This window comes from Ricinus communis, chromosome 2, assembly GCF_019578655.1.
Source record: "Ricinus communis isolate WT05 ecotype wild-type chromosome 2, ASM1957865v1, whole genome shotgun sequence".
Taxonomy (NCBI): domain Eukaryota; kingdom Viridiplantae; phylum Streptophyta; class Magnoliopsida; order Malpighiales; family Euphorbiaceae; genus Ricinus; species Ricinus communis.
The window spans coordinates 32274528-32346616 of record NC_063257.1 but is presented as its reverse complement, the minus strand read 5'-3'; the positions used below and the strand labels follow the sequence as shown (position 1 = coordinate 32346616).

Below are 72089 nucleotides of genomic sequence, written 5' to 3'. Positions count from 1 at the left end.
ATTGAAGCATTACTGATAAATGACTTGTTAGTAGAATATAAAGATAAAACAAATATCTATTGAGGATAACAAAGTTGATCCTCCAACAAAACCATTTGACCAGCAGGAATATGATCATCATAAGAAAGAGTTCGGTACTGAATACCATGATAATTGGCTTTTATTTTGCTTTAGTGCCAATGGGAGATTGTTACAGTATCTTCTAAAGACAAAGAGTTGTCAGGTGATGTGTGTTAATTTATACATCACAATTGATGGCATACAATTATAGTAAAGGCATTGTTCGACTATAATGGTACAAGTAATCGAGTATTATTAAGAAACAATCCAAACCGTTAGAGATGAACACCATAGAATGTAAACACAAATATAAGAAAAATTATAAAGCAAATTTATAATGATAAGGTTCTCATTACATACGTTCCTAAATTTTATTCATAGTCAATGTTTGATTAAGAATTAGATATTGATCGTTTGGATATTGATCAAACGCTCGAGACTACCATAATATGCTATCACTTACTTATGAAGTAAGCAATCTATCTTATAAGATTGAGGAATAGGGATTCCGAGATAAGCATATGGGTGCTTGTTACAAGGACATTGAACATGACCCTACTGTGTAGTCCATATGGAATTTACGCCAAGTGTCTATGGACAATACTCTTATGACAATCATGTAAGGCATGATCCTTAGACTTAAGATAACATTATATTATCTTATATGAGGATTACTATACTTTGATACTATCTTATGTTCTCCTATCCATGGAGTACTTAAGGGATAGTCATTGGGTATACTAAGAGTCATATGAAGATAAAAATTATCAATAGGTAATATGTCATGGAACCTTATCCTAATGATTCTTGATATACTTTAACATGAAAATCCTTGGTCAAGGTTGTTTGAATGAAGATTTTGAGAAGTGTTTCATAGATCTTATTTAAGATGTTATATGCAATTATCAAGAATAAATATGATTGATTCAATTATAGGGTTGACACTTGCATCCATGCTCTATGAATCAATTAGGATAAAAGTACAATGAAAGGATTGAATTACATTGTGAGATTATTCACTGTAAAGGTTGATTAAAGCACTTTAATCCTTCCCCACATGGGTGATCATGATGCATTTCTAGATGTCAATCTTGATCTATGAAATATGAATTAAGTTAATTAGAGAATTAACATTAAATTGAAAAAGGTTTTAATTCATAATTCATAATTCATTACCAACATGTACAAACCTTTTGGGTCACACATAAATAGGCTTAGAGTTAAGATTAAAATGAGGCTTAAGATTGGGCCTAATTAAAAGTTAAACTTAATACGTATTGGGCTATGATATTCGGCTATAAGGACCCTATAACTATGCTTATATATTAATTAAGTTAACTTAGTCTAAACAAGCCCAATTAAAGTCCAACTTAAAAGTAAGTAAGGCCTTACCTGTTATAAGACTATGTTAAATCCCATATATATATATATATGGAATATGATAGGCGGCTAGGGATGTGTATATATATGTGAAAGGGAATGATGCCATGAACACTTAATTAATTAAGATTCAACCTAGCTTGAAACTTGCATTCACTCCTCATCACCTCCACTCTCTCTTGTAAATGATTGTTCATATGAGATTCTAACTTTGAAGCTTTTGTGGATTACCATTAGAGGCTGGTCATTTGAGTAGCTTTAAAGTACATCAATCATCCTTAAAGAATCAAGAATCAACAAAGCAAGAAGCACTTCTTGGAATAGGCAGCACACATCCTTTGTAAGCCTTATCCATCTTTCTTTTATTTTTGTATGTTATGACTATTTAAATCAATAAGATCCTTGGTAAGAATTAAGAAAAATTTTAAATTGCATCTGTTACACCTTTCCTTATGTTTTAATTTCAATTTCCAACAGAAACATGTGTGAAGGATTAGATGCTTGAGTCTTTTGATTAATAATAATTGAATTTACACTTAAAAAAATTGATGATTGAAGTTGTTCTTGGATTGACATGATTTATATATTAGTGAGATTCTTTTGAATAAAATCTTTCAGTTGCTATTTATTTGAGATAAATAAAGGTTTAAGTATGGGAGTATTTAATAAGTCCAAAGTATACATAGTTATTTATGGTATTTTAAAACTTTAATGATATATTTTCTATATATAATATGGTGAAAATAAGTGTTTATCCCTCATTTAAGCTTTATTTTCTATTTTTAAGTAATATTAGCTAAAGAAGAAAAATATGGAGAAAAAAATACTCACAAATGGCCTAATCAGACGTGTTGCTGATAAGACCCAAGATTAAGACGCATGGACTACTATTTGTTAGGCTAGTCGAATATCATTATTCACATTGGGGCAATTTAGTCATTTTGTATTATTATTAGGATTTATATTAAGAATTATTGTGGAATAATATTTAGTGGAGATAAGGATAGCTATAGTTTTATCTATTATATAGACTTATATATATTTTTCTATATATATATCTGCAAATCTAGTTCTAAATAAGGAGGAGAGGTCTCTCATATATGCTCTCTGCTACATCTCTCATCTGCATTTGTCCACCATTCTTGTCTCTCCAATTCTCTATAGTTTTTATAAACACTTTAGTCTTTGTTTTTAGTTATTCTTTCAAGATCTAAAGAGCTTTCAGAAGTGGAGAGCGAGGACCAATCATCTTCATACCTTGAAAGATTCTCGATTTCGAGGGAATTTTGACTTTTATTTTTATTTTTATGTCTTTCTATTTAATTACAATGATCGTTGGATTAAATATGAAAAACTAGTTCTCATAAGTATTTAGTTTAGCCTTTTTACTTATGTATGAACCTTATTTTTTATTTATTTAATGAGTGAGTTTTTTACATTCATATCTTGATTAATTTCAGTTATTATTATTAGTTGACTATCCAATCAATTTAATAATAGTAGTTGTTATGAAAATATTTAAATTGAACAAATTAGAAACATCATATTTATTTCAATTTATGATAGTATAAGATACTTCAGTTGCATCATTAGCTTAATTAATTAAAGGAAAAGGAAGATCATCATCTCATTCATTAGATTTAGGCTTAAGGTAAAATAAAGAGATTACTAAGTAATCAGCTATGCTAAATACTATTTTTTTCATATAGTTTTCATAATCTATACCATTGCATATTTTCTTTTATAGTTTATTTTATTTACTTTATGAATATTATCTTTTCTCAAATATCAGTTTAGAGTTTTTAAATTTGTTTTTATTGTTTTATGTTGATAATTAGTATTTATAATAAGTGGCCTCATAGTTTTTGAGAGATCGACCTCGAGGTGAATTTACTAATGTAGAAAGTGAAGTTTGACTCTCTATATATAAAGAATTAAATTGACTCTCTATTTTATAATTTAAAAAATAAAGAATGCATTGAAGTTAAATTTTATACCATAACTCTTTAAGATTAAAAATTTAATATATATATATATATATATATATATATAAAGTGCATTCAACATGACATTAAATACTCTTAGTATCTCAAAACTTCAAAGAGAGACAACATATAAAAGTCCATCATAGCCTTGACATTTATGACCACCACGAGGCCTTAACAAGAAGAAATAGTCATTACATTTAGGTGCAAATAGAGACATGTTGCTAATGTAATCAATAAAAATAGAAGAGATATCCTGCATAATGTTGATACAATAAACCATTTTTATTTTATAATATATAAATATTTAATACAATTTTAGAGTTTTAATGATATATTTTTATAGATAATATGATGAAAATTTGTGTTTTTACCTCACTTAAGCTTAATTGTCTATTTTCAGGTAGTATTGGTCAAAAGAGAAAAATATGGAGCTAAATGCTAAAAAAGAAGCTTAATTGGATATGTTCGTATCAAGGCCCAAGATTAAGACGCATTGACTACTATCTGCAAGGCCTGGCCAAAGATTACAAGGCCCAAGGGACATTTTAATCATTTTGTATAATTATTAGGATTTATATTAAGAGTTATTTATGGGATAGTATTTGGTAGAGATAAAGAGACTTAAAGCCTTATATATTGGATAGACTTATATTAGGTATACATCTCTAGAGAGACTTATTTAGAGGAGGATTCTTCTCTATATATATCTCTGCAAAAACCTAATTCTAGGGGAAAAGAGTTTTCTCTTATCTATTTTGTGCATCTGTCCACCATTATTCTCTCTATAATTCTCTTTAGTTCTTCAAAAACACTTTAGTTTAGTTTTCATTACTCTTTCTAAGATCTAAGGAGCTTTTCAAGAAGTGGACAGTGAGGACCAATCATCTTCATACTTGAAGAAATTCTAGATCTAGAGGGAGCTTTAATTTTCAGTCTTGTTTTATGTCTTTCTATTTAATACCATGATCATTGGATTAAATAGGTTAGGCTAGTTTTCATAAGTGTTTAGTTTAGCCTTTTACTTTTTTATGAATCTTGTTATTTATTTATTTAATGAATGATTTATTTACCTTCATATATATATTAGTTTCATCTATTATTATTGGTTGACCATCATATCAATTTAGTAGTAATATTTGTAATGAAAATCTTTAGGTTAAAAGTATTAGAAACATCATCTTTACTTTAATCTATGTTGGTATAAGAAATCTAGGTTGCATTATTAGCTTGAGTGACATAGGGAAAAGGCACATCACCATCTCATTCATTAGATCTAGGCTTAAAGTAAAATACGAGAATTACTAAGTAAATGGCTAGGTTAGATACTGTATTTAGCATATAGTTTTAAATCATAAGCATTTGTATTTGCATTGCATATTTATTTATTATTTAGTTACTTTACTTTATAAATATCATTCTCTCAAAATACTGATTTAGAGTGTTTAGATTTACTTCTATTGTTTTGTGTTGATAATTAGTCTTTATAATAAGTGGCCTCATAGTTCCTTAAGAGATCGACCTCGTGGTGGACTTACCCTTACTATATAAACGATTCATACACTTGTGAGTACTAAATTCGACACATCAAGTTTTAACGTCGTTGCTGGGAAACTATATCCAAATTTATTATATTGATTGATTATCAAAAGTGTCTTGTGTTCGTTAGTTTGTTTTGTGTTTTGTGATTTATTTTGTTTATGTGTTCTTATTTTTGTTTGTTTGTTTTGTGTTTTGTGATTTGTTTTGTGTATGTGTTTTATTTTATTTGTAAATTTTATTTTTAAGTTTTTTTTAAATCTGAAATTTTCTTTTGTGCCTAGCAGGAAACAACTAGAAGAAGAATCAAAAGAAGAAGTTGATATTATGGCAAACCCACCAAGAGAAATAGGAGTTAAAAGGTGAATGGCTATGAAATATTATGCACAACCTATAATTGGTAACATTACTTCATGCATAGTTTTAGGTGATGCATCTAGGAATTATGAACTAAAGAACATTCATTTTAACATGCTTCCTTCATTTTATGATATGCCTAGTAACGATGCATTAATATTTATTAGAGAATTTTATATCATAGTTCATACTTTCCCATTATCTGGATTAAATGAAGATCAACTAAGAATGAGGTGTTTCCCTTATTCATTGAAAGAAAGAGAAAAGGCTTGAGATGAAGTTTATTAAAATTTTATGAGTAGGTTTTATTCACAGCAAAAGACTAAAGAATTAAGAGCTGAAATTTCTAATTTTTATCAAAAGGATGCTGAATCTTTTCATGAAGCATGGGATCGCTTCAAATCACTTTTATTGCAATGCCCACACCATGGATACCCACTCCCAATAACTAACCAATCATTTTACGATGGGTTGACACAACAATATCAATGTATGGTTGATAATGCAGTTGAGGGTGCTATGTTAAAAAGGATAGCTGATGAGATTTATGACATCTTTGAGATGTTAGGAGCCAATTCTCAATAAAAGAGTGTGAGGACAAAAAGAGTAAAAGTAAATAATGTAATAGCTAGTAGTGAGATGACCATGCAATTGGCTGAATTGACTAAGCAAGTTAAGATGCTTGCTTCAACAAAAAAACTCACCAAATAATGAGGTATGTGGTATTTGTGGTATTTATGGTCATGGTGCTAATGTTTATTCATCTTTTGATAATTGCAGAGAAAATATATATGATTAAATAAATTTGATGGATTCTTACCAACCCATGCATCCTATGAATGACCCTTATTCCAACACATATAACTCAGGTTGGAGAAACCATTCAAATCTCTCTTAGAAATACAATGACCAAAATCCACCATAATTATTGAGAAACTGAAATCAACCTCATTACCAAGACTAATATTCTCAATTCCAAAGGGACTCCAATCCCTTCTTTCAAGATCAAGAACAAACTCTTCAATCTAATGAATAAAGAAAGCTAAGTTTGGAAGAAATACTTTAATCATTTATGATGGCTTCTCATGATAGGATGGAGAGGAATGAGAAAAAGACAGATTCCATTAAGGCTTCAATGAAATGTTTAGAAGCTCAAATTGGAAAATTTGTTGAAGTTGTTCAAGAGCTCAATAAAAAAAACTATCAAGTCAACCTGAACAAGCCAATTCCATTACTACTTTTAGAAAAGGTGAGGTTGTTGATAATATAATTATTATGGAGACTGAAAAAAAAATCTTCTTGTTATGCAGGTACACCTAAAAATGATGGATTAGTACAAATCAATAAGGAGAGCATACAAAAGGAGAAAAAAGTAGAGCCTAACCTTAGGCTTGAGAAGAAAGAAAATGAAGTATTTTATGGACCTGAATTTCATAAGGTAGCTCAGCCTTATTGACCACGTATTTCTTTTCTAAACCAACCCAAAGAGAGCAAAAAGGATAAAATAAATTTTGAAAATATTGAGATGCTCTCTAAAGTTAATACTAATTTACCTTTGTTGGATATTGTCAGGAATAAGCCAGCTTATGCAAATTTCTTTAAAGAGTTGAACACCAACAAAAGGCGTTAGGCGAACAATGAAAAAGTATAAGTAGCAAGTGTAATACTTTAACATCAATTGCCCCTTAAGATGAACGATCTTGATAGCTTCACCATTGATATTACAATAGGTGACAAAAAAGATACAAAAGCCATGTTATATTTGGGAGCAAGCATCAACTTGATGTCTTATTCAATGTATGAACAACTTGGTTATTGAAGTCTACCGCTATGTCTCTATAACTTGAAGATAAATCAATAAAATATCCTAGAGGTGTAGTGGAAGACTTGCTAGTACAAGTAGGTAAGTTAATAGTTCTTGTTGATTTTTTAGTGCTTAACATAGAAAATGCATCAGTAAGAAATAAAGAGCAAACTATACTCCTTGGTAGACCTTTCATGGCAACTACTAGAACTGTGATTGATGTGCATGATGGAAAATTTACCATGATAGTTTAGGAGAAACTGAGGAATTTTTAAAGTGTTTAATTCTTTAACTTTATCTCCTAATTTTACTATTGATAAGTTTTCATATAATTATTTGGATTTTCTTGTTTGTGAATAATTATATGATGATATTCCATTCTTAATTGACAAGAGCTTTCGTGACACTTTAAATGTTCTCATTAAAAGTATGAAGCCATACCTGAAAGGAATGGCTTATGACCAAGAGGTGAAGTGCATGGATGAATGCCCACTATGAGAATAATCGGGAATGTCTAGCTATAGACAATAAACTTAACAATTGTATTTTTATTTATATGCATTTAAATTATTTTTTTTATTATTTTTTTTATTTTTTAAATTCTAGTGTTTTATATTTACCTTGTAGGCCTATGAAGAAAAAGTAAGCAGTCCTACCTTCTTTGATTTTTAAAAGGTAATATTTCTCCATGTGAAGCAATTAAACCCCCTTTAAAAAAATTTACTTTTGAGCGAGCCACGTTGCGGTAGTGAATTTTCACACGGACCCGTAGAGAGACAAGACAGTGATGACACAGGCCCGAAGCAGTCAAGTAGCAGCAGCTAGCAGTAGAGCCAGTCGCAGGTCATGGGACTTTCCGCGAGAGAGGCAGCCCTAGCAATGCACAAGCACCATATGGTTGCGGGATGGCCGCGAAGAAGACAACCGTTGTAGGAGCACAAGTCGCCAGCTGCGAGGTCACAGACCACAGCAGCGAATGCAACCCATGAGGCACGAACAAGGCCGTGAGGTGCATAACACCGGCACTAGCAATCCAACTATGAGTCACGGAGGAGCCGCCAGGCACAGAAGGCAAGCAGCATGTGTAGTCACAGCTTGACGACCCAGTCATGGCCGAAAAATCCACAGGCAATTTAAGAATGCGAAAATTTTGAACTCTTGGTTATTTTTGGGCAAAAAATAAAATAATTAAATCTAAATAATTAGAAATTAGTTTTAATAAAAATAGAGTTATTTTTAAGTTAAAATACTTTCTTTAAAAATTAAATATATATCCATCTCCTCCACATAAATATTCATATCATTGATTTAGGACTTTATTTTAATTTTTTTTAGGATTTGTATTTATTTATTTTTAGGATCTAACTTTTAATTATCTTATATTTTAATCTTTCTAGTATATTTAGGATAATTTATTATTTTTAATTCTTTATTTTTTTATTTCTTTTATAATTATCAATGATATGTGTTCAAGTGTGCTTCTAAGGTTTGGATGGTGGAGATTGGAATTCAAGTTCATGGCTTACTATGCATTGCATAACTCCAGGGGAGTATTCTATCTTTTTCCTATCTTCTTATTCTTTATTTTTATATATGCAATGACATTGAGGACAATGTCAAATTTAAGTGTGAGGAAGGAAAATAGAATATTTTTTCAATTAAACTTTACATGCCATGCCATAAGAATTAGCAACTTTGGTGAATTTTTATAAAATTTTAAATTTTTCTACTTAACTTTTTCTTATTATTCTATATAAGAGTCTGTAATGCGTGCATTTTCTCATCATACATGTTATGTGCATTTACATTTAATCATTGGGCAAGGTATATTTATAATATTTTATGAGAATAGATATATATTAGTTATAAGTAGAAAATAAGAAGCATGATGTTAAATTATTAATTTAGATAAATTGATTAACTACTTGGGTTATGTGTATTAAGCCTTACGACTTAATTGAACCAATAGTTGAAGGTTAGGTAAATAGATTGGACATAAATGACACAATTGAAAGTTAGTACCTATATATGGCTAGTAAGAATTAAACTTGGGATGATAAGACTAATTTTAGTAGGTGGTAGCATTAAGAATTAGGAGTTGTCAATTATGAGATTAATCTTGAAAATTGGAACCATGAGCAAGCTCATTTTACCTTTTCATTTCTCTAAAATTCGTATCTGGCCAAAAACTCAAAATTTGGAAAAGAGGAGTGAAATACCTAAAAAAAATCTAAATTTAAAATAGAGTTTTACCAACTATTGAAGGAGCCAAGCTAAAGCTAAAGGAGTTGAGCATATTAGCAACCCAAAAGCTGAAATTCATGAGTTGTTATTTAAGTATTATTAATTTTTCATTAGGGTTTTTGATTATAAATTGGAAAAACTTCAATTGATGCTTTCATTGATTAATCATTGATGAATTAGTAGAGTATTGAATGATTGCATAGAGATTAAGCTTAATTTAAGTTTAAGTATGTCAAAACAGAAAACTGTCAAAATTCCAACAACTTTGATATTCTGTATTTTGGCCATAACTTGAGTTATATAAATCCGACTTAAGCTTAATTGGTATCCATGGAAAGCTTGAAGAATCCTCTATAACTTTTTAGTTTTGTAATTTTGATATTTTTGCTATTTTGATTGCTTAAATTGAGCAAACAAAGTATTGCTCGGGTATAGCGAGCTATATGACTCTTGCTCAGTAATTTAGGAATAATTAAATCTATAGAAGTCGGAATTGAGTAATTCTTCTTGGAGATGGAACTAGACACATAAAGATATATGTCCATTTAATACGATATTTTTATATTAAGCCAATTTCGCCCAGAAATAAATACACTTTGGTACTAAATTCTATCCAAAAAACAGAGATGTTAGAGATTAGTCTTATGCTATTTATTTGATGTTAATTTGAGTCAAATTGGTATATAGCTAGATGGAACATGTTTATATGATATTAAAATATTAATTGAGAGTCTTAGAGGAAGAGTTAGACCTATAAATTAGAAAGGGGATGGTCTTGTAATGCATTAGAACTAGCATTTACATGAATATTTGGAATATGCATGAAATGTGAATTGATGAATGTACTAACAAGAACTCAAAGGCCTGGAAAAAAAGTTATGGAGAAAGGAGGTCCTTCTATGGTGAAGGAATAAGTATATTTTGAGTAAGTAAATAGTTAATATGTAACACCCGGAATTTTTTTTTTTTTATATATTTAATAGTGAGTTTTTATTTAAGTTAATTTTAGTTTTATTTTTATTCGGTTTAATTGGAATGATTTAAATACAAATTTTGAATGTTCATGTTAGATAAATAAATGAGTTATTTTCCATATCCAATTAGTTTGATTTTTAAGGAGTAATTAAGTAAACTATTTGAGAAATGATTATATTTTGGTTATTCAATTTTTTTTATAAATGCATATTTATATAAGTAAAATTATATATTGAAAAATTTTGGAAGAAATTATAAAGGATGTTTTTATAAAAGAATTTTGGGAGAATTGGTATTATAATTGATTAGTAGTATTAAATTTTAAGTTGGAAATTGATTATTTAATTTAATTGTGTGTAGGATTTAATTGGAGGATTATTTTGGAATAAGGATTAAAAGTATAATTTTATTTTTATGGGGTTTTAATGGAAATTTGTGAGTTTGGTATTTTCGTAAATAAATATGTCGGTCAAGGGTATTTTTGTAATTGTGTATTTTCAATAATTCGGATTTGGCCCAAATTAAATAGTTGGGGGCTTAATTGAAAGGCTAAAAAGAAGTTTGGGGGTCAAATTGGAATTCTGCGGGATGAAATTGTAAGTAATTAAGAAAGTTGAGGGACCAAATTGTAATAAGGAAAAGTTCAAGGGTCAAATATCGATATTGAAAGGAATGGAAGTCGAGGAAGAAGAAGAGAGGAAGAGAGAGAGAGAGAGAGACAAGAAGAAGGAGGAGCATGGTGGCGGGCGTCGGAGCGGCGTATGGCGGCCGGCCGACCAATGGGCGACTCGCGAGGAGGAAAATGGCCGATGCTTCCTTGCCGCAGCGCTTCCGGCCGGTCGTTGATCTTGGTGCCGATCGACTCCTCTCGGCCTCGGCTTTGTTTTGGAAGCGGCGGTGTCGACAGTGGTGGCCGGAATCGAAAGATCCGGTGGAGGATGGACGATCGGAGGGCATATCCCGACTCTCCTCTACTCAAGCTTCGCGATGGCACTAGTTTCGTGGCGATCGGGCTTCGTTTGCAAATCGACGGTCGTGATCGTTCGCAAATCTCTCCGGATGGTCGGGTGTCAGATCGGAAAATCGGAAGCGGAGATCATTATCAGCGCGTCGTTGTGAGTCCGATGGTGTGCTCGGATCGTCGATCGGACTCCGGCGGCCGGAGGCGAGTCGACCGAGCGATCGAGCGTCTCGGTAATTATCTTTGGCCCGTTAATTTTGGAATTCTTGGTTTAATTGTGTCTAATGGTTTATATTGAGTATTTGATGATATTTGTGAGTCATAAATAATTGTCTGTCAGTTTGCTTGCCTCGTATTTTGTGCTGTGTGGCGGAGTCGAGAAATAGTGAAGTTTGGGGACCCGACTCCCGTTGTTTAAATTGTTGGATATTTGGAGTATTTTTCTGGCAGGTCCTGGACCCGTTTTTACGGGGGTAATGTTCGTGTTGTAAGGGAGGTTCTGCCGGATTTTCGGTAGAATTCTCCCGAGTCGAGATTCTTAGACAGTCAGTCCTAGGAGTCTAGACCTAGGATTAATGATCGATTGTTTCATCATTTTGATAAATTGTTTTCCGTGACTAGATTGTCAGTTCGTTCGGCTCGCTCCTACCGAGGCACCGGAGCAGAGCTAGGAGGTCGACAAACCTGTGAGTTAAAGTCATATATCGCTTACGCATGTGTCATGCATAAAATTTGATTTGCTACTGTGAATATTTATTTGCAATTTCAATTTTTCATTTAATTATTATTATTATCATTTGCATGATGCTTTTAATTACTATTTAAATATGTTTTTCCTTTATTACCAATTTTAATATTGCATGATGACTCAGGATGGGACGGCAGTAGAACATAGGAGTTGGATGAGTGTCCCAATATAATCTGAGAGAGATAGGGAAAGGGTAAAGAGGTAAAAATTTTAAGAAAGAAAGATTAGGACCACTGGTCGAGCATCTCTCTAGGCTTAGTAGAGTGTGGTTGCCGGAGTAAGGTCCCCGGTCGAGCATTGCTCTCTAGCTTATTTGGAAATTTAAGTGACCGGATTAGAGGTAAGGTCCCTGGTCGAGCTAAGCTCTCCGGCCACCTTATTGGATAAGAGAGCCGAAAGGCTAAGGCCGAGAGTTAAGTGACCGGATCGGAGGTAAGGTCCCTCGTCGAGCTTTGCTCTCCTGGCCAAATCTGTTGGAATGAGAGGTTCGAGATGATAGAGTTGAGGTTAGTTGAGACATAAGTGTTGAAATAATCGAGATTTTAGAGTTGGGATTAAAGTTCTACTGAAGTACTCCGTCCCGTTGCATGTGGAATAAATTTTATTTAAGCATGGCATGACACATATGTTTTAACATGACACGTATGGTTCGCGTGATTTATTAATTATTTTAAAATTAAATAAGGTGACATTGAGATATTTGAAACTGTTATAGATATATGATTTTAACTCACTCTAGACCGATACCTCATTTTTACTGCTTTTCGATTTATTAGTTCCCGCGACTCTTATTCAAGAACCCGACTCCTTCATCATCGGGTGGTGTATTTGATTTGGTATGTAAATTGGTAAATCTTAGATTCTCCGCAGTAGTAATAGTAGATGTATCAGTTGTAAATTTTCTGAGTTTCAGGTCTCGCCTAGTTTTCCGGCATCAAGTATTTATGTAGAATGTAGTCATAAGATAAAGTGTGGCTTTAATAATATTAATTTGAGATGAGATTTGTTTAAATCAGTGAGTGTCAGGGCTTACTACGGGTTTTGGTGGCCTTAAGCCTACCCATTCCCTAGTGCTTGGCCACGGGCCCACGGGTGGGGTCGTGACAAAGTTGGTATCGAGCTTAGGTTTAGATTTCCTTCGACCTAAGTTAAGATTTTTCTGGCATCATGGAGTTAGGATCAAGTTTGTCTTGTTGTTTTCATTGACTCCAGTGTCTCACCTTCAACGTTAGAGAGTCACTTTCCTTTCTCGTAAGCTTGTCCTTGGTGCTGTGCTGAGAATGAGCTTTGTAGCGATGGGAAGATCCGGCCGCGATAGACTCGTACGCTTCTTCAAGTGATTAGTGCAGTCCGTCTTTAGAAGCTTTGATTATTGTTTCGATGGTGGGCACCGCAGTCAGTTTTAGTGTAGAGCGTGGTTGCAGTCATGTCATGAGCTGCCTCGTCATCGCATCAGGCATTGCCTTATTGAGTAGCGCCGAAGTTAGTGCCTGGGAAGTCGAGTAGATGTCGAACTTTATGGTTGATTTTTGTGGTTGTAAGAAGCTTAAGAAAGGTGGCAGGAGTATTTTCGGACGCTCAGAATCCAGAGAAACTTAAGCGAACATTATCTATTTTTCTAAGTAGAACAAGTGTTTTAAAATACAATGTTGCGCCCAGTCCTGTAAGAATGCATTATGGCATTTCACTGTTAGGCATGCATAAATTCATTTTAGGACATGCATCATACATTGTGCATTGCAACCCTTGGTGATAGGGGCATCATCACCCTGGCGCGCGATATTGTAAAATTTTATATAAAGAAATGGCTAAAGGTTTTACGATTTTATAAAAGTATTTTTTCAAGATAATAAAGCTTTTATCAGTGATGATTATAAAGTAAATAAATAAGTAAATTTTTCAAAGTAAATAGTGTTAGCTTGAGAATTCTCTGGATGACGAGTTGAGTTGTTGAGAGAGTGAGTATGTGGAGCTGTAGGCCCCGTGTTAGATAATAAAGGACGCTTTTGGATTTTAGTCAAAGAGGAATCTTGTGTCAGGATGGCATGGTTTATATCGGTTGATGCGATCAGATGGATGTTATGTCGAGGATGATGTGATGTAGATGTTAAGGATTTTTCTGTACGTGCAAGGGGCACGTCATTAGGAAGGAAACTTGGTGAGTGGATTTTTGGCAGGATCAGAATTGGCCCTTCTTGTGTGGAGACCCTTGGTTTTGTCAGTAGGTTGGTGAGGTGGCATGTAAGTTGGACTTGCCGCCAAGTATTAGTAATGTTCTCTGAGGTCAAATCCAGTTATAAGTCTGAGCTGAGGAAGTGTATTTTCGATCTTTGCTCGTGTTGGATCCTCAGTGTGCGGAAGCAAGTAAAGATTTGGTTTCCGAGCAGTAGTAAGTGAGGATCACGGATTTTCAGGTTCGCCAGTTTTATTTAAGGGTTTTGTCGATGAGTCTTGTGGTTTAGTTTATTTCTGCCGAGGAAAGTTCTCTAGAAGCCGGGTTGGAGATGAGAGGTTCCTAATTAGTTTCAGTCGTAAGTGAAGCCCTTTTTCTTTTAAAATTCGAGGTCGAATTTTTTTTTTAAGGGGGGGAGAATGTAACACCCGGAATTTTTTTTTTTTTTTTATATATTTAATAGTGAGTTTTTATTTAAGTTAATTTTAGCTTTATTTTAATTCGGTTTAATTGGAATGATGTAAATACAAATTTTGAATGTTCATGTTATATAAATAAATGAGTTATTTTCCATATCCAATTAGTTTGATTTTTAAGGAGTAATTAAGTAAACTATTTGAGAAATGATTATATTTTGGTTATTCAATTTTTTTTATAAATGCATATTTATATAAGTAAAATTATATATTGAAAATTTTTGGAAGAAATTATAAAGGATGTTTTTATAAAAGAATTTTGGGAGAATTGGTATTATAATTGATTAGTAGTATTAAATTTTAAGTTAGAAATTAATTATTTAATTTAATTGTGTGTAGGATTTAATTGGAGGATTATTTTGGAATAAGGATTAAAAGTATAATTTTATTTTTATGGGGTTTTAATGGAAATTTGTGAGTTTGGTATTTTCGTAAATAAATATGTCAGTGGGTATTTTTGTAATTGTGTATTTTCAATAATTCGGATTTGGCCCAAATTAAATAGTTAGGGGCTTAATTGAAAGGCTAAAAAGAAGTTTGGGGGTCAAATTGGAATTCTGCGGGATGAAATTGTAAGTAATAAAGAAAGTTGAGGGACCAAATTGTAATAAGGAAAAGTTCAGGGGTCAAATGTCGATATTGAAAGGAATGGAAGTCGAGGGAAGAAGAAGAGAGGAAGAGAGAGAGAGCCAAGAAGAAGGAGGAGCTGCGGTGGCTTCGCCTGAGCGGCTCGAAGTGCTGCGGCCGTGGCCAGCGGCGGCAAGCTCGCGCAAGGAGGAAAATGGCCGAAGTTTCCTTGCCACCGCGGGCGCTTCCGCCGGTCATGATCTGGTGCCGATCGACTCTACCTCAGCTTTGTTTTGGCAATGGCAGATCGACAGTGGTGGCCGGAATCGGAAGATCCGGTGGAGAGAGAAAATGGTGGCAGCCGGTGTTTTTGGATTTTTCCCATGAGATCCGGCCGGAGGATGGACGATCGGAGGGCATATCCCGACTCTTCTCCTCAAGCTTCGCGATGGCACTGGTTTCGTGGCGATCGGGCTTCGTTTGCAAATCGACGGTCGTGATCGTTCGCAAATCTCTCCCGGATGGTCGGGTGTCGGATCGGAAAATCGGGCGGGATCGTCATCGCCGCTGTGAGTCCGATGGTGTGTTCGGATCGTCGATCGACCGGCCGGAGAGTCGACCGAGCGATCAAGCGCCCCAGAATTATCTTTGGCCCGTTAATTTTGGAATTCTTGGTTTAATTGTGTCTAATGGTTTATATTGAGTATTTGATGATATTTGTGAGTCATAAATAATTGTCCGGTTTGCTTGCCTCGTATTTTGTCATGTGCGAGTCGGAAATAGTGAAGTTCGGGGACCCGACTCCCGTTGTTTAAATTGTTGGATATTTGGAGTGTTTTTCCGGCAGTCCTGGACCCGTTTTAACGGGGGGTAATGTTCGTGTTGTAAAGGAGGTTCACGGATTTTCGGTGAGAATTCTCCCGAGTCGAGATTCTTAGACACCCCAGGAGTCTAGACCTAGGATTAATGATCGATTGTTTCATCGTTTTGATAAATTGTTTTCCGTGATTAGATTGTCGGCCACTCGCCCTACCGAGGCACCGGAGCGAGCTAGGAGGTCGACAAACCCTGTGAGTTAAAGTCATATATCGCTTACGCACGTGTCATGCATAAAATTTGATTTGCTACCGTGAATATTTATTTGCAATTTCAATTTTCATTTAATTATTATTATTATCATTTGCATGATGCTTTTAATTACTATTTAAATATGTTTTTCCTTTATTACCAATTTTAATATTGCATGATGACTCAGGATGGAACAGCAGTAGAACATAGGAGTTGGATGAGTGTCCCAAATATAATCCGAGAGAGATAGGGAAAGGGTAAAGAGGTAAAAATTTTAAGAAAGAAAGATTAGGACTGCCTGGCCGAGCATCGCTCTCCGGGCTTAGTAGAGTGTGGTTGCCGGAGTAAGGTCCCCGGTCGAGCATTGCTCTCGGGCGCTCGGCTTATTTGGAAATTTAAGTGACCAGACCGGAGGTAAGGTCCCTGGTCGAGCTAAGCTCTCGGGCGCCGATCTTATTGGATAAGAGAGCCGAAAGGCTAAGGCCGAGAGTTAAGTGACCGGACCGGAGGTAAGGTCCCTGGTCGAGCTTTGCTCTCAGCGCCAGTCTGTTGGAATGAGATGTTTGAGATGATAGAGTTGAGGTTAGTTGAGACATAAGTGTTGAAATAATCGAGATTTTAGAGTTGGGATTAGAGTTCTACCCAAGTACTCCGTCCCGTTGCATGTGGAATAAATTTTGTTTAAGCATGGCATGACACATATGTTTTAACATGACACGTATGGTTCGCGTGATTTATTAATTATTTTAAAATTAAATAAGGTGACATTGAGATATTTGAAACTGTTATAGATATATGATTTTAACTCACTCTAGACCGATGCCTCATTTTTACTGCTTTTTCGATTTGGATCGCTAGTTCTCCCGCGACTCTTATTCAAGAACTGACTCCTTCATCATCGGGTGATTTATTTGATTTGGTATGTAAATTGGTAAATCTTAGATTCTCCGCAGTAGTAATAGTAGATGTATCAGTTGTAAATTTTCTGAGTTTCAGGTCTCGCCTAGTTTTTCCGGGCGCATCAAGTATTTATGTAGAATGTAGTCATAAGATAAAGTGTGGCTTTAATAATATTAATTTGAGATGAGATTTGTTTAAATCAGTGAGTGTCAGGCTTACTACGGGTTTTGGTGGCCTTAAGCCTACCCATTCCCTAGTGCCGGTCACGGGCCCACGGGTGGGGTCGTGACATAATATTTGCTATATTCATATATTTAATCAAATGTTCCGTGAATGGTTGTGTTTGCTTAATACTGTGTTTTGTTTGAATGAATGAGATGAAAATGATTAGTGTTGAGTGGAAAAATTATTATTGCTTGAATGTAATATAAGTGAAATGATTGAATTGTGATGTTAAGTGCGTATGCGCATGTGAATGTTAAGGAGACTCATTTAGAGGAAGACTCTTCCCTATATATATCTCTACGAAAATCTAATTATAGGAGAGAAGAGTTTTCTCCTATCTGCTCTGTGGATCTTTCCACCATTATTCTTTCTACAATTCTCTTTAGTTCTTCATAAACACTTTAGTTTTGTTTTCATTACTCTTTTTAAGATCTCAAGAGTTTTTCAAGAAGTAGAAAGTGAGGACCAATCATCTTCCTACTTGAAGAAATTCTGGATCTATAGGGAGCTTTAATTTTCAGTCTTGTTTTATGTCTTTCTATTTAATACTATGATCATTGGGTTAAATATGTTAGGCTAGTTCTTATAAGTGTTTAGTTTAGCTTTTTTATTTTTGTATGAATCTTGTATTTATTTATTTAATGAATGATTCTTTACCTTCATATATTTATTAGTTTCATCTATTATTATTGGTTGACCATCATATCAATTTAGTAGTAATATTTGTTATAAAATCTTTAGGTTAAAAGTATTAGAAACATCATTTTTACTTTAATCTATGTTGGTATAAGAAACCTAGGTTGTATCATTAGCTTGAGTGACTTAGAAAAAAGGCACATCACTATCTCATTCATTAGATCAAGGTTTAAAGTAAAACAAAGGGATTACTAAGTAAATAGCTAGGCTAGATATTATTTTTAGCATATAGTTTTAAATCATAAGCATTTGCATTGCATATTTATTTATTTTTTAGTTACTTTACTTTATGAATATCATTTTCTCAAAATAATGATTTAGAGTATTTAGACTTACTTTTATTGTCTTGTGTTGATAATTAATCTTTATAATAAGGGGCTTCATAGTTCCTTGAGAAATCGACATCGTCGTGGACTTACCCTTACTATAGGAACAGTTTGTGCACTTGCGAGTACTAAATTAGACACATCAATAAAGCCAATACAAAAAATTAGTAAATAGTTAACATCATTAAATATTATTATTTTAACATATAATTACAAAATTATTAATTAAATAAAAAATACAATTATAATTAATATATAAAACTCTACTCATCTAAGATCTTTTCAATTTTAATTTATAAAAATCTATAATTAATATTATCTTTGCAGATAATAATTTATTGAAATAATCTTGTTTTTATAATTTTGCAAAATTATTTCTTTTTACAACTAAAACTATTTTCTCCATTATCTTATCAAATTAATCATTTATAACATGATGATACTTTCATATGTTCAATAATTAATTTTGAATACTATTTTATCATATAATAAAATTAAATTAGATTATTTCTGCTAGTGCTAAATTTGTTGAAAATAAAAAGTAAATAAAATAAAACATTTTTATTAGAAAATATGAAAAGTGGCAAAGTAATTAAGACTTAAAAGTGTCAGAACATTTTTATCAAATTTTTACTTTAAAAAATTCACTCTTGAAGAAATGGTTCACCCATAGGTGATGGTCAACTTTTGTATATTGATTATGAAATGCCAAGCGTTGGTACTTCGCGAAACGTTCCCGGGCACACTCTGAATGGTACTTCCTCGTTGAAGCCGTACAATTTTAAATTCCAAGATATCTACGATTCGTCATAAACTTGATCGTAAATAGGAAGGTTGGCGATTTTCTTCAGGTCTTATATAATAATATAACAACATTTGAATTTATATTTTTTAAATATAGCATAGAAAGTTGATCTTACTCTTTATATAGAAAGCTAAACTTTACTTTCTATTTTATATCTAATAAATACGCTATAAATTTTTATACACTTAATTAATTAATATTTATAATATTAATTTTTTATTAATAAAAATTAAAAAATGAATGCTTATAAAAATTAAAATAAAATATACAATATAAAAATTCATTTAACTTAAATAATATTTTTTATTTTTTATTATTTAAGTATTTTTAAATATATTTTATTATAAAAATTATGCTAAAATATCATTCGAGATGCTCTAATTAATTGGATAGAGACGGCTGGAAGGGAAACAAAAAGAGGGATCATCTTATAATTAGTATGAAACATTAAGGACAATCTTGTAAATTACCTAAAAATCCTTTCCCATTTAGAACGGAGGAGAAGAAGAAAGAAGAAGAAACTGAAGAAAGCTGAAAGCAACTGTGAAAGAAATGGCGCTCTGTATGAACACATCCTCATGCAGCGTGGTAGATTCATGCTATCCCTTTTCTGCTATATATATATATATATATATACATATATATATATATATATATACATATATATATATATATATATATATATATATGATGACAATAAATGTTGCAGTGTAATTTCGATTTGAATTTGAATTTGCAGAAGACTCTAAGAGAAACCAATTTAAGGCGATTGTCATCTTCGATTTCTTGGCTCAAAAGCAGAAACGATGGAAGGTTCTTATATCTGGGCAGTATAAAAAGAGAAGGCTCCGGTATGAAGGTTCAAGCTTCATGCTTTTTCAACCCCACCAATCAACCCATCCTTAAAGAAGTTCTTAAGGTATTTTCTGCTCACTTTGCATTTGATTAGATTGTAATTTTTTTATTTGCTCATTAGGGTGATTGGTTATTTAATGCTTTGACTTGGTGTTTTCATTTCGCAATTTGTTCTATGAATTTTGTGATTTTTCCTTATACGGTCTGGAATTTGAGAATTATGGAAGTTCCGAAATGCGTTAAAGAATAGTGAATTTGCCTTCGTGTTTAATTTTTTCTTTCGCTGTTGGAGTATAGCCGCATTTTGAAGTATATTAATGACTGGTATGAGTTGGTAGTTTGGAATTTGATCAATGGAATTTATATTTCATGGTCTCATATATGGTCAGGCTGTTTGCCTCCCGGATTGAAATTCTCTGATTGTGTTCTTTGTCTTTTGTACGTATAATTGTGTAATTAAGTATAATCTTAAATTAAATCTTGTTTTTCAATTTGATAAAATGACTAGCCATTAGGAGTGATGGAAGGTATTGGTAATTTTGTACGAGCGCCCAACGAATAGCATCTCAATTTTTCTGTTCATTTACACTCTTAAGTGGTTAACAGACAACATCTTTGATGGTGGGTTTCTGAGTTTGTTCATTCAGAGAAACTCTTCTCTAATTGAGTGGTACAACTAGCACTTCTTTTTTTTCTTCTTATTATGATTTATTACTTTCTAAAGTGTACTCTTTAACACACTAGGAAATCCATATGCCATTGTGGTCATAGCTGGACAAGGTATAGGAGAACCAAAAATCTTTGTTGTTCCTATTCAACAAAATTAGGAAAACGAGAAGAGAGAAAAATTGTACTTTTCAATTTAAAATGAGTTTTCTTGAAATTGGATATTGCTAAAGCTAAGCAACTTTCTTGGGAAATGAATGGAAGTGCTTTTGAAGGAGAAATATGACTATTAGTTTAATCTAGTACTTTTACTAACTGTGGTTTCTTTGTTTTGGTTTTACCTCAGCTAGCAACCATTTATTCTTTCCAATTTTTTTTCTTTCCTGATATGTTCAATTGTTTCGGGCTTGTTTGGAAGGTTGTTGTTTCCATTTAATTTTTAGGAGAAAAAGAAATTTATAGTGTATTTATTAATTTCGTTTCATTCTCTCTTAGACCTATTCTCATCTTGTTTTAGAAAAGTGCAGCAGAATTGAACGGATTAAGCAACTTGCGCGAAAGCCGTTTCTTGAAACCATAAAATTTGGTGTCTCAATGTATAATTTTGAAGCAAGACCATCTTTCTATTTCAAATTGAAGAATCCCATCATCCCCTTGTTCTTTTCTTGCTCTTTTGTACTAATTCCTTTTCTCTAGGTCTCCATTGTCCTCATCAATGCTATATCTCCTATGTATCCTACTAGATCTCCTCCTCTAGCATCATCTTACTGAATGATAAAGGTTGATGTTTTAATCAATTGAGCAAGTGCTGATCCATCAATATCTCTCATGCGGTTTATGTGCAAGGAGATTATTCAGGTGCACTGGATGTTTTTGATTGATTGGGGCAAGTTCTTTGTTTAAGTGCATTGTTGCAAGGGTAAATTAAAACTTGTGGGAAAGAGTCTAGAGATCAACCTGCTGCAAGGTATAGAGGAACCAAATATCCTTGCTCCTATTCAGCACAATTAGGAAAAAGGACAAGAGGGAGGAAGATTTTACTTTGACTTTAACTGGAGTTATGTTAAAAACTTAAAATTGGATGTTGCTAAAGCTAAGCTAACTTTGGGGAAATGAATGAAAGGGCTTTTGAAAGATAAATGAACCTGTAAGCTTAAGCTGACACTTTTACCAAAATTCGTTTCTTTGCTTTGGCTATAAACTCTTTTAGTGACTATCCATCATTGCCAATTATTTTTCTTTCCTGAGATACTCAATAATTTCAGGCCTATTCTGGAAGCTTGTTGTTTCTGGTTTCCATTTATTTTTCTCAAGAGAAAAAGGAAACTTGAAGTGCTATTGTTAGTTCCATTACATTTTCTTTCTCTCACACCTTTCATCTTGATTTAAAGATATGCATCATAATCTAGAAGAATAAGGCTGTGTTTTCTTTATGTTGCGTGCTCAAATTGAAAGCCATCTCTCTCTTTCAAATCAAACGACTCCTCAATTGCCTTACTCTTATCTTGTCCTCTGTCCATCTTTTTCACTAACGTTATTTCCTAGTTATCCTATCTAGATCTCCTCTCCAGCATCATCTTTCTTTGAATGATAAAGGGTAATGTTCTTTGTTTAAGTAAGCTGTTGGAATGGTAAATCAGAACTTGCTTCTGAAACCTGTTTTTGGAAGGATTAGTAGAGATCAATGTGCTGCAAGGACTCAGGTGGGTCTGTCAAAGAGGTTTTTCTTATAGTTCTAGTTTGAAAATATCACTAGTTCCAGTGTCTGCGAGTGTGGGGGCTAGTGTGAGAGAAAATTTTCTCTTAAATACTTCCATGAAATCTGAGAAGCCATATTGCTCTGTGATTTTGACATTTTTGTTTTGAGGCAATGGGAGGTGAGATGGTTTTCTAAAGAAAAGTCCTTTTAGTTATCAATTTTATTTTGTGGATTTTTGTTTTCCCTTTTTGTGTTCTCTTCTAAAACATAACTAGGGCAGGCTGACCAAAAATGAGAAACAAAAATGTGTAATAGTATTTCATAATTTGGCCAGGCCAGGCCTGGTCGGACATTGAGTAAACTACATTTTTAATTCTGCCCCATGAATAAATGGGCTTACTCAGTTTTGCCCTGTTTTAGGAGGAAAATTCTCTACCCAAGCCTGGTTAAGTAAGTGAGAGGGTCGGATGGGCCAGTGGGTACTTGACATGTGAATAGTTCTAATTATAAGGAGTTCATATTTCTCATATTATTTGTAAGAATTTGACTCTGATCTGTGTTATTTGATGAAATTAGTGGTGGATTCATTTTAACCTGAAAACAGACAAGGTGTTTTTGCCAGAGTGATAATATACATGTGTTATTGTTATTCAGCCAAAAGGTTGGCCTTCTTAATATCCTTTTAGAATCTATGAACAATCTGCTGTAGAAAAGCATATTTCATACTCACTGTGGTTCTCGCCTTCAGTTTTCATATTATTGAGCCTCCTGTCCTAATTAAACTTTGCTATATTAGTAATGAGAAACAATTTTCATGCGACGTGATTACCTTTTTGTTTAAATATGTACTGCAATTAGGTGTGTTTGCCATAGCAGTTTCTGTTCATGAGATAATAGTTTTCCTCGTTTTGCGGCAGAATCATTGGGAGTAGTTGCTTTAGAAGCTTACATTCTATCTTCTTTTTTATCCTTCTTTACAAGGTTGCGATTAGCCAAAGACATTTTGCTGTTCCTTTTATGATCTATATTCTTAAACATGCATTGCTGTTCTAACTACAGCTTTTAATTATTTTGGTTTGTGTTTAGGAGCCAGTTGCATTCCTGGGCGGGATGTTTGCAGGGCTCTTAAGGCTTGATTTGGAAGAAGAACCACTTAAAGAGTGGGTAACAAGAACTGTAGAAGCCTCTGGTATTACAGTAGAAGATATTGATGCTGCAGGGTCGAAACCTGAAGAAGTACCACAACAGATAGATATTGAATAGATACTTGGTGGCAACATTTTGAGGTTGATGAGGTTTAGATCCTGATCCGTACGCACTCTGAAAGTGGTCTCATCTTCCCAAAGGCACCCGAAATTGTTGTATGATGAATATACTCAAAATAGTAATATGACCACCTTGTATTAATTAATTCAGGGTCAACAATACTCTTACAATTGGCAATGGAAAATTAAAGCCTAGTGGCAGAGAATGAGATCATCATTCTCATTATTCTCTTTTCTTGCGCTTTTTGTTCATACCATAAAACATGTCTATATGATTCAATCTTTTAACAGATTTTTTATGGCACTTTAGTATTTTGAAACTTATATCATTAGCAATTTATATTTAAATTTACTAACAGATTAATTTTGATATATTTAAATTCACTAGCAACTTAATTTTGATAGTTATAAATTCTTTGTCCAGCATTTAGATTTTTTACTAACTTAGCTTTCAATTGATTTTGAAAGATAAAATCCATTTTAGATTTTAGATTTTTTTACTAATTTAATAGATAAAACTAATAATAATAAATTTAAATAAAATTACTAATGATATAAATTTTTTGGTAGAGTATTACAAAAGTCATTATCATTTGTTTTATTTAATATAATCCTATTAGTTTTAAAGTATAACATGTCTTATTTATGATGAGAATATAAAAAGAATGTGTTTAGCATTTCTCTATAAGAAAATCATTAAGACTTCTGTGTCAAAAATTAAATTGTATGGTCAGATTTTTGTATATTTCTTTCGGTGTTCTTTTGAGCCCTAACAAGGATGCACATGGACACAAGATACCGACATAATAAAACTAGAACATGAAAACACAAATATTTATAAAAATTTAGGAGGGATATACTAATTAGAATATATATTTATTGTATTTAAAATAGAAAATATATTTTTATGCAAATTAAATAAATAATAATAATAACTAGTATATCTCACATAGACAATGTTCTAGTTTATTTTTAATTACATCATATATATATATATATATATATATATATATATTGTTAAAGAGTTTGAACAACAATCACATAATCTTATTAGATGAAAATAGGAGTTTAAATAAGAAGAAATCATGCAACTACTAAATCTAAACAATAGCTCCTAAGAATAAGCTAGCTTCCTAAAGACTAGCTATATTCCTAAGGACTTGGTGAGTTAGCTAACATCCCTTGACCAAGCACATTATTGTTATCTATTCCTAACAAACCCTCCCTTAAACTAATTGTGGGACACAAAGTTAGCTTAAACATCTTATCTTTGAACTCCCAAAAGACTTCTGAACTTGAAGAACGCCTCTGTTGGCAGAGGTTTTGTCATCAAATCTGCAACTTGATACTTGGTTCCACAAAACTCAACCTTAATGACTCCATTTGCAACCAACTCTCTTAGAAAGTAGAAACGAACATCAATATGCCGGCTTCTCCCTTGTAACACTGGATTCTTTGTTAGCTTTATTGTGGAGCTATTATCACAATAGATTACAATGCCTTTATCATTACCACATCCAAGCTGTTCTGTAATCCTTCTAAGCCACACAGCTTGGCTTGAACACCCTGCAGCTGCTACGAATTCTGCTTCTGTGCTAGACAGTGTAACTATAGGTTGTTTCTTGGATAACCAAGAAACTATCCCTCCCCCAAGCATGAACACATAACCTGACGTGCTCCTTCTATCATCTAAGTCTCCTGCATAGTCACTATCTGTGTAACCAATTAAACCAGAGGCAGTTCCCTTATACATGATACCATAGTCCAGTGTTCCCTTATTGTACCTCATGATTCTCTTGGCAGCTTGTAAATGCAAATTAGTTGGCTTACTCATGAAACGACTGATGATACTGAACACATATGCTAAGTCTGGTCGTGTAGATGTTAAATACATCAAGCTTCCAACCAATTGTTTGAAGGTTGTCTCACATGTAATAGCTCATGTTTCATCTTTATGCAATTTTGTCCCTGGCACCATTGGTGTCTTTACTGTTTGACAATTCTTCATTCCAAACTTCTCCAATATTTCCCTTGCATACTTCTTCTGACACATAAAGTTGCCATGAGAAGTTTGAGAAACTTCTATGCCAAGGAAGTACCTCATCAATCCCAGATCAGTCATCTCAAAAGTGCTCATCATGGACATTTTGAAATCTTCAAGCATTACTGCACTGTCACTTGTATAGATTAAATCATCAACATACACACTTACAATAAGTAGATTACCTGCCTTGCTCTACTTAGTTAAGAGTGTTTGCTCACTTTGACACTTTTCAAAGCCTTCCTGCACAAAATACCTCTCTATCCTGCTAAACCAAGCTCTAGGTGCTTGTTTTAGCCCGTAAAGTGCCTTGTGCAACTTGAATACCTTATTCTCTGAGCCTTTTTCTTGAAAACCTTATGGTTGTTCTACATATACATCTTCTTCTAGTTCTCCATGAAGGAAGGCAGACTTGACATCTAGCTGATGAATCTTCCATTGTCTTTGAGCTGCAAGAGAAACAATTGTTCTTACAGTCTCCATTCGTGCAACTGGTGCATACACCTCTCCATAATCGATGCCATGCTTCTAAGAGTAGCCTTTAGCTACCAATCGTGCTTTGTGTTTGTCCAAAGCTCCTTCTGCATTCAATTTAGTCTTGAAGATCCATTTGACTCTAACTACCTTTGCCTTGTTTGGTAAGGTAACAAGTGACCACGTCTTGTTCTTCTGTATGGACTCAATCTCCTTCTTCATTGCTTCAATCCAGTGAGGTTCCTTGATAGCCTCTTCAAAGCTTGTAGGATCATTACTCACAATTGATAATGCCATGTTCTCATGTGTCACGCCTGGTTCATCTACTTCTGGCATTGCTCCTTCATCTGTTATGTAGTCATCAAGCCAAGCAGGCTTACGAGAGATCCTGCCAACTCTGGTTTGCACTGTTTCTTCTTCTCTATCTGCAGCATCTGCATCTGCATCAGTTCTTGCTTTTGCAGACTCTGCTATCTCTACATCTGGTGCCTTTTCTTCCTTTGATTTCTCATGTTGATCTTCCCTCCCTAGGTCTGAGGCTCCTGAAGACCAAACAACACCATCAGTTTCATTCTCATTGAGCTGCATCAAGTCTTGAGCCTCATAGGTAGATGTCCATGGCCAATTCTGATCTTCAACAAAAATTATATCTCTACTCACAATAACATTGTTAGTAAGAGGATCTAGCAGTGTATATCTCGTCGATTTATCATTAAACCCAAGAAATACACATTTTCTGCTCCTGTCATCAAGCTTTGTTATTCTCTCCTTTGGCACATGAGCATATGCTAGACAACCAAAGACCTTAAAATGTGCAACTGATGGAACTCGTCCTATCCAAGCTTGTTCTGGCGTCATTTTTGTTAAGGCTGCATTTGGACATCTATTGAGAATATGATTGCTCCATCTTACAGCAGCTGCCCACAACTTCTTTGGCATTCCTTTTTCAGACATGATGGAGCGCACCATATTCATCAATGTGCGATTCTTACGCTCAGCAACTCCGTTTTGCTGAGGAGAGTATGCTGTGGTGAGCTGGCGTTTCATGCCATGTTCTTCGCATAAGGTTTTGAAATCTGCTGAGTTGAATTCACCACCTCGATCAGTCCTTAAGCACTTCACAGCTTGACCTATTTCCTTTTCTACCATGCGTACAAAACATTTGAAGAAGTGAAGAGTCTCTAATTTTGCAGCTAAGAAATAAACCCATGTCTTCCTACTAAAATCATCAATAATGCACAAAACATATCTCTTGCCACTAAGACTTACTGGTTGAATAGGGCCACATAGATCTGTAAAAATAAGCTCCAAAACTTGAGTGGCACGCCAAGTGCTTTTCTGTGGAAATGGCAGATGATGATGTTTGCCAAGCAAACAATCTTTGCAAATTGTAGTGGTTTTTTCTAATGCTGGTATTCCTCGAACCAGGTTCTTAGTTTGAAGCTGTAGAAGTGCCTGGTGGTTTAAATGGCCAAAGCGTATGTGCCATAGTGAGGTAGTCTCCATGGTACTAGTAGTAAGCATACATGTTACTTGAACAAGAGACTTGTAGACATCTGGGAAAATGAGGAACATCCTATTGTGACTCATGGTAGTATGAACGAGCAACCCCTTGCTTGGATATGATATTCTACATGCCCCCTTATTAATCAAAATAGCAAGACCTCTCTCTTGGAATTGTCCAAGACTAAACAAATTGTTGGTTAACTCAGGAATATAGTAAACATCACAGATAACACAAGTCTTATTGTTCAATGTTACCTTGATGTTACCTTTCCTTTGTACTTGCATTCTCTTTCCATTGCCTAGTTTGACAGAACTTTTGAAACTTGAATCCAGTGTGGAGAACCATGCGCGATCTCCACTCATGTGATTGGAACAACATGAATCCAGGCACCATCCATTCTCTTTTGTACCAGTAGAATGCAATGTCATTAACACTAGCTCATCATCCTCTTCTGCACAATTAGCTTCATACTTCTAATCTGGACAATCAGATTGAAAGTGTCCTAGCTTGTGGCATTTGTAGCACATGATATGCTCCCTGGATGAATTCCCCATCTGCGACCCCATCAAGGCCCCTAATGTCCTTCCTACCGCCTGCATATGTTCAATCATCATGTGTAGCTTGCAAGACCTGATCATCACCCTCCACCTCTTTGTCTTTCATAAACTTTTGTTCATGGACTAATAACGAACTTTGAAGTGCATCAATGGTTAAAGTCGTTATATCCTTAGATTCTTCAATGGAGCAGACCACGAAATTCTACCTCTCTGTTAGAGATCGAAGAATTTTCTCCACAATCTGCATATCGTCCATGCATTCTCCATAGTTACGCATCTCATTTGCAATGACCATGGTGCGAGTGAAGTAGGCTGTGATACTCTCACCAGGTTTCATTGCTAACATCTCAAATGAGCCTTTGAGACGATTGAGTTGTGCCCTACGCACTCGTTCATTTCCTTGAAACTTGATTTGCATTGCCTCCCAAAGCTGTTTGGCAGTGTCTCGATTGGTGATAGTTTTCAAGGTGGCTCGATCAATAGCAGCAAACAGATAATTCTTGGCCTTCAAATCTTTGAGGCGCAACTCCTCCAATGCCTTCTGGTTGGTCACAGATTGTGTATCGTCATCGAGAGGAATTTCACCGATGACACACCAAGATTTTCGAGCGCAAGAAGTTTTCCATCAGGAGACTCCAATGCTCATAGTCTCCATCGAATCGAGGAATACAAGGTTGCGCAAAGCTGTTTCCACCTTCGTTCTGCATCTTTGTGAAAACTGTAATACAATGACTACGGAAGGTATAGCTGAAGTGTTTATGTGCACTCAAACGAATCGAACAGAACAGTCCCAAAGGATTTGCTCTGATACCAAATGTTAAAGAGTTTGAATGAACAACAATCACATAATCTTATTAGATGAAAATAGGAGTTTAAATAAGAAGAAATCGTGCAACTACTAAATCTAAACAGCAGCTCCTAAGAATAAGCTAGCTTCCTAAAGACTAGCTATATTCCTAAGGACTTGGTCAGTTAGCTAACATCCCTTGACCAAACACATTATTGTTATCTATTCCTATCATATATTTGCATAAACTTTTAACTTGTGTCTTATATTTTCTAATTTTATTTAAAAGTATGATGTTTGTAAATAAACCTAAGAATTAATTAAATTTTAAATTTTATTTTTTAATAATTTTATCTAATTATTTTAAATTATAAAATAAATACATATACTTGCAATTTATTTTCAAAAATATTTTTTTATAACATTTTTAAAATTTTACAATGAGAAAAATGATATGGCAAGTCAATTCTGTTTACTAATATAAAAATTAGTGAGTTAATAAATTTTTTATTACATTTAGATGTAAAATATGTGAAAAAATATAAGTACATGAGATTTTTAATGGTTACATTATTAAGTTTAAGATAAACTATTTTTGTTGATTCATAATTATTATTCTTTTAATAAGCACAATCGATTTCTTACATCATCCTTTTTACTATAAAATTTTAAAAATTATCATAGAGAAATATCTTTGAGATGTAAGATATAAATTAAAATTGTTAAAAAATATAAAGTTCGGAATTTAATTTTATAATTATTTAAAAATATTATTTAATTGTAGATTGCTGTAGATTTAAGGGATTAAGTTAGAAAACTATTTAGTTCCCCTTTTAAAATTATAAAATTCTTTCACCATATTTTAAAAATGTTCAAACCATATCCTTAGAAAAAAAGAAGAGAAAGTTTAGACCGTATCCTACAAATATCCTGATCGTACTCTTACCACTTTTGATAAGAATATAAATAATAAAGTATTTTAATAAATATGTGTATAACGAAAAAGAGATGAGTATAAAAAAATGATATAATTTTATTATCATTTTTATTATGTGATTTTTAAAAAAAATAAATAAAGATATATAATTATAAATTATAATAAAAAAATTTTACTGTTAGTAAATTTTAATTCACAATAATTTAATTATTTTATTTTTTTATTAATTATTTATATTGTTCATATATAATAATATTATGTATTTAAAACTTAACAAGTCATAATATCATTATTTAATTATCAAATTAATTTTATAATATGAACGAATCTGTAATATGAAAATCAAATAATAAAGTTATAAACTATTAAATTAAACTCACAGCATAGTGCACAACCAATATAATAAAATAATAAGCGATTAAAATAAAAATGATTAAATTTTTAAAATTAAAATTTTTAATAATAAAAGTTTTTATCATAATTTATAATAATATATTTTTCTTTATCTAAAAAATATTATTAAAAATTGTCACTGCACCCTGAGGATAAATTTTTTTATACTTATTTCAAAAAACAAAAAGTTGGTGTTTCCTATTTTGGGCCTTTCAATTTGATATTGGCCTAAACATCTTTAGTTAAAATTTGGATGCGTAGCATGTAATTCGTGTCAAATTGCTAAGGAAGAAGCATCATAGTGTGGCAGTGATCCGTGAGAAAGAGGAAAGAGGGGACAGAATGGGTTCGCGAGGAGCAAACATGGTGATTTTAAGGGCAAACAGAATGAAATCCAAGTTGCAGTCCGCGTTAGAAGCAACTGTTATAGAAATAGAGGACGTCTCCTACCAGCACGCGGGTCATTCTGCTTTTAAGGGCGATCACGCCGAGACCCATTTCAATTTGAAGATTGTTTCACCCAAATTTCATCAACAGACACTCGTCAAGCGCCATCGCATGGTCTATGATGCTCTGGCCGATGAACTCCGCTGTGGACTCCACGCTCTCTCCATTGTCGCTAAAACTCCCCGAGAGGAAGAAGTAGCTGCTGCTGCTACTCTAAATTGGAGACGTTAGTATTTCATCGCTTTTGATTTTTCTTCTAATTTGATTACTGATTTATTTTGATATCTGTTTCTGGGTAATTCTTGGCTTATGAAATTCTGGTTAATTGTTTTTGGGATTATGTTGATTTCCGTGTGGCACTCATGTTACTCGTATTTATGTGTATTTTGTTGCCTGACGCCTGATTGGAAGGCATTTACTTTGGATTTTTCTGCAATGTCATAGCAGCGGAGATTATAAGAGAATATAAGCTTTCCTTTTTATGCAATGGCCAACTAATGGACTGTTGTAATTAAGAATAAACATTGGACAGGAGGACATAAAATTAGGGTTTATTTGAGGACATTAAAACTTTGGTCATCTTGTTTAATTTTTTAAGAGAGAGTTTCACGGTACACAGTCCTTTTTTAAAGGCCTAATTATCTAAAAGAAATTCCCAAAGTATTCATTTTTTGACGATTTGATATTTGTTTTATCAAATTTTTTACACACATGCTTTTTTTTTTTTCTCAAAATTATAATTCGGCCGCAGTTTCGAAACCACTGGTTGCTTACGTGCTATTTTCTTTTAAAAGAAAAGAGGTGAGTTAGAAAAAAAAAATTGCCAAGACTCATCAACATCACCAAAACACACGTATTTCTTTTCTCAAAACTGATAGTTTAGGCAATAGAGTTTTTCTTCTCCACGCCATAATTATCACCACCTCTTGTTTATTTGCCTCCACCACTGTCCTGTTAAAAATATACTAGATCCATCAACTGCAACCAAGTCAACTAATAGCTAGTCATATTTGTTAGTCTGTTATTATCTTTTGTAAATATAATCTTCAAGTAACTGTCATATATTTTTTATTATTATTCTGTTGTAACAAACTCATCTCCTCTTTGTAAAGGATATACTAGATCCATCAACAGCAATGAAGTATACTAATAATAATTTCCTAAAAACCTATTAATGCTTTATGGCATCAGAGCCTAAGAAGCTAATCAAAGCTCTCTAAACCGATCCATCCATGGCCTCTTCAGTTCAAGACATTTAGATTATATCTTTCAACGCACCTTCACATTTTCTCACCAAATTATCCCAATCCAATTTTTCTGTTTGGAGAACCCAATTTCACTCAGCTCTTATAGGCTATGATTTACTCGGCTATATTGATGGCACCAATCCCAAACCTGCAATAAGGCACCAATCCCAAACCTGCAATAACAATTCCTGACCCAAAAGACAGTACCAAAACCATACAAAACCCATAATTTACACTTTGGTACAAACAAGACCAACTGATTCTAAATAATTCTTGACCTAAAAGACAGTACCAAAACCATACAAAACCCATAATTTACACTCTGGTACAGACAAGATCAACTGATTCTAAGCTATACAGCAGACGTACAATCTCACATCTCTTATGTTACCTCCTCCAAAGAAGCATGGGATCGTCTTTGTGTTCTATTTGCCAACAAATTCCGCACTCATATTGTGTCTCTCAAAGAAAAACCTCACAACAAACCACGAGGCACTCGCTCAATCACAGAGTATATGCAGGATTTTCGAGCCACTGCTGATGCTCTTGCCATAGCTGACAAACCCATTGATGAAGAAGACTTAATCATACATGTTCTTGTCGGGGTTGAACCAGATTTTGCTCCTGTTGCTGTTGCAGCCCGCTCGCGTGATAATCTAATCACCTTTGATGAATTGTTTGATAAGTTGGAGGCTTTTGAATGAGAAAACAAACCTAAAACACTCGCAGATCCATCCATCACCCTGGCAACAGCTAATCATGTAACTCTTCACTCCAAATCAAAATCGTCCATGGAACTCTCGCTCCAACCAAAACTCCAATTGCCACACATGGAACACCAACTACAGAAACCAAAACTCATCCACCTCTAACAGTCGCTCTAATTGGAATTCACCTCGTTCAAACAAGTTTCCAAATTCATTTGCATTCTTTTGCAATTACTGTGAGATACTAGGTCATCCAACTCATGAATGCCGTAAACTAGCTCGATTTCTTCAAAACAACAATGTGCAGATTGGCTCTACACCACGTGATCAAGTATCTCAGTCTACTGTCAAGATGACATCTCTCAACAGGCCTTCATCTCAACAATGGCTTTTCGACACTGGCGCATCTCACCATGTTACTGGAGATGTGAATAATCTGCAATAATTTTCAGATTACGGAGGTCCAGATGAACTCAATATGAGTGATGGTTCAGGTTTGCGGATATCTCACATTGGCAATAGTAAAATTACTCATAATAACACTACATTTTCTTCTCCTCTCTGAACCCAAACCAGTAATTTTTTATTTTTTATTTTTTTTGTAATTTTACCATGTCACTAATTGATAAATCTTAGCTTTTTTGTATTTTATTCTTATTATTGTTATTGTTCTTGTTCTTGAGGAGGAGACTCGGGTAACATATTCTTCTAATTTCCAGTACTTTATACATACATAAAAATTAGCATGGAGAGACAATATTAAGTGGCTTGGTGGTTTGGTATTGTTAGTGGTAGAGGTGGTGGTGGTACTTTTAGTGTCGATAGATGTTTGGGTCTTTATAGACAAAAAAAAGTGGTGGTGGTAGTGGAATTATTTTATGGTTAAGTCTGGAAATTATTGAAATTGTGCGTTTTAAAGATAGGATAAGTCAACATCCCATCAGGTGACTCATCACTTTTTGGTGTTAAAAAATACTGTGTTTTTTGTAACGCCTGCATTTTCTCATCATCCATGTTATGTGCATTTATATTTAATCATTGGGCATATGATAGTATATCAATGATATTTTTATTTTATGAGAACATATATATATTAATTATAAGTAGAAAATAAGAAGCATGATATTAGATTATTAATTTAGATAAGTTGATTAAGTACTTGGGTTATGTGTATTAAGCCTTAAGACTTAATTGAACCAATAGTTGAAGGTTGGGTAAATAGATTGGACTTAAAAGATACAATTAAAAGTTAGTACCTATATATGGTTAGTAAGAATTAATTTAGGGTGATAAAAATAGTTTAGTAGGTGGTGGCATTAAGAGAGGAATATTGGAAATTGGAACCATGAGTAAGCTCATTTTACCTCTTCATTTCTCTAAAATTCGTACATGGCCAAAAACACAAAATTTGGAATAAGAGAGAGGAGTGGAATACCTAGAAAAACTTAAGATTAAGATAGGTTTTTGCCAACTATTGAAGGAGCCAAGCTAAAGCTAAAGGATTTAAGTATATTAGCAACCCAAAAGCTGAAATTGGTAAGTTGTTACTTGAGTGTTATTAATTTGTCATTAGGGTTCATGATTACAAATTGGAAAAACTTCATTTGATGCTCTCATTGATTAATTAAAGGTCTGATTATCATGAATTAGTAGAGTATTGAATGATTGCATAAAGATTAAGCTTGATTTAAGTTTAAGTATGTTAAGATAGAAAACTGTCAAAATTCCAGCAACCTTGATGTTCTGTATTTTAGGCATAACATGGGTTATATAAGTCCAAATTAAGCTTAGTTGGTGTCTATGGAAAGTTTAAAGAATCCTCTATAACTTTGTAGTTTTGTGATTTTGCTATTTTTGCCGTTTTGGTTGCTTAAATTGAGCAAACAGATTGCTGCTCGGGTACAACTAGCTGTATGACCCTTGCTCAGTAATTTGAAAATAATTAAATATATAGAAGTCGGAATTGAGTAATTCTTCTTGGAGATGAAACTAGACGCATAAATGGATATGTCTATTTAATATGAGATTTTTGTATTAAGCCAATTTTTCCCAGCAATAAATATACCTTGGTACTAAATTCTGTCTAGAAAACAGAAATGTTGGAGATTAGTTTTATGCAATTTATTGATGTTAATTTGAGTTAAATTGGTATTTAACTAGATGAGAAATGTTTATAGGATATTAAAACAGTAATTGAGAGTCTTAGAGGAAGAGTTAGACCTATGAATTAGAGAGGGATGATCTTGTAATGCATTAGAACTCGCATTTACATGAATATTTGTAATATGCATGAAATGTGAATTGATGAATGTGTTGACAGGTACTCAAAGGCCCTGGAAAGGAAGTTGTGGAGAAAGGAGGTTCTTATATGCTAAAGGAATAAGTATATTTTGAGTAAGTAAATAGTTAATATTTGCTATGTTCATATATTTAATCAAATGTTCGCAAATGGTTGCGCTTTGCTTAATATTGTTTATGTTTGAATGACTGAGATGGAAATGATTGGTGTTGAGTGGAACAATTGTTATTGCTGAAATATGATATAAGTGAAATGATTGAATTGTGATGTTAAGTGCATATGTGCATGTGAATGGTGGATTCCCCTATGAAAAAAAAAGATATATATATAAAGCCTTGGGAGGCTAAAGCCTAGAGAGGCTATAAAAGTGTATAATGTGAGATGAGGCGAGTACCACGTGTGTGATATGTGAGGATGAGGCGGAGCAGCACATTAAAGGGGATCCACAAGCCGTGAGAACTAACCATAATTGTTGAATTGTATTTCTTCTATGATGGTTGTAATGAATTGAGTAGAATGGTATGACTTTATACCTAAACTATGAATATCATGGAAAGTTATGTGATTGGGTGGAAATTGTATTAAGTGTATGTGATATAGATTATGTTGATTATTTATTTACCGAGCTCGGAGGCTCACCCCTCTCCAAAATTTTTCTTTTCAGGTTTGTAAATAGTAGTGCATCCGTTGGTTGTATGCGAAGTCTAGCTTTTAGCAGCTCAAGTTGGGCCGGGTTGTGAAGTCTCCTCCCGATGCATTTTTGTATGCAGTTATGTGATATATATGGAAGTATGCCTTATAAGGCATAAGAAGATGTTTGTAATACTTGTTAAATGATGTTTAAGTATAATCATATGTTTATATGTTAATAACCTTGTGTCCGGATTCTTAACAACCTACATATTGACCTATCTACCCGTAGTATATATTCTACGACGCTTGTATGCTTCCGGCTAATGTTTATTGGTTAACATGTGATGGGGGTGTTACATTTTAGTGGTATCGAGCAGGGATTAGATTCATTGGGAGTAGATTCATGTTGCACATCATTAAGCATATGATATATGTTCTTTGAACTTGACCGAATATTTGCATTTCATATATATAGATGGAGAGACAAGGAGAACACGCGAATCGGCCCAGATAAGTCATTAGAGTCTGCATGGTCATGAAAATGCATATGAACATTATCAACATGATGAGCATGAGCTACATTCGAAAATGCCGCACAATCGAATGTACAAAATGTTATGGAACAGTTTATGGATTTTCGATGCAACGGCGAAACAACAAGCACCCTCGGCCTCAACAACAAAAGGTCATGATAAATAAGAATTATGAAAGAGTTAGGAAACAAGGTGCTAATGTTTTCAAGGTACTACCCGATCCTGAGGTCGAGAAATGGTTACGAAATACGGAAAGGGTGTTGGATAGATTTAATTGCACATCCGAACAAAGGCTTCTATATACAGTGATCTTTAATAGAAAAGATGCACTTGATTGGTGGGAAACAGTTTTAAGAAGCAAAGATCGACCAATGACTTTGACTTGGAATGATTTCTTGAGAGAATTTCACGAGAAGTATACTCCGAAATTTATAGAGACAGAAGAAGCTTGAATTTCTTCGGTTGAAACAGAATGATATGTCGGTTGCAGAGTACGAAGTTCAATTTGTGAGATTATGTAAGTATGCACCGGAAGAAATAGCCAATCAAGAACCGAAAGGAAGAAATTTGAGATGGGTTTGAGGCTTGACATTCGTGAGAAAATGGCGTTGAAACTTCATAATTACAATGCCTCAATTGAAGGCCGCTTTGAGAGTCAAGAAACATCATTTGAAAGGAATACTATGGAAGCTAAAAAGAAGAAGATCATTGGTGCTTATAGTAATCCTCCAAGACATATTAGTATTTCTTCGTTTAGAGGCTCTAATTCACAGCCGGAGTAGTTATCGTGGACGAGGGTTTGGTGGTCGATCTAGTAGATCCTCCATAGTACCTTATAGTAGAGGTGGATACAATTCATCCGGACTTGAGGGAGGACAAGTTTCAGCCCAAGAGGGGTTTGCTCCGCTTGTCCCACGTGCAACAGGAGACATCGGAGAATGTTGGGGACCTAGACCAGAGGTATGTTTTACTTGTAGTAGGCCAAGACATTATTCTAGAGATTGTCCTATGAGAAGAAATAATGCTGGAGAATCTTATACAATGGGTCAGAGTAGTGTTGGTGAAAATATTCCAGTTGGTTCAGGCAGAGGCAGAGGAAGAGGTGGCAGAGGAGGTTTAACTATTTCAGCAACACCATCGGAACAAATTGGTCAACCACAAGCACAAGCTAGAGTATTTGCTACTACTAGAAATGAAGCATTTGTAGCACCTGAAATTGTTAACGGTATACTTTCTATTCATGATTCCGATGCACATGTTCTTATTGATCCCTGGATCCACATGTTTATTCATATCACATGATTTTGCATCGCATGTTCATGCTAATATAGAGGCATTAGGTTATGATATATATGTATCTATGCCTGCTTTGGGGTATTATCACGATGAAATACGATAGTGAGATCATGTCCTGTAGTAGTAGATAGTGTCAAACTACATGCGATTTGATTGTTATTAATCTTAGAGAGTTTGATGTTATTTTGGGGATGGATTGGTTGTCAAGAAATCATGCTATTGTTGATTGTAAAACGAAGGAAGTGGCTATGGAAATACAAGGAGAAATGAAAATAGTAATGGTGGGTGAAAGGAAGACAATTCCTAATTGTTTGATTTCAAAGAAGGATCGCGTGTCGTTAATTAAAAATGGAGGTGAAGTATATCTAATTAGTTTTATAGATACTACTAAGGTCACCCAGGGTATTAGACATTCCGGTGGTCGGAGAATTTCCTAACATATTCTTAGATGATTTGCCCGGTTTGCCACCAAATCGAGAGGTTGATTTTGAGATTGACATCATCCCCGGTATCGCACCTATTTCCATTGCACCATACAGAATGGCTCCATTAGAATTGAAAGAATTAAAGAAGCAATTAGAAGAGTTACTTGATAAAGGTTTCATCAGGCCAAGTACTTCACCTTGGGGGAGCACCAATTCTGTTTGTGAAGAAAAAGGATGGTAGTATGCGATTATGTATTGATTATAGGCAATTGAATAGGATTACAGTGAAGAATAAATATCCATTGCCGAGAATTGATGATTTGCTTGATCAGTTAAAAGGTGCAACTGTGTTCTCTAAAATTAATTTAAGATCAGGTTATTAGCAACTCCGGGTTGAAGAGAAATCTATTGCCAAGACAGCATTCAGAACAAGGTATGAGCACTATGAATTTATTATGATGCCATTTGGTTTAACAAATGCTCCTGCTGTTTTTATGTCACTGATGAACAAGACTTTCCGTACCATATTTAGATCACTTTGTTATTGTGTTCATTGATGATATTCCGATTTACTCTAGAAGCCCGGAAGAGCATGAACAACACTTGAGAATTGTTTCTATGATTTTGAGGGAAAAACAGTTGTATGCAAAATTCAACAAATGCGAGTTTTGGATGGAGGAAATTGCATTCTTAGGGCATATTATTTCTAAACATGGAGTGCAACCAGATTCATCAAAGATTAAAGCAATTATTGAATGGGAACCGCTTCAGAAATGTTTCAAGTTCAAGTTTTCTTGGGTTAGCTCGGCTATTATAGAAGATTTGTAAAAGATTTTTCAGTTATTGCTAAGCCTCTAACAGCTTTGTTAAAGAAGAATGTGCCATTCCAAAGGACGGAGTTATGTGATCAAAATTTTCAAGAGTTGAAGTAAAGGCTTACTACTACACCGATACTCGCATTGCCATCCGAAATGGAGGTTATGTTGTATATACCGATGCTTCTAGGCAAGGACTTGGATGTGTCTTAATGCAGCATGGGAAGGTTATAGCTTATGCTTCCAAGACAATTCACGACCTCATGAGCTGAATTATCCTACACATGATCTTGAATTAGCGTACTATTGTACATGCATTGAAGATATGGTGACATTATTTATACGGGAAGACATTTCGGATATTTACCGATCATAAGAGTTTGAAATATATCCCTACGCAGGAAAGAGTTGAATCCGAGACAACGAAGATGGATTGAGCTTTGAAGGATTATGATTGCACTATTGATTATCATCCCTGGAAAAGCAAATGTTGTTCTTCGATGCTTTAAGTAGGAAGTCAGTGGAAAATTTTTCAAGTATGATTTGTTACAATGTAGAATATTTAGTTGCACTTAGAGCTATGGATGTGAAGTTTTATGTTTATGACAATGATCCTGTTAGCCACATTACAAGTAAAGCCTTTGATTGGAGATAAAATTAAAGATGCACAGTGTGAAGATTCTTATTTGCAAAGTATGAAGGGTAGAGTACAAGAAGGAAAGAATACACAATTTGTGTTGAAAGATGATGGTGTGTTATTGAATAGAAATCGTGTATGTGTACCCGATGTAGGAAATTTGAGAAAGGAAATCATGCATGAAGCGCACTATGCACCTTATGCAATGCATCCTGGAAGTACCAAAATGTACAAAAATTTGAAGCCTTATTATTGGTGGCAAATGAAGAAGGATGTGGCGAATTTGTGAGTAAGTGTTTGACATGTCGGCCAAGTGAAAGGAGAGCACCAGGCACCGCAGGTAAACTTCATTCTTTATCTATACCCTGTGGAAGTGGGATAAGATTACTATGGATTTTGTTATGGGATTGCCGCGTACATTTAACAAGCATGATGCTATTTGGGTAATTGTTGATCGACTTACTAAATGTGCTCATTTCTTACCCGTGAAGCAAACAGATTCACTTGATAAACTTGGCCGAATTGTATATTTCCGAGATTGTTAGATTGCATGGTGTGCCTATATCTATTGTATCGAGATAGGGATCCCGGATTTACTTCGCTTCCGGGAGAGTTTGCAGAAAGCATATGGTACTAAGCTTCATTTCAAGATGTTTTCATCCTCAAACAGATGGGCAATCGGAAAGAACTATTCGGACATTAGAAGATATGATGAGGGCTTGCACACTTGAGTTCAAGGGTAACCGGGATGATTACATACCACGGATGGAATTTGCGTATAACAACGTTTTCATTCTAGTATCGGTATGGCTCTTTATGAAGCTTTGTATGGGAGGAAATGTAGAAGTCCAATATGCTGGGATGTTGAAGGTTTAAGACAGCTTGAAGGTCCAGAAATGGTACAAGAAACAGTGGATAAAATAGAGATAGTTAAAAAGAATTTGAAAGTAGCACAGATGCATAAAAGAGTTATGCTGATTTGTATCGAAGGGAAATGGAATATATTGTGGGTGATAAAGTTTTCTTGCGGGTATCACCATGGAAAGGAATATTAAGGTTTGGTAAACAAGGGAAATTGAGTCCGAGGTATGTAGGACCTTATGAAATTATTGAAAGAGTTGGACCATTGGCTTATAGGTTAGCATTACCTACAGAGTTGTCTTCTATTCATGATGTTTTTCACGTTTCTATGTTGAGGCGATATAGATCGGATCCTAGTCATATCATTCCGAGCCGTGAGATAGAAATCACAGAAAAGTTGACATATGTGGAAGAACCGATAGAAATTCTTGATCGAAGGGTTAAGAAATTGAGAAATAAAGACATTCCTATGGTCAAAATTAAGTGGAGTCATCATTCACCAAGAGAAGCAACTTGGGAAGTAGAAGAGCATATGAGACAGAAGTATCCGCATCTATTCCATTGTAATGTTGATGAGTTGTTAAAATTTTGGGGACGAAATTTCTTAAGGAAGGGAGAGTTGTAGCACATTTTCTCATCATCCATGTTATGTGCATTTATATTTAATCATTGGGCATATGATGGTATATCAATGATATTTTTATTTTATGAGAACATATATATATTAATTATAAGTAGAGAATAAGAAGCATGATATTAGATTATTAATTTAGATAAGTTGATTAAGTACTTGGGTTATGTGTATTAAGCTTTAAGACTTAATTGAACCAATAGTTGAAGATTGGGTAAATAGATTAGACTTAAAAGATACAATTAAAAGTTAGTACCTATATATGGTTAGTAAGAATTAATTTAGGGTGATAAAAATAGTTTAGTAGGTGGTGGCATTAAGAGAGGAATATTGAAAATTGGAACCATGAGTAAGCTCATTTTACCTCTTCATTTCTCTAAAATTCGTACATGGCCAAAAACACAAAATTTGGAATAAGAGAGAGGAGTGGAATACCTAGAAAAACTTAAGATTAAGATAGGTTTTTGCCAACTATTGAAGGAGCCAAGCTAAAGCTAAAGGATTTAAGTATATTAGCAACCCAAAAGCTGAAATTGGTAAGTTGTTACTTGAGTGTTATTAATTTGTCATTAGGGTTCATGATTACAAATTGGAAAAACTTCATTTGATGCTCTCATTGATTAATTAAAGGTCTGATTATCATGAATTAGTAGAGTATTGAATGATTGCATAAAGATTAAGCTTGATTTAAGTTTAAGTATGTTAAGATAGAAAACTGTCAAAATTCCAGCAACCTTGATGTTCTGTATTTTAGGCATAACATGGGTTATATAAGTCCAAATTAAGCTTAGTTGGTGTCTATGGAAAGTTTAAAGAATCCTCTATAACTTTGTAGTTTTGTGATTTTGCTATTTTGCCGTTTTGGTTGCTTAAATTGAGCAAATAGATTGCTGCTCGGGTACAACTAGCTGTATGACCCTTGCTCAGTAATTTGAAAATAATTAAATATATAGAAGTCGGAATTGAGTAATTCTTCTTGGAGATGAAACTAGACGCATAAATGGATATGTCTATTTAATATGAGATTTTTGTATTAAGCCAATTTTTCCCAGCAATAAATATACCTTGGTACTAAATTCTGTCTAGAAAACAGAAATGTTGGAGATTAGTTTTATGCAATTTATTGATGTTAATTTGAGTTAAATTAATATTTAACTAGATGGGAAATGTTTATAGGATATTAAAACAGTAATTGAGAGTCTTAGAGGAAGAGTTAGACCTATGAATTAGAGAGGGGATGATCTTGTAATGTATTAGAACTCGCATTTACATGAATATTTGTAATATGCATGAAATGTGAATTGATGAATGTGTTGACAGGTACTCAAAGGCCTGGAAAGGAAGTTGTGGAGAAAGGAGGTTCTTATATGCTAAAGGAATAAGTATATTTTGAGTAAGTAAATAGTTAATATTTGCTATGTTCATATATTTAATCAAATGTTCCGCAAATGGTTGCGTTTGCTTAATATTGTTTATGTTTGAATGACTGAGATGGAAATGATTGGTGTTGAGTGGAACAATTGTTATTGCTGAAATATGATATAAGTGAAATGATTGAATTGTGATGTTAAGTGCATATGTGCATGTGAATGGTGGATTCCCCTATGAAAAAAAAAGATATATATATAAAGCCTTGGGAGGCTAAAGCCTAGAGAGGCTATAAAAGTGTATAATGTGAGATGAGGCGGAGCGGCCTTACGTGTGTGATATGTGAGGATGAGGCGGAGCAGCACATTAAAGGGGATCCACAAGCCGTGAGAACTAACCATAATTGTTGAATTGTATTTCTTCTATGATGGTTGTAATGAATTGAGTAGAATGGTATGACTTTATACCTAAACTATGAATATCATGGAAAGTTATGTGATTGGGTGGAAATTGTATTAAGTGTATGTGATATAGATTATGTTGATTATTTATTTACCGAAATGGAGGCTCACCCCTCTCCAAAATTTTTCTTTTCAGGTTTGTAAATAGTAGTGCATCCGTTGGTTGTATGCGAAGTCTAGCTTTTAGCCCATCCAAGTTGGGCCGGTTTGTGAAGTCTCCTCCCGATGCATTTTTGTATGCGCTATGTGATATATATGGAAGTATGCCTTATAAGGCATAAGAAGATGTTTGTAATACTTGTTAAATGATGTTTAAGTATAATCATATGTTTATATGTTAATAACCTTGTGTCTGGATTCTTAACAACCTACATATTGACCTATCTACCTGTAGTATATATTCTACGACGCTTGTATGCTTCCTGGCTAATGTTTATTGGTTAACATGTGATGGGGGTGTTACATTTTTGTTCTCAGGTTAAGAAATAGGAAAGGTATGTTTTCACTGCCAGAAATGGATTAGCTCAATACTATAAAGAGCAAAAATAACAAGTTTTCATGAGATGTAGAATTCAAAGTTCTACTAATATGATGAAAGTTTAAGGACCTAAAGGAAGACTTTGCTAAGCTAAAACAACTGGAAATAATAGTGTACCTAAACAATCTAAAAAAGACAGTACCCCATTCAAAGATGCCATAACATTTAAGCAATCTGAAAAAAAAAATTATCTAACACAAGTCCACGAGCAAAGATGATGCCTTCCTCAATAGCTCTTGCTTCAGCATACTCGACTGACAGCGCATTAGGCACAGGGACATGTCACGTGAGTTTTGTTTTATCCGCAAAGTTTGCCCACATGCGGCCTAGCTCACTTGATTCACCGATATCAAGATTGCTAGTAAGCCTTCTCACGAATGCCAAACTCGGCAAGATGGCAACAATTACGCCAATGCAAGTATGCCTAAGAAAAAGACACAGAGAGAGCATAAGAGTTTGGAAATGTAAGCTTGTATTGCTATGTTCTCAACCTTATACAAATGAAGATGGATGGGGTATTTAAAGGCATGGATGGCTACCATTTCCACTTCCTTAAATGAATATTTTGGAATGCTACCTATATCCATATAAGTCTAGAATGTTCTAGAATAGTCTATAAGTGTCTAGAATATTCTAGAGTAGTCTAGTATATACAAGAAGTACCTACACCTTTCTAGAGTATTCTAGAAGTATCTACACCATTCTAGAGAGTTCTACACTATTCAAGAGTATTCTAGAGAATTTCGCACTACTCTAGTACTTGGCAAAAGTTTTTGGATTTAAGCTCCACGGTGTGACAGACAGCTTTAGCACCAATAAAAAGACCATTTGGACGAAATACAATAACACCTACACTACCTCTGCCAAATTCCAAATTCAAACCAGCATCCACTAAGAGTCTATAAGCATTACTAATCATCTTTCCAGTGTTGCACGATATAGATGGAGAGGCTGTTAGGTTGTGTGCTTTGCAATGCTTCTAATAGAATTCTAGAAAATTAGTAGCCCTTACGCTTGGATACTCGCCTGTCGTGTAGCACCACCATGAAGTACTTGTTGATGAGATACCCAATGAGACCATACGTAGACCAATAACATCTCAACCCTATGCTGATCACCCTTTTTTCTACATTCTTGGAGAATAGTCAAAAGAGAGACATTTCCCTATAGATACATCAGGTCATCAAAATGATCAGCTTTCCAGAATTCATATGCTGATGGACAAGTACATAATGTATGAACCGTAGATTCATTTTCACAACCATAGGCTTGGTAAAGCACGCTATGAATAGGGACATGATGTCGACTTAAGTTTTTCCGACATAGTAAAATATCTTGAAGTGCAGGCCAATAGAAATTTTTTTACCTTTAGTGGGAAAGTCAAAGCCCACATGAACTTCCACCATGCTTTAAAAATAGGATGCAACATGACAGGAGAGTAGAGTGAAAATGCAAGATGGTGAGCACTGAGAAATTACCTTCAGAAAACTTTCCAAAATAGTTTATCAGCATGTAAAGTTCTAGGCCATAGGATTGAAAAAATGACCTCAGCAATCTGAAAATTAAAAAGACTCTAAATTAAAGGTGCATTCCATGAGCCATCTTAATTTATTAAATTAGCAACAGTAGCATTTCGAGGAAGCAACTCTCTCAAGAAAAAAGAGCTTGGAGAATAGCTTTGAATTCAATTTCTTCTAATATTGCCTGGAATCCAATTATCTTCTAATATTCTAACACTCAACCTGTCACCAATCCTCTAAGTCCCTTCTTCAGCAACTTGGCCCCCCAAATTATGCTCCTCCAAATATATGAACAACCCGACCATGCATGTACCTCCAAAAAGCTTCCATGTATGATGTATCGTGCATAGAGCACCCAAGCCAATAAAGAAGATGGATTTTGTAACACCTTCCAATATTGCTTAGTAAGTAGTGCTTGATTGAAATTTTAAAAGTGCCTAAATCCCATTCCTCCACATTTTTTGGGAGTATAAAGAAATTCCCAACTCTTCTAATGGAAAACATTTTTGGGCATTTTTTATCCTTATCACCCCACCAAGATCCGACACATAATTTCTCAATGTCTTAACAAATACTAACGGGCGTTCTAAGAACATACATTAAATAAGTAGGCATAGCTTGGATAATGGACTTTAATTAGCTTGGATAATTATAACCATTTTATCTTTAACTTGGTTATTGTAAGGTTTGAGTGTGAGCCTTAAACACTTGCAAAAGAGTTTTAAGAGTTAGCCTAGGAAGAAAAACTCTTATAAGATTTGGTTTGAGACTAAACATTAAGTTTGTGGGTAAGCTTGGAAAAACTCCTAGGAAAAAGTGTGAGTGAGCTTGAAAACACTTGAGTTTGATTTTGCACCTGCAAAATGATCCTTGATAGTGAAATATCCAATTGTAGGTTGGGGAGTAGATGTAAGGTTGGTTAATACTTGAACTACTATAAATCTTTTGTGTTAATTTTTTTTCTTCTATCTAATCTCTTGATTGAATTCTTAATTTCCAATTAACCTTTCATACACCAATTAAACTCCCCTTCTTGATGCATCAAATATAACAAGTGGTATCGGAGCTTTGACTCTTCATCAAGCTTAAGTGCAAGAGTTAAAGATTAAGATAACCAATAAATGAATATATCATCTAAAACCTTATTTTGATAGATCCAATTGGCCCATTGGAAGTATAGAATGGAGATCTACTTAGACAGTGATCTTGTTGATGTGTGAGATAATGTGTTGAAGGAATGGAAGCCTCCAACCAAAGAGAAAGATGGTATTCAAGGACCTCTTCTTAGAGAGGAATGGGTAGAGGTACATAGAAGAGCAAATGGAAAGAATAAAATGGCTATTGACAATTCTTATTAGCTCCTTGTTAAGAGAAGAATGTGGTAGAGTTCCATTGCCCAAATGCTTATAGCATTTGGAAGACTCTAAAGAACTACTATGAAGGAACCATGCAAGTCAAGTCTAAGAAGGTTCAATTGCTTGTAATAGAGTATGAGCTCTTCAAGATGAAGCCACATGAGAGTATAAGCAAAATGACAAATAGACTTCTAACTGTTGTCAATAATATGAGCTCGGCAAGCACTACAACTTGGTAGATATCAATAATAAAATCCTCAAATCCTTGCCATGGAAGAAGTATGGATCAAGAATGGCTAGTATTAAAGAGGCCAATGAGGATCTTGGTAAAATTCCTACGGGTGTGCTTATAGGAAAGCTCCTCACTTATGAGATGGTTGTGGAAAAGGAAGAATAGCTAGAAAAGGACAAAGAAAGAGATAAGAAGAAAGAACTAGCTCTTAAGAGTGCCATGAAAAGCCAATGAGAAAGTAAAAGCTCTAGTGAGTCATGTAGAAGTGAAGATGAACAGTTGGCCACACTTTTTATAAAGGTCAAGGAGATCATCAAGAACTAGAAAAGAGATAAGAGACCCTTTAAGAAATCTTCTTCAAGCTTAAACAATGAAGATATAACTTGCTATAGGTGTGGCAAGCAAGGGTATGTCAAGACCGATTGCCATAAAAGTAAGAACAAAAAGAAGAAGAAAGAAAAAGCATTCAAAGCTACTTGGGATGATTCTTCATCGAGTGAACATAAAGAAGAAGAGCTAGTCAACCTATGCTTCATGGCTTTAGAAGATGAGGAGGTATGTTCTACTTCTCACTCGGAAGCCAAAACTTTGAAATGTGAAAAGTATAAATGAAAGTTTTATAAAGAAAGGAGTTTGAAACTAGAAAATGATTTTAAAGAATTAGAAAAATAAATTTCTAGTAAAGAATTAGAAAAATAAGTTTCTAGTCTTACTTCTTCAAATTTGAAACTGAAAGACTATTTAAATGTAATCTTTTTAAAAACCTCCTCACTTAATAAGTTGCATAAAGAAAATAATAATTTGAAAAATGAAGTGGAGGAGTTAAGAAATTCTATTTCAAAGTTTTACAAGGGAAAGGAAGCTTTGGATACACTTATTATATCCTAAAGACCTCATCTTGTTAAATATAGTCTAGACTTTAATGGAGATTCATCATCATCATCTCTATCTAGTTCCCTTTTCGTTAAAGCCTTTACACCTCAAACATTAACTATGGAGGTTGTGCCAAAAGAGGTTAAAGCACACACTAGGCTTTATGTACCTAAGAAAAAATGGAAGGCACCACAAGGTCCAAGAAGTAAGCCTTAAAGGACTAATTATGCTTTCATGTATAACAAGAGTGCCAACAAGCATACACAATCACATAAAATATGTTCTTGTATGCATGATAAAGATAGAAATGTAGTAAGACCCAAATTCCAAGCAAGAAGTGTTGGAAATTGAAATTAAAATATAAGGAAAGGCGCAATGAAGCAATTAAAATTTGGTCACAAAACACACAAATGGAGATTTCGACCAATCTAAGAAGTGCTTCTTTCTTTGTTGATTCTTGATTCTTCAAGGATGATTGATGCACTTTAAAGCTACTCAAGTGATCAGCCTCTTTTGGTAATTCACACAAGCTTTTAAGTAAAGATCTCATTAAACCACTTTTAGGAGATTGAAAACAGATATTGGAGATTGAATGCTAGTTCCAAGTAAGGGGGATGAATTAATTAATCTTATCAACTGATTCACCTAGGTATACTTCTCAAGAGAATGTTTTCTTTCTTGGATGTGCCACCATCTTTCAACCTTTATCATTCACCATCTCATATGTATCTCTTTTTATATATATAACCTTTAATCAAAGTCCTTAAATATTTAGAATTTCTATAAAATCCTAACTTACTTTAAGTTGGGCTTTATTATCCTAAATAGATTTTAAGTAATATAAGAACTAATCCATGGATAATAACTCATCATAGGCTCATTATACAAGGTCTATTAGCTCTTAATTAATTTATCTTTAATTAGGCCCAATATATATAAGATTAAGCCTTAAAGCCTTATTTTAATCTTCACTTAAAGCCTATTTGTGTGTGACCTAAAAGGTTCCTAGCAGGCAATGAATATGGATTATGAATTAAACTCTTTTAATTCAATGTTAATTCTCTAATGTAACTTAATTCATATTCATAGATGAATATTGACATCTAGCAATGCATGATGACCATCTAAATGTGTAGGAATGATTAAAGTACTTTAATTAATTTTTACAGTGAACAATCTTACAATGTAATTCAATTCTTTCATTGTACTTTTATCCCAATTGATTCATAGAGCATGGATGCAAGTGTTAACTCTATAATTGAACCAATCATAATTATTCTTGATAATTGCATATAATATTTTGAATAAGATCTATGAAACACTTTTATAATCTTCATTCATACAACCTTAGCCAATGATTCCCATATTAAAGCATATCAAGAATCATCAGGATAAGGTCCTATTACATTATTACCTTAAGCAATAAATTTTTTATTGGTAATTTATTATCTTCATATGACTTTTACTATACCCAATGACTATCCCTTGAGCGCTCCATGGATAGGAGAACATAAAATAGCATTAAAGTATAGTTATCCTTATATAAGATAATATATGGTTATCTCAAGTCTAAGGATCGCGTCTTACATAATTATTATTAGACTATTATCCATAGACACTTAGGATAAATTCCATATAGACTACTTAGTAGGGTCGTGTTCAATGAACTTATTCTTGTAACAAGCATCCATATGCTTATCTCAGAATCCCTATTCTTTAACCTTATGAGATAAATTGCTTACTTCATAAGTATTTGATCAATATCCAACTATCAATATCTAATTCTTGATCAAACATCGACTATGAATAAAAATCAGGAACGTATGTAATGAGAATCTTATTATTATAAACCCGCTTTATAATTTCTATTACATTTTTATTTACATTCCATGGTGTTCATTTCCAACAATCTCCCGCTTGCACTAAAGCACAATCAAAGCTAATCATCATGGTATCAAATACAAAACTCTTTCTTGTAATGATCATGTTCTTACTAGGTTAAACAGTTTTGTTGGAGGATCAACTTTGTTATCCTCAATGGGTATTTATTTTATCTTTATATTTTACTAATAATTTATTTATTGGTAATGCTTCAATACAATATTTGGATTACATATGAGACCTTAGTTCTTTGAAAATGGCTCTATTGTCTATCTAACTCTTTAGATCAATAATACTTAAAAACCACACCTTATTCTCTCATATATTGCCTCAAATATACTAAGATATCTAACTCTTTATATTAGCAATACTTAAGAGCCACACTTTATTCTCTCATATATTTCCTCAAATATACTAAGATGTATTGAGCTCAAGTTGTAAGAATGGCTTTTTGAAACTATTTCCAAAATTTATGCTTTCCTTTTAAAAATGAAATGCATCTATAATTACGAGTTTAATCAATGTAATTCACAATCAACATCTAGAATAACCATAAAGTCTAGTACATAACATGACATATGTACATAATATAATATTATGCTTTAACATAAATCATTCTATTAGTAACTTCTTTCTCAATGAGTGTTTGTAGCACATATCTTTGAAAAGAGATATATCATGAGACATCACCAAATATCTATCTTTGATTCTTCCATATTAAACTCCTTTAACACATATGTCTATGTACTTGAAGTTTAAAACATTCATGCAGTTTTAAACATTTATCTCTATAGATCTCAATTCTAGAAAGTAACCCATATGTTTTAACTCTTTATGGATTTATAAGTCTTGGTAGACTTATGATAAAGTATCTGTCACTTTCCTTTTATCTATATGTCCACAACATAGAATATTAGAAAATATTATTATACTCCCACTAACTCCTTTATATACACTTGTTTATTCTATTTGGATTGATACTTATTGTTAGATTATTAATTCCCATTTGATTAAGTATGTAACTTACTAAATTTTCTTTGCTCAACCTTTGTGCAAAGACTTCAATATTAGTTTTTCTCAAAAACTCACTTGCACCTTAATGGCTATTATCCATTTAGATGGGTCTACCATAGTCCTCACTTGGTTAAATAATATGGTATTCACATAGAATATTATAACTTGATGCGAACTTTAAGAATTAATGTTAAACATTAGTTCTTAATGTAGTAGTCTCATCAACAATGAGATATAATTACATATTCCATAAGAGATCTCCATTTCTTATAAATATGTTGTATCCTACTACATACCAAAAATTGCGTATACGATTAGCTTAAGGTTGTGCATCTCATGCTAAGTACCTTCAAGCTTTGTTCCATTTTAGTGTTAGTTTGTTTATCTTGATATCTATCAATATCTATCAAACTCCCACTGTTTCTTTTAGAAAACTCCTGAAAAACAACATATCCCAAACAAATAAATATTTTTGTTTGAAGAGTATGATAGTGTTAATATCCTAAAACCCTTTTGGATATCTTACAAGCCTTTCAGCTTTGTTTAATTGTGCATGTTTCTCTTAAACATCACAAACTATTCTATATCCTCTATAGACTTTATTATGATCATATATAAATGGAACATATTGGAGTTAATGTTTATAAGAGTATATATCCTATGAGAAGGCTCGCAACATTCTTTATTAATATAACTATGTCTTACAAAGTTAGATTTCATCATTTAATGAAATTTGTCAATTTGAGTAATTGTAAGTTATGGACATTTTAGGGATGATCCAAGTATTCCATATTATATGATCTAATCTTGATATAACTCTTCCTAAAAGCAAGCATACACCATATGTATCACTTAGGAATTCGGTATATGTGTCTTTCTTAAAGATAACTTAATTATAATATTGATTTTATAAGATTTATAAGTTGCATACCTTATTTAAGTTACTTATTTTTCTTAATATCAATAATATAATCCTTATGCCTATTTAGGATTGCTTTAGGAATTTATTTTCTTACTTTCATACAACCTTTTGTATGACATTCTAGAAACATAAATCATTTACCTAAATGAGGCAATAATTGCCTAATAATATTAAATGAAATAATAACAATAATTGTTCTAGAAAAAGAACTAATGATAATTATTAATGCTAAATAAGAAATATAAAACTAATAACTAAACTAAATGGCAATAATTGCCTTCAAGTTAGTTTATTCCTTCTTTTAAAAATTAGAAGCTTGTTCTTGCTTCTTATCCTTCAAAACAATGAGATAAACATTGTAGCTCCTTCTCCAATGTCCTTCTTTCCCATAATGGTAACACTTCCATTTATCTTTGTTGACACCTCCAATAGCCTTTAAGGCTTTCTTGGGCTTCTAGGCTTTCTTTCTCTTTTTCTTTTTAGACTTAATCTTAGCAGTCTTAGAAGATTCTACCATTAGAACAACTCCTGTTTGTTTTTTTATGGTGCCATTTGCGGTCTTTAATATATTAATAAGTTCAGGTATCATAGTATCCAATTTATTTATATAAAAGTTCATAACAAACTACGAATAACTATTAGGTAGAAATTACAAAATTAAGTCTATACTTAATTCATGGTCCATTACAAAATCATGATGCCCTAGCTGTACATGGTCCATTCATAGATGCACTTTCAGCCATCTTGCATTGGAACAATTCCTTTGAAGTCTCATAACTTTTAGTCCTTGACTATTCATCAAACATTTTCTTCAAATGTAAGATGATAATCTGAGTATCCATATTCTCATGTTTTCTTTACAGTTCATTATTCATACTTTCTAGCATCACACAAACAACTTGTCATCGTCTTCTTCACGTTTTTTGTACTCTTGGACCACCTCATCGGGTGTATCTGCAGCAGGGAGGCGCAACAAAGGTGTGTCTAGTACATAAAACTTCTTTTCTTGTTTGAGAACAATTCTCACATTGCAATGCCAATCAAGAAAGTTTGGCCCAGTAAGCTTGTTGGTTTCAAGGATAATATGCAAAGATAAGTTGACACTCATCTTTTCTTACAACCTTCCAATATAAAGATAAACAAATATAAGTTAATTTATATAAGTAACTAGTAAAGGTCTTGCAACCAGTTACTTATGCTCCCATTATTTTTCGAGACAAATCAATAGTCCTCACTATCAATTCGGGATGCTAACAATTTAGCTATCCTAGTGAACTAGAATCCCATCTATTATGATATGACCTTGAGTATGCCCAATGAACCATATTAGAATAAATTAGGTAGATAACTATTTGGGAATTGTATCTCTATACAACATCTAGATCAATTAGGCAGCAACGTGTGTCTAAACATATTTTATGATGTTCCAAACATCATATATGTTTAACATAATTCATGCCTCTACCTTCATATAATCATGAGTATGCTAATCCGAATTATATAAGATAATTAAGTAAGACCCATTAATTAAAATAGAGAACATGCTCAGGTAATAGGTAACTTGGGTATGCCCAACAAAGTAGCCTATGGACATGTTAGATGTATGTCCTAAAATCCAATTGGACCTTTTGCTTTTTGGTTCATAATTGTGATATTATTATGTAATGAATATCTTTTTATTAATGGCAGTTGTCTATCATTCATTTTTGTAATAATATAATTATTGAATGAGTCTAATAATATTTATTAAAAACTCAATTCTCAAGAGTTGAAAATATGAGTGACGAATGATCTTTAGAATAAATATTATAAAATAGTTTTTCGTTGTAGGATTAAATATTGGACATCTTTAATTCGGAAGACCAACATAATGTGTTTAACACTATGATTAGTATGAGATACTAATAAATATAGGATGGTGAATCTCATGCCATTTAGTATGAGTTACTAAGTTAATCATTATGGGTCACTTATAAGACGAGTGGATTGAACATGACTTGAAAAAATAATGAATCACATGAATGATTTACTTAAGTCACTGATCCATTAGTAAGTTATGATGGTGTAACTAATCCTCAGACCTGAGGTGACAGAGTTGTCTTAGAATATATAATTGGAATTTGCTTATGCTTTAGGCATCCGTTCATACCTAGAATGGTTACTTGCAGATAGTGGCTCCAGTTGTACATGCATGGAGGCAGGTGTTCCTCAACAAGGAATCTATTGCCTTGAGTAAACAAGGAGAATATCCTATGTGATAAGATAACATCTTGACTAGAAAATCCTTGGCCGAGGTAATTATGATTAATGGAAAAAGAGTTTTCGCATTAATCATATTTAATCGAGATGTATCCTGGATTTGATCATATAATCAAGTTAATGGATTTGACTATTCCATGATCATCACTTAATCAAGATATTGTTCAATGGAAGGATTTAATTATATGGTAATCATAAATAAAGGGTTCATGGATAATCAATACCTTTATAATTAATTGGATTAATTATAACATGTTGCTAGACGTCACTTATAATTTATGGAAATGATTAAGGGACAATTGATTAGTTGTTCTCTTAGTTAATTAAAGTGTTTAATTTAATATTAAATTTCCATTTCCAATTAATAATGAATCTAGAAAGTCACACACGTTAAGATCAACTCAAGCATGATGATGTACTTGACTTGTACCTCGAGTAGGAACACTAGCATCTTCTGAAGTTAAAGTTCGTAAATATCTAACTAATTATAATGTATAATATATGTGTTATATATTGAAGAAGCTTGATACGTATCATCATAAAAGAGTTTATAATGACATGTATTTGTATAATAGCTTGACATGTGTCATCATAGAAGGATTTTATGATGACACGTGTTAAGAAAGTAGCTTGACATGTGTCATCATAAAAGGATTTATGATGACATGTATGGAGAAAGAATCTGGACACATGTCATCAGAAAAAGGGTTTTATGATGACATATGTCAAGAAAGCAGCTTGACACGTGGTGTCAGTATAACTTGACATGTGTCATCACAAAAGAGTTTTATGATGACATGTGGTAATATAGCTTGACACATGTCATCACAAAAGAGTTCTATAATGACATGTGTCAATAGAGCTGGACACATTGTCATCATAAAAGAGTTTTATAATAACATGTGTTAATACTGCTTGACACATGTCATCACAAAAGAGTTTTGTAATGACATGTGTTTGTACAACTGTGTTAAGAATTATTAAATTCTTAATACTATATAAGAGAGTTTCTTACTCATAAGAGTGATAATTCGACATACTTACTATTATAACAAGGTTATCATAGTAGGAAACTTAAAATAGGAGAAGGAGTTCTTCATCTTAAGGATTGAATAGCTTTGCTTGAGATTGAATGTGTGAGATAATCTAGAGGATTTGCAATTTGCTAATCTCTATTGATTCTCTAACAGAAATGACATCAACAATCAAGAATTGAATTCTGCTCTTTAAAGGTTGTAGTCTTTTTCTTTATGTTCTTCATGTTCATAAAAGAAAAGTTATTTTCTTTTTCAAATTAAATCCTCAATTACAACTTATAACCTTAATTTCCATGAGATGTGAAATATTAAGAGCTTCCGTTGTGCCACTGCATGTGGTTTTCCAATAGAACAAAGCTCTCGTTCCTATTTTAATCATGGAAGGCAACTTCATCATGTTCTTAACATATGACTTAATATTGAACGAGAGATTTGTTAATAAGTGGTGATTAAGGTCTTATGCTTTGGCATAAACATACAAATATTGAATATAAAAGTTTCATGCTTTGGCATGATCATGCATATATCAAATATCACATATATAATATAAGCTAAGCATGTCAAACTACTATGGATGATTATGAATTTTCTAAACTAGTTATCTCGAGATATCGAAGATAACTAGATGGTCAAAATCTAGGTATTGCCTTCATGATCTATAAGTCTTGTAGCAATATCTCATTCATCTCCTTTTGGTGCCATATCTCCATCTGGATTACAAAATAAGATTCTAACTAATCTAAAATTATATAATATTTACATAAGATTTAGAGAAACCTTGAGTTGCACTCAAGGGGAGTTATATGAGAAAAGAATTTTACAACCTAGAGAAAATTAGAGAAAGAAAAGGAATGCAGACCTTATTTCAAAATACCAAATCAAAATATTTAACCATTCAACACAATCAAATTAGTCTTTATAGTCCATAACCATCCATTATGCCAAATATAATCAAATTATATAAAGCAAATAAAAGAATCAAGATAGCATAATTCAAGTTATTTGATCATTGCATTCAATTAGGACTAAATGGAGTATGGAGAATTAAGATAATTAAATCATATTCAAGAACAGAAATCCTCCTTATTTTTAGAACATAATTTTCGGCCAAAATAAAAATTAGGAGATAAAGTCAACCTTTGACCAAACAAAATTTACTAATTTTAGTCATACTAGAAAACCAAGATTTAATCTTACTTGAAGAAAGTTGTAGAAAATTAAAATTAATTAAATCTGATTTAATTAATATTTAAATCCCTTTAAAATATTCTTAATTTTAATTTTATGTCTTTTTAGGATACAAAGTAAAACATTAAAACTTAAAGTTAAACTTATGTCTTAATTAAGACATAAGTTATTAAGACAAACATCCCAGTCATACTAGGATACTAAGACATAAATTCTAGGATAACATAAATTAATGAGAATTCAAATTAATTAAATTAAATTAAAGAAAATAAAAATTTCCTTATAATTTATATAATTTTTGGCCATGTCTAGAATTTAGGACAAAAGTCAAACTCTTGTTTTAATCTAGACAACTTTCTAGTCCAACTAGAATTCTAAAATTACAAGTCTTTATCCTAAAGAATTAATAATATTTGTATTAATTAAAACAAATTTTTAATTAATTTTATAATCATATTAAGAAAAATAATTATAATCCTAAGACAGTAGGATGTCTTAAGACAAGGAGTCACACGCCAACTATGATACTTTATCTAGAAATCCCTACAAACAATGAAACTTCTTATTTAACAAGATTTAAAGATCTAACAAGGGTAATTAATCATATTACTTCCTGAAATAATTGAGTTTATCAAGATTCATCAAGATCCATCATCAAGAAAATCAAATTTTCTATCAAACAATTCAAGATAATCGAGATTCATATTTCAATCATCAAGAAACAAGGCAACTATGCAAAGAACATGATCAAGATTTAAATCAACCTTTAAGAATGCTTCAAGAATTCATCTTATGCATGATCTAGATCTGATATTCTTCCTCAAAAGGCTTGCCATTAGATCAAGAATTACACATGTGTTGAATTCCAACAAGCAACCCATACTATGCGCATAACTCATCAAATCAACACTTGATTTGTATGTTGTGTGTATATATGGTGTTCATGAAGATCAAACCTAAAATTTTTAGAAATCTAAAGGTTCATTATTCATCTTCTAAATCATATTCATTATTGTCCAAAATCAAATCAAATCAAAATCCATACACACATGTATATGCCAAACCCTTAGGATGTATAGTATATGCATAGTTTTACTTTGATCATCAAGAATCTAATTCTCAATTATTTTAAATGAATTTTGAACATCAATATTTGATGTAACAATTACCCATGCATTTATTTTAATTAATTTTTCCATCTATATTTGATTAGAGATTGGGTGTTTCTTATCACATCGAAGTTGTCTATGAGCATGGTAGAGATTTCGAATGCCCAAACCTAATCAAACGAGATCTAAAAATTCTACAAACTTCCAAATCATAAGTTCTATTCCTTAGGGTTCATATGCAATAAGCATCACCCAAAAATTCGAAGTATAGCTATGGAAACTAACAAAATTTCTAAAACAGCCAAAAATCTCAAATTTGCATGCTTATGATCAATTAACAATTATGCAACTACTATGAATAAAATAATCAATAGAGGCTTTGATACCACTACTGGAAATTGAAATTAAAACATAAGAAAAGACGCAATGGAAGCAATAAAAAATTTTCACAATTCCCACTAAGAATCTCATTGCTTAAGATAGATAACACACATGTAATGGTCCAGAACTAGATCACATGAGATATTATCTACTTTGGCCCCCACTGGCCTCACGGTTTGTCCCCTTGGTGGATTCGAGAACTTTCCAAGAGGTCACCCATCTTGAAATTTTTCCGAACCAAACATGTTTAACTTTAGAGTTCCTATAACGCCATAACTAAACAACCAAATGGTGCCTCATGTGATTAGTTCCAACTATTTATATATGTGCTATCAACCATTCCCCGTCCCATTTTGATATGACGTACCTTAGAGTGCTGCCATTCTAGAACCTGCCATAAGCCGCTCGTTGTCCAAGTATCCTATCCTTGCCCCGATGTCCATTCCCGCCCTCATCGGATTGCTTTTCTAGGCCAGGCTATCACATGCCCACCAACTTATGGTTTGTTCGTCCTTGAACCACACATCTACTGGAAGGGTCCTGCTCTGATACCATTTATAATAACCCGAAACTATATCATATAAGATATTATTCGCTTTGGCCCCCACTAGCCTCACGGTTTTGTCCCTTTGCCGGAATCGAGAACTTTCCAAAAGGTCACCCATCCTGAAATTTCTCTAAACTAAACATATTTAACTTTGGAGTTCCTATAACTCTATAGCCAAACAACCAAAAGGCGTCTTATGTAATTAGTTCCAACTTTTTACATATATGCTACCAACCATTCCCCACCTCATTTGGATGTGTAATTCAATTCATTCATGTATCCCCGTATCTTAGAGTGCTACCATCCTAGAAGTCGCTCCTTATCCAGGCATCCTATTCTTGCCTCAACATCCAATTCTCGCCCTCATCAGACTGCTTCTCTAGGCCAGGTTGTCACAATACACAACAAACAAAAGATGGATAAGGCTTACAAAGGGGAATTTCAATCAATCCAAGGAGTGCTTCTTGCTTTATTGATTCTTGATTCTTCAATAATGATTGATGCACTTTAAAGCTACTCAAGTAACCAGCCTCTTTTGGTAATCCGCACAAGCTTCTAAGTAAAGATCTCACTAAACCACTTTTAGGAGATTGGAAAGAGATGTTAGATATTGAATACTAGTTCCAACCAAGGAGGATGAATCAAGTAATCTTATTGATTGATTCACTTAGGGTATACTTCTCAACAAAATGTTTTTCTTTCTTAGATGTGTCACCATTCTTCAACCTTCACCATTCACTACCCCATATGCATCTCTTTTTATATATATGGCCTTTAATCAAAGTCTTAAAAGGTTTAGGATTTCTACAAAATCCTAACTTACTTTAAGTTAGGCTTTTATCATCCTAAATGGACTTTAATTAATATAAGAACTAATCCATGGATAATAACCAATTATAGGCCCATTATACAAGGCTCATTAGCTCTTAATTAATTAATCTTTAATTATGACTAATATTTATGAGCTTAAGCCTAATGCTTAATAACCTCATTTTAATCCTCACTTAAGACATATTTATGTGTGATCCAAAAGATTCCTAACATGTTGGTAATGAATATAGATTATGAATTAAACTCTTTTAGTTCAATGTTAATTCTCTAATATAACTTAATCTATATTCATAGATCAAGATTAACGTCTAGCAATGCATCACGACCAACCTTTAATCAACCTTTATAGTGAATAATCTTATAATGTAATTCAATGTTTTCATAATACTTTTATCCTAATTGATTCATAGAGCATGGATGCAAGTGTCAACTCTATAATTGAAACAATTATATTTGTTCTTGATAATTACATATAATATTTTGCATAAGATCTATGAAACACTTTCATAATATTCATTCATATAATCTTGGCCAAGGATTTTCATGTAGAAAACTTCAATATTGAATATAATTTTTAGATCTGTTCTAAATATTAAGAACAACAGTTACATGTAGAAAGTAGAAATAAACAAAATGAAAAGAAAAAGAAGAAAAAGGAAATAAGAGATGTGGTTAGAAAAGAAGAGAAGAAAGAAGAGTAGATAGAACAGAGACACTAGAAAGTATACGAAGGAACTATAAAGAATGGACAAAGCCAACAAGAATCAATCTACATTAGTTTCCTCGAGAGAAAGAAGGAAAATCATAGATAATTAATAAAATTAAACATCTGTAATTTGAAATGATGTGGCATTTTTTTCTTACTTCTAAAAGAAATGAGACCCACACTATTACTACATTACTCATCTTTTTCTTTCTTTTTTTAATTATTTACACTTATTTTTCTGACATAAGTAGTTTTTAAAAAGATAGGTTTCTCAATTTTTCAATATTCTTCTCCATTACCTCAAGTTCCCACATCCACCTCATCATGAAATTCTAAAATTATACTCCTCCACTAAGTCATGTTATAGAAATAGTTTGAGAGTTAACATTACGGAAAAGTTTCTTGGCTTGGTTCTAGATGGACTCCTTAAACTTTTGAACTCTTATATTTGAGTTTGATCTTTAATTTAGTGGGATCCAAAAAAATTATTTTAATTGATTTATTTTTTAAAAATTAAAGTATGGTATAAACATCTTTTTAATACTTTAATATCTTATAAAGAAATAAATTGAAACTTAAACTTCAGACAAGGACTATATCTATAAATTATTGGCTTTAGTTTATATAAAAGAAAAAGTTTACAAAGCATTCAAGGCAATCATTATTGCTATCTATCATTTAAAATATTCATAATTTTTACAAAGAGTTTCAAAGATGCTGAAGTGAGGAAAAGAAAAATACAAATGGAAAAAAAGACAATACTTATAAATAGCAATAACTAACTATGAATCAATTTCATCATCTAAACACATTTCATAAAAAAAATAAAAATAAAAATATCTCTAAATATTTTCTCCAATAAACTACAAATATTTTTTAGATGAATTTTGATACTCTTATCTCTTTTTAAAATATGACCATAGAGGATGCACACAAAGTAAAAGTTTCATGTTAGTAAAATTATTTTGGAAAATGTCTCATGGTTAATTTAAAAGCTAATCAATGATCAATTAGTTAATTAAGAAATAGTTTTTATGGTTTATGAAAATAAATCAATAAAGAACAAAATATGAGATATGCAGTTTGATATGACCATAGTATGGTAATGAGTATTTCTTTTTTCTAATATTGATACTGGGGATATTAGGCACTTGAAGAAATTCTTTAGGAAATTATATTTTCTTTTACAAATTATATTCTTTTGGTCGTTGGAAGTGATGGTTCTAGTAAGAACTTTATTGTTCAAAGAGTTGAATTTGTTCATGAGACTAACAAGGGAAGCTATTTGATGGACTTTCTTCATACATAGTGAGGAATTGACATTAATAGGAAAGTTTGAATGGTCTATCTATTTTATTCTAACAAACTACTAGTTATTTGATTTGCTAATTTAGAAGATTTCTTAGTATAGTCATTGTCATAAATGTAGTATGAAATCACAAATATAGATGTTTGACTATATTTTCTGGAAGAAAAGAGTAATAAAATAGAGAGAATAGATATGATATTTTATGCTAAAAAGATACTCTTGGATTAAGATATAACAATAAAAAAACAAAAAGACATGATAATAATTAAATGATAATAATGAATTTTAAGGGTCTTCTAACATTTGTCATACAATAATAGTTTCTTGTTGAATTTGTCATATTCTTTGATATTAGTTTCTATGAAAACAAAGAAGGAAGTTGATTTAGTACATTGGTTGTGTGGGTTTCTTGCAAAAAAATTTGAAAAATAGGATTATGTATAAAAAAAGAGGAAGAACAAGAAAAAGATGGGTGATGTGGTCATAATGTAGGCCACATTTCTTTTAGAAGTTTAAAAAAACGGCCACATCACTCTTGAAGTTAATGAATAATTACGTTTCCGTTTAATGAAGTGTCTAAATTAATAGTTTATGTTGCTCATCTGATTCTCTATTATTTAAACCCGCTTCATAAATATTGGAGATATTGAAGGTTCCAATTTCAAAGGAGAGTGTTTCATTTATTTCTAGTGAAACGAATAAAAGATTTATTCATAAAAGTTTGATTAAATTATATAGTAAGAGTTCGAAGAATGAAAAAGAGATTAAAGATTTTAGGAAAAAGGAAGAAAGGATTATAAATTCCAAGAAGAAAGAAAAGAAGATTAAAGGTTCTAATAAGAAGGATATTTCTTCTTCTCCTTATGTTGATAAAGAAAAAAAGAGATTTTCCTGCTTCCCCTTCTGTTATCTAGAAGATGTAGAACCGAAGTAAAATTGTTATCAAGAAGAAGGAAAAAAGTAGCTTTGAGATATTTTCTAGTTCTTTTATTTATATATAACTTTCGGTGTTTTAAATATTTGTTTATTTTAATAATCTATTTAATTTGTTGTGTGACCTTAAGTAAGTTTAATTTTTTTAGTTGCCATAATAGATTGTGAATATGATTACTGTATAATTGCCTTTATTAATAGTTTCATTTAATGTATAGTAAGTGTACAAATTGTTACACTATTAATAGTCTTAAGGTGCTAAGGGTATACCAGATAATAGTCATGAGATACATGATCACAGTGATAATGAATGGCAAGTTCGAGAGAGATGGAAATATTGATACTTAAGACTCCTTAACAAAATGGGGTAGTTGAGAGGAAGAGTAAAATGTTAGTTGAGATGACAAGAATAATGCTTAATAAGTACAACTTGCCTAAGTACTTTTGAGCGAAAGCCGTCAAAACCGTTTATTATATTTCAAATAGAGTTTTTATTAGATCAATTTTAAACAAAACTTCTTATAAGCTAAAGGATGGTAGAAAGCCTAGGATATCATATCTAAGAGTACTTGGATGCAAGTGCTTCATATTAAACAACAAGAAAAATCTTAGAAAATCTGAGTCTAAAACAGATAAAGGAATCCTTTTAGGATATATGCCGATTCTAGCAAATCTTATAGAGTCTTTAACAAGAAAATATTGGTGGTTGAAGAGTCAATGCGTGTTATGTTTTATGAATTTAATCCCCTTGAGTCGAGTAAGGTAGTTGATTTAATAGATCTATTGAATTTGAGGACCTAAATATCAATAAACAACCAATGATAGAGGTCAAAGCTCTCAACCTCTCTTGGAATCTCAAAAGGAAGAAGTGGAGGAGCCCCTACCAACTCAAGTAGTCCCTTCAACTCATGTTGGATTCGACAAACATTGGCAATTCAAAAAGAAACATACCAAGGAGCTTATTCTAGGAGAGACATCAAAAGGGTAACCACTATATCTTCTTTTAAGCTTCTAAATAATCTAGCTTTCCTCTCTTAAATTAAACCTAAAAATGTTTTAGATACATTAGGTGATGAGCATTAGGTTCTTGCTATGCAAGAAAAATTCAATCAATTTGAGAGGAATAAGATTTTTTACTTAGTCCCTAGATCTAGAAAATCATCCTATTATTGGCACTGAGTTAGTATTTAGAAACAAACTTGATGAGTAAGGTGCAATAACTAGGAATAAAGGTAGGTTGATGGCTAAAGGCTATAATTAAGAGGAAGGAATAGATTATGATGAAACTTTTACCAACCATGTTTTCAAATTGACCAAGGCTCTTTATGGTTTGAAGCAAGCACCTAGAGCTTGGTATGAAAGACTAAGTGTGTTTCTAGTAGAAAATGAATTTTCAAAAGGCAAGGTTGACATAGTTCTTTTCACAAAGAGGCATAAGCATGACATCCTTATAGTGCAACTCTATATTGATGATATTATATTTTGTGCTACTAATGAGTCTTTATATGATGGGTTTTCTAAGTGCATGATGGAAGAGCTCAAGTTCTTCCTAAGGCTTCAAATTAAGTAATGTACCGAAGAGATCTTCATCAACCAAGCAAAGTACACCAAGGATCTTCTATAAAGATTTGGGATGAATGAAGCTAAGTCTAGCAAGACACTAATGAACATTGCCATCAAGCTTGACAAGGATGAAAGTGGCAAGCTAGTTGATGAGAAAAATATCAAGGTATGATCGGTAGTCTTCTTTATCTGATTACTAGTAGGCCCAATATTATATTTCCATATTTTTTTGTGCTCATTTCTAATCTTATCATATGAAGTCTCATTCACATACCGTAATACATATTTTGAATTATCTCATTGGTACCATGCATATAAGACTTTGGTATTTAGGAATGTAACTTTTGACTTACTTGCTTATTCGGATGCAGACTATGTTGATAATATTCTTGATAGGAAAAGCACCTTAGTTACTTGCCAATTCCTAAGAAATTGTCTTGTCTCTTGGTTTAGCAAGAAATAAGATTTAGTTGCCTTGTCTACAATCGAGACATAATATGTAGCCGGTTGTTGTTATGCTCAAGTTCTTTCGATCAAGCAATAACTCAAGGACTATGGTGTGAGTCTTGATCATATACTAATTAAGTGTGATAATACTAGTGCTATCAAATTATCAAAGAAGCATATTCAACACTCTAGGACATATAGACATTAAGCATAATTTTCTTAGTGATCATATGGAAAATGGAGACATTGTGGTTGAATTTATAGACACAACTAACCAACTTGCGTACATCTTCACTAAACCCCTTCGTGAGAAAAGAATGAATTCCATAAAAAGAAAGATTGGTATACTTGATGGAAATGTGTAGTGATTAGATCTTTGCAAATCTATTTATGTTCTTGTGTTGTTTGAATAAGCATCAGAATCTATATTTTTTTGTTTATTATCTTGATTGAAGTATTGAAATATGAGCCTTTAAAATTAATACATGTAATGTGCTATATATATACCTTGTACTTAAGGATGTCTTTCATCCTTCTTAAATTTTGTTCCCTACATGTCTTACCAAGCTACATTTTTCATAAAAAAACTTTTTGAAATTTTTTCTGTGATTTTAAGAACTCACTAGTTCCATCTTCAGTTCATCTCAAAAGAAAAGATATGAGACTCTTAAGACTAGAAATGTTGTTCCTTCTAGGAGATTTTGTTGGAGTGCATTATCTAAGTTAGGTTTAATAGAATCTAAGGAGGAAATGCTTAGGAAAAAATGGATGCTTAGAGTTTGTGAATATTAAGGAAGAAACTTATAGAGAATTGACTTTAGAATTCTTATCTAGCTTTGAACTTAAGGCAAATGGCGATATGAATTTTCAATTATATGAAAAAAGATAAGATTCTAACTGCTTTGCAAGTCGCAAGCATATTTGGATTTCCCTTTGACGGTGCTTTACATGAAAGAAAGTAAAGGGATTTTCTCCTGGGGTTGCTTGGAGAGCTCTCACCGATGGAGTGAGTGTTTGGGATATTAAAATGGAAAAATCAACCTCTTTGAGTGAACCATAGCACAAGTACATCCATAAGTTCATGTCCTTTTCCATTTGTGGTAGGGGTGGTAACAATGGAGCGATTAGGAATCTGAGTTGTTCTTTCTTTGATGTATGATCAATAGGGTTAAGGCTGCCTATAACCGGTGGTTTACATATCAACTCACCTCTATTGCTCAAAAGAAATCTGGTGATATTGTCATTGGTGGCTTTGTTACCGAGATTGTAACATTTCTTGAAGCAATTGATAAGAACAAGTTTCCTATTTGTCTCTTGAAGACTAGTGAGAGTGTTTTGATTGACATCTATAATTTAGTGAAATAAAGGTAATAAAGGAAATGGCCTCAAATGTGTTTCGATTCTTAAATGATTAACAAGAACCTATTTGGAAGGAAAGTGATTTGGAGGAGCTTAGACAAGGAAGTGGAGATGGCTCTAAAAAAAGGGCCCAAGTGGTCCTATTAATGATTCTTTCTCTTCAACTTCAAATTTATTGGTTCAACGAATTATCACCCCTTCGACTCTTAGCTTGATTCCAAATTATAAGAGTTAGATGCTCGATTTGATTAATTGGAGGACCACTACATGCATCTTCATTCTAATGTGGTGACAAGGTTGTCGCGTGTCTATCAAAAATAACCTAACTAGATCTCCTAACTATGTAGTTGGGCAAGTAAGGGCCGAATCCCCAAAGACTAAAGTAATAAAAACTAGCTAATTTTGACCTTAATTAATGCTAAGTAAGTAACCAAATCAACAATTGAGGAAGAATTAATCTAATTTGAGGAAGAATTAATCTAAGTCTAATTAATGCAATTAATTATAATGAGAATAAATTCAAGGATAAAAAGCACCTAGAGTTAAGTATCCCCACTAGCATAATTAACGCAAAGATAAATTCCTACTCCAAACTAATTAAATAAACATTCATAAGGAAAGGTAAACTCTATAAAATACCATAGATCTCTCCCGAGTATCAATGGCTTCCCTAATATGCAATTAAAACCTACTCCCATGGAATCATGCAAATTAAAGACATTAAACTCAATACCGTGACTTCCTAACAATCCATTCTACCTACTCCTGTGGAGAGTTTCATGTCCTTAATTGAAATATTCAAATCTGTCAAACCCAACTCCCGTTGTGATAAAGATAATGGAATCATAACAATACTAATTATCCCTAATCTAGTATTGGAATATGCACAATCAATTAAGCAAGAGCAATTAAATACTCAATTTGGGAAATTAAAGGAACAAATTATACATCAATCATGGCTAGGGTTCACTTAACCCTAGATTAGAAAACTACTCACTCATGATAATTAAATAAACAAAATAGATTATAAAAGAAAACATAATTAATAACAAATTAAAAAGGAAAAGAGAAATACTTGGATTGATAATTGAATGATGAGGTCCTTGATAAATCTTCAAAGCATAAAGAAAAGTAACATACAATATAGAAGAAAAAACCGCAGCCAAAAGCTAAGGAGAAAAGAAGAAAGGGGCCTCCCTTTTTCAAGTCCTCTCCATAAGCTATTTATATGATAGAATATCCAGGAGTTTGGCTAGGTTTACACCCTAAAAATTCGACTAAACGAGTGTCTAAAACACAGTTTTGAAGATCCAGCCATGGGCACGCCGTAGCGTGGCGTTGTAGGCCGCGAGAAGGGGGCGGAGTGGACTATTTCTTTGCTTTATCATTGGTCTTAAAAGCAAAGTTGCGGAGTGGCCGCGAGATAGCTTCTCTTGATCGATTCGCAATATAAGATCCTCATAGGCATGAGTATCTTTTTGATATCATGCTTAACCATGAACGACTGTACAAACATCCTCGCTAATGCCTAGCAACTCGAGCCAATTCCTACAAAAACAAAAGAAAATGAACTCGAGGAGAGAAATATCAAAAACAATGAATAATAGCTCTAAAATATTAAAAATATGAAGATAACATGAAGAACAATGTATTTATATAGCATATAAAATGCATTTATTATTGCGTTATCATGTGGACTTTCTCAAAAGCCATTATCCCCCTCCTTCTCTTTCTCCTTCTCAAGATTGATTTTTATTTTGTCTTTTAACTCTTTTATGTCTTTAGATTTTACAAAAGCTTCATGCTTTAATATCTTTGATTGACACTTATGATATATTACTATCTTTTCTTTTTTTCTCTTTCATTGTTTGGAAATATATTTCTTTTTTATGGTGCTAAAGAGGGAGAATATTATGTCTTGTTGTTATTGTTACTAGTATTTAACCTCTTATGTTTGTTGAAATTAATGTCATTGGAAATTAATATTAATCTTCATTTTGAGATTGCCTTAAGACCAAATTTTGGATGATCAATTGATTTCTTTTTTATTTTTAAACTTGTGGTCATTTTATGTATGTGACTTCATGTACGTAGGAATGACACTTCTCAAGCTTCATGCCTATGAAGCATCCACTGTTAGCCTTTGGAGAAAAGGGAAGAAGACTTGACAACCTAGCCTTCCCAACTGTGAAGATCAAGCTTCATACCCATAAAGACAAAGATTTTTAATCGTGAACAAATATTCACGGGTAGGACGAATTCCTAGATTTTTTCATATAGTTTGGCTCTAAGGCTTCATGTAAGTGAAGAAAAGGTCATACCCATGAATTATATTTATTATGGTGGTTGAACGACTATTTTCACTCTCTATGAAGCTCTAACGACTTTATTTTTTCCTAAAAGTTTATAAACATCACTTTCATATGTTCTAAGGAAAATAAGAACATATATTCTGGAGCCTCATAGTGTATTAACTCCCAACAACCATAAAAATCTTTCTATTTTTATCTTGTAAACAATTTTTAAGTTCAAACTTGATGCTTGGGTAGCTGAGTGGTTTAATTATTGTATTCAAAGCTCAAAAGTGAGTTTGAGTGAGTGGGTAGAGAACAAATTACTTTTACAACTAAGCTTGAGTATCTTAGGTTATGGTTTTGAGTGTTAGTCATTTAAGAAAAATACTTGGGTATAGGTTGTGTGTGAACTTGTAAAACAAAAAGGTTTCTATCTATACCTAAAGTAGATTATTAGTTGATTCAAACTCTCAATTACAATTAAAGAGAGGATGTAGGCTAAAAGAGCTTAACCTCTATAAATCAAGTGTCTTATTACTCTCTCTATCTTCTAACACTTGATTTTTTATTCTTGCAATTTCTAAACATTAATTTCTCAACTCTTCTTTAAATCCACAATTCACTCTCCCTCTTATGTGATTTTGGTATTTCAAGTTCAAATATTATAAGCCTGTATAATATGTTAATGAAACATTCTAGTTTAGGAAGTACAAAAATGTTGTTGTCTGCTAAAGCGGTAAAATGATAGTAACAAAATACTTTCAATTGCCTTTTCTCTTGTTAAAAAGGAAAAAAGAATAATTATAAGTATTTTGTGACAATGATTTAGTATAATTGTGATGGTTGAAATGATATTTATGCTATTTTCTATCATCATATTGGCATTAAGGATGCAATGTCGCATCAACTATGGCATGTGGATTCACATTGATATTGCATACATTACATTGCCAGCAACTAGAATACCAAATTCAAGAATGTTGGCATGAAAAGAACTATGGAGAGTACTAGTATACAAGTCTAATCATATTATAAATATTGGTAAGGATGACATGGTAACTAATACAATTCATAGGTGGATAAAAAAATCAAAGCTAGACATCCAGTTTCACCTACCTAGTTTGAAAATATTCCAAATATGAAATGAACTCTTTTATGTAATTATGTGCATTGACACACTAATGAGAACTCATTATGTTAAAAATCTTTGAATTTTATATTAAAACCAATAAAGGGAATGCTTGTTACAACTATGATACATGAGTTTTTCTTAAAAGTTAATTAACATGCTTAATAAGTACCAATATGTTGATGCAATTTCTAAAAGCTTTATTTATATTGAATATTGCATTGAGATATTTGAGCATCAAATGCAAAAGATAAATGGACATCATGTGAGGACATTTAATAAGAAGACTAGTGTGTGCTCGATTACTACTGCCTATAACAATATCAACATAAAAGGCAATCATAATCAAACAAACATGCACATAAAACAAGTTTAAACTAAGTATAATACGGTGTTTACATGAAAGTGTCGCATGTATAAAACTTAGCATCGATTGCCAAAGGTCATTAAGGGCCTTTCTATTGACTACTTATGTGGTTGTGATATATGACAAGCTATTGTTCCACTAATATGCATTTACATAGTGGAATTTCACCAACAAACAATTTGGCTTACAACAACATATTCTTATAGTGCCCATAGCAAATTGAGGACTTACACTTTGTGGTGTTATATAATAACATCCATAATAATTGGGTGGAGCGACATGGAATGTGGATTGAAAAATTGGAATAATGTAGCTTATTTGGTTGTTATAAGGACATAACCAGATGGTATGTTCCATTATCATTCAAAATACATAGAGTGGTACAAACATGTCACATGTAGGTAGATCTTTTATCCAGGCATTACAGTTAAAGCATCAATTAGTTACTTTCTTATTTTAATAATTAATTTGTGTATAGTTTAATATTATTTTAATTATTTATTTGTAAGCCAATGCATTTGAGCCAGAAGTTTTTTGGGATCTTCTATGAGGATAGGCACACAATCATGATGCCTCCCCTATATCCTACACTTGCTCTTGCTCTATTATCAGAAGTTTTACTAGGTAGAAATGTATATATTAAGTAAGCACCACATTGTCGACGCAACATGCTGATGAATGTAACTATCCAATGAACTATAATATGCACTTCAGTGCATAACTTCCATACCAAGGTTAGCACGGTTGATAATATCAGCCAAAACATAATCAGGCCCTTGAATTTGTACATTTTTTTAGATTTAGGCCCCTCATATTCAAACTCATGTAATTATACCCTTTCAACTATTACCGTTGGTGTGATAAGGCTCCTAGTTAAATAGACGTTAGCGCGTGAATGATAAGTTCTATATATCATCACGTGGATGTAGTATGGAAGAAAAATTATTTTTCAAATGTTAAAAAACAGTTAATTCCTTAATTATTTCTCTCTCTATAAAACATAACATTTTATGTTAAGTAAAAAGTACCATTTTAGAACAATCATTACTCTTATAGTCTGCTACTCCATGTATATATGGTGTTAAGCAAGAAGCTTGTAACTAGGGATATTCTCAACTGCAAGATTGATAAGAGTGGAAATTAAGCTAGTAAAAGATCCAACAAGAAGGGCAAAAATCCATTTCAAGAATATATACTGCAAAATTTAAACGTGGATCTACTTCTCCAATCATCATTTTAATCATCATAATGCTGTTGAAAGAAACATCAAAAAATGAAAAGAAAAAATGTAAGGTAATTAAGTTAAGTTTTAATTACTCATAATCTAAGCTCTTTGTATGTGAAATTGAAGAAATTAAGCTGTGTGTATGTTTACTGTGTATTAGAATTCTAAATCTTTTACAATCAGATGTTGATCATATATACATGTTGAATCTGTTGCCTACTTCTATTCTAATGGTTGCCTATTAACGACTATTTCTCTTAAGGGTAAGGTTGAAGTGACCTTTCCTGCAAAACCTTTTTTCCTAAGGTCAAACATGTACAAGCAAACTAGCTTGTACAGTCTCTAAGACCTTAACTTTTTCTGTCCTATTTCTTCTTCTTCAACACTCCCCCTCAAGGTGGGTTCATATAGGTTTATTGAACCCATCTTGCTGAGAATTGTATGATGATGTTGTTTGCCAAGAGCCTTTGTAAATATGTTTGCTAGTTGTTCTTGACTTCTGACATAAGGTGTCTCAATTTCTCCTTTTTGTACTTTTTCTTTGATAAAATGGCAATCAACTTCAATGTGCTTTGTTCGTTCGTGAAATACTAGGTTTGATGCGATGTGACGAGCAGCTTGGTTATCACAATACATTTTCATGGGTCCGTTACTTTCAATTTTCATGTCTTGGAGGACTTGTTTGATCCAAATGAGTTCACTAGCTGTAGATGCCATTACTCGATATTCGGCTTCGGTGCTTGATCTTGCAACCACACTTTGTTTTTTGCTTTTCCATGTTACCATGTTTCCTCTTATGAAGGTACAAAAACCTGTGGTTGACTTGCTGTCTCAGCTTCCTGCACAATCTGCATAAGAAAAACCAACTATAGTGTTAGAATTATTTTTCTTCATCCAGATTCCTTGACCTGGGGTTCCCTTGAGATATCTGAGAATCCTGTCCATAGCCTCTAAGTGGCTGGTGCGAGGAGCATACATAAACGGGCTTACCATATTTACTGCAAATGAAATGTCAGGTCTAGTAACTGTTAAGTAGATTAGTTTCCCTACTAAGTGTTGATAGTGCCCTATGTTGGTTAATGGTTCGCCATCTTCTAGATTGAGTTTGATTTTAATTTCCATCGGGGTGTTGGCAGGTTTAGCTCCTAGTTTTCTGGTTTCCTTTAGTAGATCAAGGGTATATTTCCTTTAAGATAGGAATAAACCCTTGTTTGACTTTGCCATTTCTATCTGTAGAAAATATAAGAGCTGACCAAGGTCTTTAATGTCGAATTCTCTTTTTAAACTTTGTTTGACATCCTCTATCCCTTGATTATCATTTCATGTTATTATAATATCATCGACATATACAAGAACAATAACAGTGTGTGTGTGAGTGTGTTTGACAAACATAGATGAATCAGATGCACATTTATTGAAGTTAATATTTAAGAGAAAGTGGCTTAGTTTGGCATACCATGCTCTCGGGGACTGTTTCAGACTGTAGATTGCCTTTTTTAGCTTACATACTAGGGAAGTGTCTGATGTTGATTCATGTCCAGGTGGTAGGGTCATGTAAACTTCTTCTTTCAGGTTTTCTTGTAGAAATGCGTTCTTGACATCCATTTGGAACAGATTCCATCCCTGATTGATTGCTATTGAAAGAAGAATTCAGACAGTATTCGTCTTTGTAAAGGGAGCAAAGGTTTCTTGGTAGTCAACTCCATAGGTTTGAGTGAATCCTTTGACTACTAGGCTAGCCTTGTACCTCTCAATAGTTCCATCACATTTATACTTGATTTTGTATATCCATTTGCATCCTACGGATTTTTTGTTTGGTGGAAGAGGTACAACACTCCAGGTATCATTTTTCTCTAGGGCTTGAAGCTCTTCTTTCATAGCCTTACACTATTTGGGGTTGGTATTGGCTTCGTAGAAGTTTGTAGGTTCAGGATGGGTTGAGATCTTGCTTAGGTAGTTGCAGTATTGGTTTGATATTGAATTATAAGAAATAAAGTTCTGGATTGGATATGTTACCTTATGAGACACATAGTCTCTTAATTTTATAGGAGGTCTAGTTTGATGAGTGGATCTTCTCAAGGCGATTGCTTCTACTTGAGGTGGTTCTTCAAGTGTTGTATCTTCTTCTCCTGAAGTAATTGGCCTTAAGACTAGAGATGGCTCCCCCTGGAGGGGATAATCCTGTTCTGGACTGCTAAGAGAAAAATCAGAGTTATGCGAAAATAGTGACATGCATGGCT

The 72089-nt window shown here is 33.0% G+C and overlaps 2 protein-coding genes and 1 non-coding gene across 4 annotated transcripts; 2 read left to right on the top strand and 1 right to left on the bottom strand.

The window, feature by feature from the left end:
- Positions 1–5648: 5648 nt before the first annotated feature.
- LOC112535784 lies at positions 5649–5755 on the bottom strand. The gene has a single exon (XR_003079863.2). It is a non-coding gene; the product is annotated as a small nucleolar RNA R71 (small nucleolar RNA).
- Positions 5756–19721: 13966 nt separating this feature from the next.
- On the top strand, positions 19722–24008 carry LOC8277134 (UPF0426 protein At1g28150, chloroplastic). Of its 2 annotated transcripts, none has more exons than XM_002525437.3 (3): positions 19722–19877; positions 20029–20208; positions 23596–24008. In XM_002525437.3, the coding sequence occupies exons 1-3, from the start codon at positions 19842–19844 to the stop codon at positions 23770–23772; spliced, it is 393 nt and encodes a 130-aa protein (XP_002525483.1). In that variant the 5' UTR covers positions 19722–19841; the 3' UTR covers positions 23773–24008. The 2 variants fall into 2 exon arrangements, with proteins under 2 accessions (XP_002525483.1, XP_048227441.1); XM_048371484.1 differs by having other exon boundaries at positions 19816–19904; positions 19957–20208.
- Positions 24009–30622: 6614 nt separating this feature from the next.
- On the top strand, positions 30623–42377 carry LOC8277139 (sufE-like protein 1, chloroplastic/mitochondrial; the record flags this gene model as incomplete). Its single annotated transcript, XM_048370585.1, has 2 exons — positions 30623–31143; positions 42322–42377. Coding segments are annotated over exons 1-2 (387 nt in total), but the record flags the coding sequence as incomplete, so codon positions are not given.
- Between the last annotated feature and the right edge of the window lie 29712 nt (positions 42378–72089).

Coding starts and splice junctions, on each gene's coding strand:
- LOC8277134 (XM_048371484.1), top strand. CDS start 19,990: ATGTTGCAGTGTAATTTCGATTTGAATTTGAATTTGCAGAAGACTCTA. Junction 20,209..23,595: donor TCCTTAAAGAAGTTCTTAAG/GTATTTTCTGCT, acceptor GTTTGTGTTTAG/GAGCCAGTTGCATTCCTGGG.